Consider the following 72,089-nt stretch of genomic DNA (forward strand, 5'->3'; position numbering starts at 1 on the left):
GGGATGAAAGAAAGAGAAGATGAAGGGATGAAAGAAAGAGAAGATGAAAGGATGAAAGAAAGAGAAGATGAAGGGATGAAAGAAAGAGAAGATGAAGGGATGAAAGAAAGAGAAGATGAAGGGATGAAAGGAAGAGAAGATGAAGGGATGAAAGAAAGAGAAGATGAAAGGATAAAAGAGAAGAGAAGATGAAGGGCTGAAAGAAAGAGAAGATGAAGGGATGAAAGAAAGAGAAGATGAAGGGATGAAAGGAAGAGAAGATGAAGGGATGAAAGGAAGAGAAGATGAAGGGCTGAAAGAAAGAGAAGATGAAGGGATGAAAGAAAGAGAAGATGAAGGGATGAAAGAAAGAGAAGATGAAGGGATGAAAGAAAGAGAAGATGAAGGGATGAAAGAAAGAGAAGATAAAGGGATGAAAGAAAGAGAAGATGAAGGGATGAAAGAAAGAGAAGATGAAGGGATGAAAGAAAGAGAAGATGAAGGGATGAAAGAAAGAGAAGATAAAGGGATGAAAGAAAGAGAAGATGAAGGGATGAAAGAAAGAGAAGATGAAGGGATGAAAGAAAGAGAAGATGAAGGGATGAAAGAAAGAGAAGATGAAGGGATGAAAGAAAGAGAAGATGAAGGGATGAAAGGAAGAGAAGATGAAGGGATGAAAGGAAGAGAAGATGAAGGGATGAAAGGAAGAGAAGATGAAGGGATGAAAGAAAGAGAAGATGAAGGGATGGAAGAAAGAGAAGAGAAGATGAAGGGATGAAAGAAATAGAAGATGAAGGGATGGAAGAAAGAGAAGAGAAGATGAAGGGATGAAAGGAAGAGAAGATGAAGGGATGAAAGAAAGAGAAGATGAAGGGATAAAAGAAAGAGAAGATGAAGGGATGAAAGAAAGAGAAGAGAAGATGAAGGGATGAAAGGAAGAGAAGATGAAGGGATGAAAGAAAGAGAAGATGAAGGGATGAAATAAAGAGAAGTTGAAGGGATGAAAGGATGGATGCATGCAAGTGTAGAGTGGAAAGTGGAGGATATAAGTGAAGAAGGGGGAGAGTTTGAGATTGGGAGAAATCGGGAGAAGAAATGAGATGTGAGGATGATAAGGGAGGGCGAGGTTTTGGAAGATTGAGTTCCTTTACTCTTATACTGTATTACTGTATACTCTCTTATACTCTTGGGGTGTGGTTCCCCCTGCATTAATGTCCATTGAGTATGATTAGATTGGCATTTTAGCACTTGTAAAAAAAAGAAAAGCGGATTACCGCGAATGCTCTCTCGAAACTTGCGCAGATATTGAATTTTACGTGTAAAGTGAATATGAAAACCAGGAAATTAAAAACTGAAGAAATAAAGAAATCATTGTCTCTTGACCAGTTGTTTTTCTCAGCAGTCAAAGAATATGATAGGTGCATCCGCTTTTCTCCGTTATTATCGGTAATGAAGTAATTTCAACTTCCGAAGAAGCGTAGGAAGTTGTGCCCCTTTGGCGGTCAATCAATTTATTTGAATGCGATCATGACGGACACTGACCTTTAAAGGGATTCTCCGGGCTAACAATAATATGATTTAAACAGATAATAAAAATCATACAAACTAAACACCGAAAGTTTGATAAAAATCGGACAACGAATAACAAAGTAATGGCATATTAAAGATCTACATTATTCCGGTAAAACAGTTCTAGGCATGTCTTCATGAATATTCAATGAGCACATTGATGATGTCATACCCCCACTTGTTCTTTTGTATTTTATTACATGAAATTAGTTTATTTAAATTTTTTTCTACCAAGAACTAAAAAAAATAGATTGACAACTGATTAGGCATTAAATACTCATTGCTGCAACTATTTTCATTTAGAGGAGACATATTATTCACACAAGTATGAAAAAAATGAAACAATTATGATTTATGTAATAGCATAAGAAAAAGGAAAGTGGGAATGTGACATCATCAGCCAACCTTAATGAATATTCATGATGAAGTGCATATAACGGTTAAAAAATAATGCTAAATTTCAAAATTCATTAACTTTGTTTTTATTTGTTATCCGATTTTGATAAAATTTTCAGCACTCTGATTTGTGAATTTTACTCTATTTATTCAGATATAAATATTTTCAGCCCGGTGTACCCCTTTGACGATGTGTAAATGCTAATTCACTCTTGTGGTATATTGTTATTGTACTTTAGCGTAACCTTATTTGCAAATTCACCCCCTCCCCTTATTTTATTTTTTCTTTTCTTTTTCTTTTCTTTGTCTTTTCCTTCCTTGCTTCTTAATCTTCACAATATTGACTCATTACGATTCATGTTATGAATACTAGTGAGATGAACTTTTTTTAATGGAATAAACCTTATCCTGAAGACGGGAATAAAATGTAGAAAATTAAGCACCTGGGTTTGGGTATCCAATGTCTTGTTCATTTAAGTTAAGTTTGAAAAGTTGACTCGTCTCCAAATTGAATCTGGTCACGTAAGGCTTAAAGTTGTACCATGCTTGACAATTGGAGGATTAAGAAAACAAGACACCATATTTTAGCGTCTCTATACCTGGGGATTAACTTATTTTAATCTCCCACCTTGTCACCTTTAATATACAACAATCGAAACACCTTATCAAATCTTTCTCAATACTTTACTTGTAACACTTTCTTGTCCGTTCACACATCCAACTCTTTTCTTCTTTTATACCCCGGCGCTTCGTAATTAGTTGGAATTTCAACTGAATGGTCAAAACACTATTCTTTTCTCCACAAAGCACCTTTCTACTCCCCTCTTTTTATAAGTTTTCCTTCCCGTAAGCTCCCCAAGAATTTTCAAGATAAAGAGGAGCAAATCCTGACGTTGTCTTGTTTAGTAAAATAGTGATAAACATTGAATAAGAGATGAAAATAGAAAAATAAAGGTCTGCATGATTTTAGATTATTGATTTAATAAGGACTTTCATGTGATTTAAAAGTGTTTTTTTTTCCTTGACGGTGTAGTCATGCAGTTCCTTAGATGATGTTGAACCAGATGTCACATTACAATGGACAGGGAACAACTCGTTTGATCTCTCATGTAAGAGAGAAAGAGAAAACGAGTCGTTTAACTCTTATTACACATATTATTCAAAATGACGTAATCCTTAGGTCCACGTTGGTTTCAAGGTTTTCTTCAAAAAGGGACTTAAATTTACTACTACTATCCCTAAGGAACTACATACAACTTTAACTAGTTACTTCTTCATACTGAGGGTTATCAAAACATCTGTCCCGTCACAATGAAAAGCCATGGTCAAAATGAATTTACTATGATATTTTTTCCAAAGCGTTGACAAAAAAAGAGATTTCGACAAGAAAGTGCGGCATCATTCGAAGAATTGTCTGCTTAATCCTCACGGTTTATGTATAGCTGTCAGATCACTTTTCTTCTGACATGAATCGTTCAAAAGAGAGTGTTAATAAGGCGCCAGTTTTAACATATCATTTCACCTCTTGTACAAAGCATTATTGTTTTGTACAAAAGAACGCCACAACTTGAGCTTACAATGAGCTTTTCAACTCGGAGTATCACAAAAAATCAGTAAAAAGGAAGAACAAGAAACAAAACAATAGATAAAGCCCTCGCCACCCGTTGAACGAGGGATTAAAAACAGAAATTTACCCTGAAAAAGCTTTATCTACTTGTATCGAAATTTCACTGGTGCCACATGGCTCCGGAGTAAGTGTAATCTTCAAAGTAGTCCCCTTTCTTCATTGATATCCTTTATTCTCTATTTGTTTCTTGATTGGTTTCATCAACGTCGCTCCGATGCTTTCTATTCTTATTGGAATGAAATGATTAACCTACCATTTCTCATAGATAAAGCAAAAAAATGTTGTTTATTTCTCCACAACAATACAAAGTATTGTCACCAGTGTGTTTTCTTCTATCGGGATAAAGAGAAAAGTTTCCTTAGAGGTATAGCCGTGTTAATAAAACGTGTGACGGTTGGAAACCATATAAGAACTGGGATGACAGACATGTCACTTTCATTTAGATCACAGTCAGTTCAGAGATAATGGTTGGGTGAGCATGATATTCTTAAAACGTAAAAGGAATATTCCAACGTTGATATAAATTTCATTTGTTTAATGATTTGTAAATTCAGCATGAATTAGCTGCAGAAACACCAAAGTCAATATGGAGATATGGGGATAAGCAATCTCGAAGCTAGCATCTGGATAGTCAAAGGTCAAGTCCAACCCAGAAAAAGAAAAATATTGATTTGAAAAAAAAAATCCAACGAACATGATACTGAAATTTTCAGCTTACATCGGACTTAAAATAAGAAAGTTGTGACATTTTGAGATTTCGCTTTTCACAAGAGTCATACGGAGAATTCAGTGATAGCAGATGAGAGAGTCGATGATGCCGCTCACTCATGCACTATTTTGTTATTCGATGAGAACAAATACAATATTTCATTTTTCTTACAGATTTACAGGAGAGTAGAACTTCGTTTACATTGCAAATGAGGAGAAAATCTAGATATTTCATATAAGAGAATAGAAAAGAAATAACGTGTGGTCAACGATTCACTCTTGTGCATACCAACCAAGATGCGCAGATAACTAATTGAATTTTAAGCGAAATTTTAGAATGTCATAACTTTTTCATTTACATCCAACTTTGATAAAAATTTTCAGTGCTTTAACTTTGATTTTTCTTTATTATTCAGTCAACTTGTTGAGATAAATTTCCGTTTGAAAACATACATTTTCTTTCTAGAATCGGTCTGTACCTAATGCAAATGAACATGAAAATCTAAAAGACTATTGATTTTTTGGCAGCATATTTTATTTCCGTCATTGATTTGATCCCTTCTCTCCGCCTCTCTATATTTGGTATTGTATCAATAAAGACGTAACTAGAGGGGTTATACATCATTCTTGTTTTCAAATTATATTTTCGCATCCCCTATGTGTGTGTGTGTGTGTGTGTGTGTGTGTGTGTGTGTGAGTATGGTTTGGCTTTCACAGACGTGTATCCGTCAGATATGAATATTTACGTTTTCCGATTAACGTCAACATTTGAAAGACGTGTAAGAGCTTCTGATCAAATGCCTTGCTCAGAACAAGTGTCGTCCGTGGCCAGGGCTGGAACCCCTAACTTTCTTTTAAATTGTATCAATGCGAATTAGACCACTCGACATGTCACATTCACGTACGATCTGACATTTCGGCTAGCTTTCAATAAACTTCGGATTTCAGAGTAAAAATCGAGGCACTTGGATGCATTCTAGGAACTTAGGAGAATAATTTTGATACATTGGTTTCTGTTTATTTTCATGATCAAGTGGAATCGACATGGTGATGGAATGACATTGAAAAGTGACGTCAAACATTCTGCCTGGTATTAAAGACAACACTTGAAGTTCGAGTTAAACACTCTCTTGGACAATGTCACCTTCAGAATAACAACTTAAGGGGTTGCAATTGTTAAGAGAAATCGGACTATTTCTCAGGACAACACGACATGATTGTTGTTCTTGAAAAGTACAGAAACTTCAATCATGATTTCGCATATTTTTTCACACGTATAACCGCACGAATTTTACTCCTTGTCGTTCTTTGTCGTATTTTGAATTCACGATCGCTCCGATGGAAAAATGTAGCGATTGCCTTCAAAATATGTGTTTCGTGGGCGAAATACTTGAAAGGAAAGAACAAGATTTGCTTCATTAACAAAGAAAGAGAAAACAGATGTAGTTGTGTTCTTTTCGTCAAATTCGTCACCCTGCGTCTTCACCATACAAGGTAGACATACCAACACCTGTATGAAGAAGGTTATACAGGTCTGTGTGAACTAAATACACCTGTATTCGAGTCTATTACCCCCCCCCTCTCTCTCTCCATTTCTCTCTTTCTATCTATCTCACATACTCTCTTTCTCTCTCCATTTTTTTCTTATTTATAATTTTCTGTCAACCGATGTGTTAGTATGAGCTATGGAAAGGCATGCCCCTCCCCTTGTTTCGCTGTCCTTTTGCATAGTATCACGAAGCACTTAATCCATAAAATATGCATTAAAATGCTACATTTTAAAAAACGAAAATGGTTTTGTTAGTGCGGACGGAAGAGTATATAGAACAGTACAATCATTTTCTCTTGACTAATTTTCTAATTAAATTCATATATTTTGGGATAATTTAATATCTTTCCCTGTTGTACTATTTTGAAGGAATAATATTGATTGAACAAAATGTTCGTAGAATAGTTGGAGCATATGTGCGTTTCTGATTGCAAAGCATGGTTGTTCTGCTAACACAAAAGCGTTTTTGTTGAATATACAATCTGTCAATGTTTACGTTGAGTCATGAAAGCTTTGCTAGTCATCCATCACTCTGAAGACATTGAAATAATTATCAAACAGAAGAATGAGTATCATAACCTCGTTATTCATCATCGCTTAAAAGAAACAATCCCCCAAATGGGGGTCTTAATGTTTGATTGTATTTGAACATGGATGGCGTGGTGTTTGGCACGTGAGTGGTTTCTTGCACCTGTCCTCTGATCGACGGCTGCCCAGTTATGGTACGAAGGGAGGCAGGCCAAGAAAAGAACGCAAGAAATTGACACGAAGTGAGAAAGGGGTTGACATACCGGGCATTCTTCTCCATCTGCCCATCAAAGTAAGGTGACTTTTATGAGCTGTCGATCGAGCCCATTGTATTGTTACCGTGTCGATCCCAGGCGACATGTTTGCCCGGGAGGCCAGGGGGAGCCAACCTACCGAATCCCGCCGGCTGAATTAAGGGGGCTAGAAAGGGACCTGTTTGTTTTGGTTGTGTAAATCTGTTATGGCCCCACTCAATCGATGCTTCGAAAAACCCATTTTCTTTATAACACTTCGTTTGGAAAATGTCCATCTACTGCCCAACAATACATGCTGTTGTTTTATGCGAGACGTTGAAAGAAGGAGGGGGGTAACCCTTTTGATATACAGTCATCTACCTACGCCTCCTGGTTACAGCATGGCACTCGGTGAGTTTGTTCACAATTAAAGGACAATACACCTTGAGAGCTATGGAATGTCTACCTGACGAGGACCCAAAATGTCAATCAAATTTTCTGACAGTGATTCATGCAGTCTACCGGGGATCAAACGGCCCAATAGATGTCCGATTTTGACTTTCTAATCCCAGCTCGTGCCTTCGTTGTTAGCATAATTCTGGACCCCAGGTCCAGGGGTTTGGACTCTAGAGCCATAACGCTTAAAAGTGCAGGGATTTGCGTGTCAATACCCTTGTTCAACAGAACTGATTTGAGCGGTGTACAATACAACACTTTTGCCGAGCAAAAATGAAAGTGATAAAAAGTGACGTTTTAGGATAATTCGACTTTACCCTCGTCAACAAAAAACCCGCTACTTTTGACCGAATATGGGACGTTTGGACGTTGACGTGTAAAGTACAAGTCACCTTTACCTAACAGCTCTAAAACCCCTCTGAAAAGGAGACCCTGTCATTTCTTTAAGGCATATTTTCTCCCTATTATTTCCTCTTCCACTTTCCTCCTTTTTACAAAATGCTTCTTGTTATTATTTTTATGGCTTGCGGCACCAAATAAAAGAAGATATAATTATCAATTGACATAATCGGCCGATTTGAAATCTCAAAATTCCAATATTTGAGATCAACAAAAGTATGAGTGAATGAAAATTGTTGATTGCATGATTTCATTTCTTTCGTTAGTGTTAATTTTTATTTAAGGATAAAATATAAATATAAACAAATATCATTTGTTAAAATATTTATCTAAAGACATTAATAGATTAACGTGCTTTACCAGTGCTGTTTCGCAGCTGGATCCTTCATTACTTGTAATACTTTATCATCCATCACTTCCAAGGTGTATTTAATTATAAACACGTTATTTATTATGCACCAGCACCAGTAAACTATTCGTCATGATATTTTATTAGTAACATCTGTTTATAGACACTAACAAGTCAAAACAAAAACACAAACCAAACAAGACCTAAATTCATAATAGATCCGATATAAGTTGGCACACAGTTAATATTGAAGTCTTTGGTGTGTTAATAGCTCCTTGGTTAATAGTAATTCAGAACTCAAAGCAAAATACATCTACGATCTGCCTATGTGCTGTCTCTTTAAATGTTATGCATGTGCATTATTGATATGACAGATCTTCCACAATTGCATCAAATAATTGTAAATACATGCATTAAACGATATTGTACAACGCCTACTTAGCGAGTTGTACGCGATCAAATGGGAGGCTGAATGTCATACAATCGTACCGTTGCACACAAGACGTACCATCCAAAATGTACCACTGCACGGCTTTAGGAGGTGACGTCACAATGCGATTTCATTGAATAAGGTGATGACAATGACAATGATGATGATGATTTATTTACCCATGTCACCCTAATTCGGGTATTGGGGATATTATCATATAGAACATAACATATTCAAAATCATTTCATTTATATTTACAAAGTATTTACAAATATATACAATCGCATGTTACAGAGTAATGGAATAAATACTACATTAAATTACTTTAGAGACGTAAAAGTAAAAGGAATGATGTGTCTCTAAATCAATTGTTGAGAGAAGGAGGAGAGACAAAATAGGAAAAGAAGGAAAAACAAAAGGGGAAGAGAGAGAGAAAAAAGAAAAGAACAAAAAGACAAATGATTGTAATAACAATAATTTTTAAAAGAAATAGTACTAACAATGATAATAAATAAATACGAATGAATGCGTGTTATAGAATTGAAAAAGTTGGAACTGCAATGCAAAGGCACCGATATGTGCATTTAACGTGGATATATAAATAATTATATTGGACTTTGGCATAAAAATTGATAAAAATTTATTTTAAGAAATTAGAGAGAATTAAGATTTAATTTTTCCTTACCTAATTATTGTTTATTTACATATATACATGAACGTGTTTTCAAATAGAAAATGTTAACATAAATATTTTATTTATTTATTTATTAAACTTATCCATTATAATGCTACAAAATTTTGATAAATTTATTAATGTTGACATTTTGGAAGAATTGAAAAGCTTAAACATTTTCAATGCATTTGTACGGCTTGTATAGGAACCATCAATATATTTCTTTCTTGCTGTAAGAAATGCAGGGCACTCGAACAAATAATGAAATTCATCACCCAGCTTTGTTGTATTACATATAGTGCATATTCTCTGTGATCGCTCAATATTTGCAAATCTACCAGATGTTATTGGCAGACGGTGGTTTCCACACCGGAATCTTGTTAAAGTAATTCTGTATTTGAAAGGCAATTTTAGAAGAGATAATTCACAACTGCAATTTTCTTTGAAAATGCGATAGTTTAAGCACAGTGAATTAGAAAACATTTCAGCATGCCAATTTTGAGAGTATATATCGTCCAATCGTGTTTTAATTGTTGCTTTGAACCACCGTGGATTTATTGGCTGATTATCAAACCAAAGGTAAGATAAGCCTAATTTATCCAATGTATTTTTTATTTTTACTAGCCACGGGTTTTGATATATATTCAGATCAAACATTATTTTCAGAATATCGTAAACAGTATGGGACAATTTTGATGTTTTGCTCACGATTATTTTAATCCAAAAGTTTAACATTCTGCACTCAATTAGTTTCTTGATACTGTGTTTACCGACCTCTCCATATGTCATGCAATTTGCAGTAAATTTACTCACATGAAGAAGACGTTTATAATAACGACTTTGAAACATTTCAACATCTTGAAGATTACTTTCAAGACCCCACAACTCACTTCCATATAACAAAATCGGAAGTACCAATTTTTCAAACAATTCTAATTCAATATCAACTGGTAAACTCAACTTTATTGATTTGGAACGTAAACTGAACAATGCTTTTTGTGCTTGACTTATTTGTTTTTTCCGAGCTTTCGAAAAGCGGTTATTATAATTCAAAACTGTTCCAAGATATGTATACTCATCAACAACCTCCAGCTGTTGATTATTGAAAGTAATGATGGGTAAATTGCGGATCTTACCACGAGAGAATACGACAATTTTTGTTTTTTGTATATTTACATTCAACGACCAATCTTCACAGTATTTGTAGACAGCATTTAATGCTTCTTGGAGATCATTTTCAGATTCTGCTAATACAATGGTGTCATCAGCGTATAATAGGGTAAATAACTTAAGATATACACATATATTTCTCTCGAGGAGTTTTTCTTTCAGGCCATTCGTAAGTAAATTAACACCATTGCAATTTTTTCTCAATGTATTGTCAAAATGTATTGTCAAAGGTGACAATGCGCGTACAGCTCGCTGGCTAAATGCGCAATGCTGTCCAAGATCATGTGCGCTTGTGGGCCCGGCTTGTGGGATTTTGCTTTTCGCTTTCAATAATTTTGCTCCCTTTTTATAGATTACTGGAGGGAAAAACTCTTGTTTTTTCATATTTTCGCTAGATTCCGAGGCGTTGTACAACACAAATAGCGAATATTCTTATTCGTGCAATGGTGCGAGATTTCGCATTCGGTGAAAGAATGAAACGCTCTATTCAACTCGGCTAACGCCTCGTTGAATAGAGCATCTTTCTTTCACCTCATGCGAAATCTCGCACCATCGCACTCATGCCTATTCGCTATTTGTATAATGACGGATGGCGCACGGGGGTATGCTGGTATAGGGGTACTGCGTATGGTATATGGTCAGTTCCCCCATGTCTGCGCGGTCTCCCAAGTCTGCGCACCCGCGTATCTGCGCGATTCTAGTAAAAGAAGATACGCAACGGGCGCAAACTTTACACATGCAATACAAGCAGGTATTTATTAAAAAATCCGACTCAAAATGGTGGAAAATTAATGAATTCAGGGCATTTCATGTGACGGCCTCAAAATGCAGCCTTTGTCATCAAAATCCTCAAATCGTGTGCAAAGTGAATGAGTGCGCAGACATGGGGTACCATTTTTTTTCAATCTGAAAATGACTGCCCGAGTTTTTTTCAAGAAAATCTTATATTTTCTTTCATTTTTTAATGAGAAATTTGGAACACTTACTCTTGATAATGTAAGGAACACTATTAACCAAAAGATTTTGTGAAATAAGAAGAAATTCATGTTAAATCTTAACTCATATTGTTAGGTGCGCAGACTTGGGGCCCACCATCATACATCATGCAGCACCCCCTATTAATCAGGATGGTATGTGGGTTATTGTCGCTGTTTTTTTTTAATCATCACATTTTTTTGCTGACCAAAATCACCTTCATTTTTTAAGTAAAAACTTTTTGGAGGAAGGGGGCGGGCTTGTCATTTTTTTTTCAAAAAGAGCACCCCCTCTCCAAAATCATTCCCATGCAACTGTACTATTGTTGGTTCTGTTAGCGTAATTCTACAAATCATGGAACTCAACAAAGATGTGTCCTTATTGAAATAAGTATCCCACATTTTACATAGATTATGCCCATTGCACTATTACCCTATTTATCGCATTTGAAATTTTACAAAATAGTTGGACTATATCCAAATCCATCGTTATTTAGATGAATGTTTGTATTTCACTTTACATGACCTTTATAGTTTATACAATACTCAAATAGTCATCCATCCAAGTATTCAAAAGAACTTGCCTTGAAGATTGGCAGACGGACGATAAAGTCATCATAAGAAAAACCTAAATTCGCTGCTGGGGATATTTGAAGAAATTCGACCCTTTACTTCGTCTTTTCTTTGCAGATTATACTTCTACGGACGATTTCAACGTCGAGATAAAAGTTCGCACAATGTCATCTCGAGTGTGTAAGCGCCAAGTGACTGCTGATATATGACAATCAAAAATTTGGTTTACAGAAAGATATATGGAGACGCACTCGATGTGTGAATGGATATGTTAGACAAGGTAAACAAAAGCGATGTGCATGAAATAGGAGAGAATGTTAAGAAAGGTGTGGCATGTATTTAGTATAAAAAAAAACAGAAGGAACAGTTCATTACAATAACATATAACTTGCATGGTAACAAGCTAACATTAATGAATCCTATGGAGCTATCTCCACTCTTTGATAGTGAAAACAATTGCTTTGTTTATGTTTTTTAAGATACCATCCTAAATTTGCTAGATAATGGGTGATTTCAAGTTCGGTGTTGGCCTTGGTGTTGGTGTTGAAATTTCGATTGCTTCCCCTTGCTCCAAAACTTATTAAGAGTTTGTAAAACTGATCCAGATCACATTATTGACATCTCTGCAACTAGTGAGTGACTTTTCGGGACCATCCTCATTTTATACTTGGTGTTATAATCGTGTAATAATTGACCCAACACCAACACCAAAAGGTCAACACTGAACTTGAAATCACCCAATGAACTCGGAATAAAATCACAGATTTTTTTTTCATTTTAGCGTCTTTTTGGGCGACCCAACTTCTTAAATTTGAACTAAGCCACGGGTGTTCTGGAAATATGGCGCGGTTCTGCAATTTATTTGAAGGGCAAAATTAGGATTTTCAGCCCCTATTTTTGGTGGGTAACAGTCAGTGCCTAACTTATACATTTAATGGCGCTAATGCAGTTTCATACCCGCCCATGTTGCGGTAATGATTTGCTGTGAGCTGTGCCAGTAGCTGCGTTGGCGTATGTGTATAGCTTAGCTTGTGAAATAAGTTGACATGCTCACGTCAATGTCGGGATCACTGTTATCAATATTTCATAAAATAACTATCAAGTGAGATTATCTAATAAGAAATTAGAAATTATGAAAAGGATTTCTCGGAGTACAAATTCTGGTCAAATTTGATAAACTTCATCCAAAAAAAATCAATTTGATTGAAAAAGATGCAAAAGTACGTCCAGTTGATTTAATACATGTACAAAAAATAAATATTAAATGAACAACAATAAATTGAGTAGTCATTTAACAATTAATAACAATGAAGAGAACATTTCAATTAAATAAACAACGTGAAACATTAAATGAATTTGTAAACAAGCAGGACAAAACATGCGATACTAAACGAAGCGTTGAATCATGAAAAAAAAGAATGGCTCTGGTAAAATGAAAAATGGCTCTCAAAATTTTTTCAAAAAGCTTTAGTATTTACTGCACTTCGTCAGAGCATAGAATAAATATTTATTTTCGATTAAGTCATTATCAATTTTAGTTAAAGGTATTGTTTAACTTTGTGAGCAGCCGATTTAAAAAATTCTCAAACCAAGATGAAACATGTGTACTAGTGTATGCATTAGAACTAATAAATCCTGAAAACAACCATTATTGAGAATGAAAAGCGAAAACTACAAGGCAAACCCCGATTTTGTAAATAGGCGTCTTATAGACACCTAAATAGTACACATAAGTGTATGGGATGAAATTAAGATGGTGTTTTCGGTCACTTTATATTTCAATTTTTGAAGCACTAAATAATTATTTTCGAACGCATTTTTTTCTGGGCTTCATTTTTGTAACATATCACAGACACAGGTGACAAGTGTGACTTTCTAGCTCAGATTTTTTAAAAGTCAAACCAATGTTAACCAATAACTTCAATATTAAAATAAACAAATAAGACATACCTGTAAAGACAGACTATGAGAGACAGTAAAACCTACGCCTGTTCAACATGTAGTACCCGGTTATAAACGAAAGTGGTGACAATGAAAACTTTGGTGGCTAGGAAATACAAATGATCTCAACTCAAGAGTTCAAGTTCAAGTTTTATTTTCCATTTCCATTATCAACATTACAAGCAAATACAAATAAAATATACATTATAAATATAATCAAGAGCGTCTCGTAAACTTGGCAACACGATAAAGTAAGTTCGGGGAAACTTTATAGTATCGTTTGTACGAATAATATACAAAGTTTTAATAGCATCAGAGAAAACAAATCACAGATTGTGAAGTTTGGGTGATTTGAGATTAACGATTGCTCAAAATGTCTTAAATTCATGATTTATCATTGTGGATTAAGTGTAAAAAATATTTGGAGACCAACTTCGTGGGTAGATTAGAAGTCAAGATAAGGATTTTTTTACCATATAAATCTAAGCGTATTTTGGAATCAGAGAGCGATCTTGAAGCAAAGACATGTGACATCAGAAGTTTTCTCTTAAAAAGCATTGTATTTATTCGCTCTCCAGCAAATTCCCCAAACCAATTCAAAACGGAACCCTTGTTTAGGTAACTACGGGGAACGTTCCAGAATTGGAACGTTCAACTTGAAAATATTTTGCTAAGATGATTTTATATAATGTTATCTTTCACGGTGATTAGACGGAGAAACAGCCAACTTCTGGTCGACTATTGGAGTCAGGTCACGCGTAAAATGCAGTGACAAGTTGAAAAGAAGTTTCTTGGTTTTTGAAAGGGCGATTCAGGTCTTTTCTCTCCTGTCAGTTCATGGATGGTGGATGAAGTAAGAGCTTATATTCACATCCTCCCATCAGCTTGGAAGAGTGACAGTTTTGATTGATATTTTATTTTCAACCCCAGAGGATGGGTTTGTTTTTTAAAGTACCTACGTGTGGCAAGTGGGACAATGAATTTAAAAGAAAAGACAGCTATAATCATGTGCGAAAAGTGAAGTCTTTTTTTCGACAACTGAACGTCATGTGTGAAGTAAAAAAAAAAGAAACCTATTTTTTTAGCACTCTTATTTCAAAGGATATTCAGAATACAGGATCTTTTCTTAAAAGTTGATGACTTAGCTATGTCTATCCGTTAAATAGTCGAGTAAAATGTCCAATGGTGAAATGTTTCAAGATGAAACATTTTGCTTGATCATAGATACCATCATTTTCTCGATTTTTTTTTATCTTCTCGGTCGAATATCCAACTGTTAAGATGGCGCCATTTTAAAGAGAGCATGATTATAATGACAGAAAGGGAAATTGGAACTCTGTGCAATAGAGATGTTTGCTCAGTTTATAAGTCTGATTTGTGTTTGCGAATAAGGGAAGATAGATATCAAATTGTCAAAATTTTCCAATTTGCCCACCCCCTCTCTCTCTTTTTTTTTTTTGGGGGGGGGGACATGATCCTCTAAGAACAAGTACACTAGTGTCCCTCTTTCTCCTCATCCTCCCTTTGTGGTGTTCTGTTTCACAACAAAATAATGATTGTATTGGAATCCAAAAAAAAATATTTAGAAATAAAAAAAATAGTACTTTGTCAGCACTTTAGGATAATATCAAAATTACTAGAGAGGCAGCAACATGATAAGTAATATCTTAATATATAAACGGGAGAAAGGGTGTTCTTGTGCATAAAGTTTCATGAGACTAGATTAAGTTATTGAATTCTAGATATTCTATAATTTTCAAATGAAAGTTTGAAGAATTAAATGAACTAATGACAACTTGATAACTGTACGACACTGTCAAAGTGGGATGAGAGGAAGGGGATTTGACAGTCCTTCAGATCTTGAGTTAAGTTGTATATTTAGTTTGCCACCGCGGAGATTTAGCGAACATGCACTTGGTCTATCGTGATACGGATACACTATCCAACCAAACCGATACATTGGATATCATGAACACAAACAAGCCAATCACTCGGATATCCGATATCAAAATAACGCCATTCGATGCACAGACCGACGTTGCCAATCATTCATAGGTAGAACGAAAGGATAAAGCACTTCGAGTAATGATTTAAATTTTAGTATATCTCCTTTTACATTCCTTGTTTGGAACAAGCATAAAATAGATCTGTCATTTGGTTGACCATTATGAAAATTATATACTGCGAGACGTCATTCCCTTTTTCAGTAGTGACACAACAATTTTAAGAGGTTTGTTTTAAACCGTGGTCACCATGGCCCTGGTATTTTTTATTTATTTATTTATTTATTTTTTTTTTTTGGGGGGGGAGGTGCTGCGTATATTATAAACTGAAGGTATATATCACCCACGGGGAAATCAGATTGGTCGTCATTTTTTTCCGACAAGCCCCCCCCCCCTCTTAAAAAAATCTTTCGCAGGCCCCCGGAGGACACATGAATCGGTAACTTAAAAGACCCTAAAAGCAAAAAAATAAAAATAAAACCCGACACCGGTAAATGCCAACGATCTATTGAAGTGAAACCGATCAACAACAATATTAGGCCTATTTATTGTCAACAAAATTAATGCCACAATTGATTTTAAGATCTGATATCAATATCTATAACTTGCATAGTGTGACATAGACTTATAAGTCTATGTTTAGGCCTACAGTTACAATAGATTGTAAATTCAATTGTAGGGCCTACAATCAATGGTATATGTTAAGTTACATCGCCAAGATACCTAATATTATAGGCAACAAGATAATCCATGATTCATTCCACAAGATGTAACGGTTGCGAACTCGGGCTGATTATAATAGGTTGAAACCTATATTTTACAACACAGTGAGAAAGGTTAGATATAGGCCAATATCTTCCCCCTATCATTCACAGCGAAAAGATGTAAACGCAAATCAGACGTATAGGCCTATAAAGTCTTATGTGAAATGTGCCTCATATAGACCCAGCGTCATTTCAAATTAGTTAGACACTGTCCTTATAAACACTTTCACATGTCATGTAGACGCATGAAGCAGCATAGATCTATTGACAATGGTTCAATGAAATTTGCTCCGGCGACAATAGCTCCGCTGCACATTCCACACATTACTGGAATAACGAACTCAATCCCTAGATTTAACACTAAACCGAACCCTAACCATACACCCCGGAGCAATTGTCGTCGGAGCAATTGTCGTGTCACCACCATGTAAGCGCCATGATGCGGACAAAGAAGAAAGATACACAGTCTCGTTAATTACCCGATGTTCTTTATTCCTAAAAACACAAAGTGCACTGTATTGCATAGTCCGAAAAGTTCATTAATCCAAACATTTTTGTGGCATTATTCCGAACGTCCTATAATCCGAAAATGAAGGTTTGCTATGAAAATAAATGACGAACGAAACGAGCCTTAATTCGAACTATCGAACCATATTTCGTTTTCGGATTAACGAACCATCGGATTTCGTTTCCGGATTAACGATCCATCGGAAAACGAACCTTATTTCGTTTTCAGACTAACGAACCATCGGAAAACGAATCATATTTCATTAGCAGATCTATGAACCATCGGAAAACGAACCTTATTTCGTTTTCTGATTAACGAACTATCGTAGTTTCGTTTTCGGATCAATGATCCATCGGAAACGAACCTTATTTCGTTTTCGAATTAACGAACCATCGAAAAACAAACCTTATTATGCGTTTCCGGATAAACCAACCTGCGGCGTATAGGTTCAAGAGACTTATTAGAAAACTATTAGCCTGTGTTTAAAAACCTTCAGTCAATTATTTGTTTTTATCTCATTGAAAGTCCCCCCTCCCCTTCTCCCCAGCTGTTTGCATCGGTGTACTTAGTGTAATTATCATTATTTATTGTATATTTTCAGTGTACATTTTAACTCGATGGCCGCTTTTTATAAGCTCTACTTTCTCCGGGGTCACCAAACCAACATTCTATTGTTATATTTTGTATGTATTTGTTTGTACCTGGTGATGGTTAAATAAATAAATTGAATTGAAATGAATTGAATAACCAACCTTATAACTAATGAACTTTCGGAATATCATAACTTCCGAATAAAGACTTGTGACCGATACCTCATATTCCTCCATATACATGTAAACTCTCATTTTTAATTTCTCTCACTTATCTCTCGCTTATACTCGGAAATATGCTCAAATTTCCAATGACTTTGTCCTCTGAAAATGTAGGGTCTAATGATTATACATTACGGTGTTTTCGCAACGGAGAAAGAGTCCAGGGGCCGATTGCACGAAATGGTCTTTCCAAGGATCGTCTTTCGTGTCGCCCATCTTTTATCATACGCTTATATATAAGCGGGGTGTTTCTGAAATTTATGATAAAGAATAAGATTCGTTGGCTTGCTTTTAAATCGAATTTTATACAACTTCATTATATATCATATCATTTTATAAAAAAAATATTTTGCTTATTTCAACGGACGAATGAAATATGTTTGCAGATGATTTATTTAAAATGCGTTTCACATGGCGCATCATAAAAGATGGGCGACACGAAAGACGGTCCTTGCAAAGACCCTTTCGTGCAATCGGCCCCAGGACGAAACTGTTTTTTTTATTCACCAATTTTCGACAAAGACTTATTGGTTGTGCTTTGTCATAAAGGGGATTTGTCAATGCATTTGCTTTGTTCTAGAAGGCGCCATGTGTCGTGGAATCAATAACTCCCAACTCTCTTGAGATTGACAATACACCGAGTCAAGTTGTGCTAATCGGACTCTATTCAGATCAACATCAAAAGAAAAGAGCCGAAAAGAAAGACAAACGCAAGTGGATAAAGGTACTATACAAATAGTGACCAAACCAGAAGGGTGTACGTGTAGGCATTGTAAGAAAATTTTCTTTATTCAATCTGATTCACGTTGGCATCGTTCATTTAGAGCTGAAATAAAATCTGAAATTGATGGTTTAGTTAGGAAAAAAAATATCTAAAATAGCAATATTAAATCAACCACGAGGATTCTTTCATCAATCATAAAAATTATATTAAATCTGTTTTTGTTAACTGATAACAGAAGCCATTGTGCGATTTCCTGGTTTAAACTTCGTAGTTTTCAGATAAGACTTGGCATTTGACTATTTTCCCGTATACCATGCAATGAGGCAGTAAACGAAATGCCTACTAGTGTGAAAGCGTAACATATTGAAATGGTATTACTCGGGGCTGAAATGATTATGTCTTAATGAATACAGCAAAATTCACTGAGCAAAATGCTGAAAAATTCATCAAAATCTGGTATCAAATAAACAAAATATTGAATTCTAAAGTTTAGCCATATTTCATGAAAATATTAATATGCACATCGTCATGCATATTAATTAGGTGAGCTGGTGACGTCACACCCCCACTTCCCATTTTCTTATGTTATTACATTAAATCATAATCATTTCTATTTTCATACATGTGTGCATGATAATAGTATCCCTTAATGGGTTGCAGTAATTAATATCTATAATGCATTAAATCACTTGTCAATTCACTTTTTAATTAGTCCTTGGAGGAAAAAATAATTTTTATAACCGTAAATGAATGTAATAAAATACACAGGAACAAGTGGGGGATATATGACGTCATCAGTTTGCTCATTGAATATTCATTAAGACATGCGTAAAACTATTTCTTCGAAATAATGCAAATCTTTGAGAATGTCATAACTTTGTTATTCCTTGTCCGATTTTTGATAGAAATTTCCAGTGTTTAGTTTGTCAGATTTTTTCAGTATCTGTTAAATCATATTAGTCTTGTAGTACCCCTTTAAATATCCAAATAAATGTACCAAAAGTAATATGTAAGCGATTATATATCATTCCGCCGTTTTGACACAATAATTCAAAATAATGAAAGAAAAAATGTAGACTTTTACAGTGAAGTAATCCCTTTTAATCATGACATATCGGTTGTCTCGAAGATGTGCATACCTAATGACCCTAATAATCTCACAAATAGTACGATTATCAGACAACGAAGCGCCGCCTAAGCAGTCAATAGGTCGGACAGTCAGACCCCTTCTGGTCTGTATCATACTACAAAGTACACACAAACTTGTTATTAATCCACCCGTTAATCCACCTGTCTTTCTTGTCAACCAGACATTCTTGTCCAGACAAACATTCCACAAATATTTGTTGACAAACTCGTCCGCAGCATCATAACAATAGGGGATGGGTGCGTTCTGTTGAGAGTATCATACCAGGAGCGTTTCGGCAGAAAACCACTGATGAGAATACTGGAATAAATACACGTTTTTATGGAATGGAGAAGTGTGAACTAACTCGAGCGGCGTTAGAAGCACGTGGACTGAATGCCGGGGAAGGGAGTTGTACAAACGAACAAAACAAATTCTCTGTTATCTTATCAAAAGGGTAGGGAACCGTACCGGAGTCTGTGCACGCACGCTGGAGGCGTAGAATGTTTGCATATTATTTTATGTCCCGACAGGCTGGAAAACAAAACAAAGCAACAACAAAAAAGCAGAAACTTATGAATATGCATGATGAGGCGTGTCTATTCATGTCAATCTGCGATGATTGACTGACAGAATCATAGAGTTGGATAAAGCGTAGCTACGCTTTATCCAACTCTATGGACAGAATACGCCCTAAATGGGTTCCCATTGGTTAAAAGTTGAAGAGGCTTACCAAGAACGAACAAATGAGGGAGCCAAACCACCTTGAAATCCGGGTGTCTGAATGGAGAGTGTATGGATGAGGGTGTTAGTGTGCAGTGTCGTTATGAATCAAAGTGACTTTTCATTTGTGTTTTTGAGTAATATATTGTCCAACATGTATTGCTTTATATAGTCATACCGAAAGTATATTTTTTTTTATTTCATCAATGCATCTGATCACATATAGGTTATTGTAATTATTTTGTATAAACTGAAACCACATTTACCTGGTTCATATTATGATTATATTTTCTATGTTATTTCTGTATCAAGATTAGGTGCCTTTTAATTTGTATATTAGTTCATGGTCGCCCCTAATACAGATCAGACTCTGCATCTGTTACAGAATTTTACAGTGTTCCCCCTTGTTTGTTAAGGGAAATGAAGGAATTAGATATGAAAAGATTTTTGTGGATTTCTGCGTAAAAGATACAGCTTTGGAAAGGCGCCTGATGCATCATAAATCTTAGGCATCATGGCATGAACCTGTAATTCAAAATATGTGGAAAAGTTACAAACTCATGCAGAGGTTTGAGGCCTGGTCACATCTATCAGATGGTTACGTTAAAGGTCAGTCCAAGACATAAATAAAGATATCTGATTTATGTACATCTGTAAAAACTCATAACACACATAAGACTTCAAGACAATCTGGATTTAAAGTGATCAACTGCAACACAAAGATTCCGATCTTCTCATCACTATTGTATAAACAAAGATAAAAACAAAGAAACACCAAATCAACACATCAAGTTGCTATGTACAAAACCACTGTGATTTAATGAGAAAAGCAACATCTGCCCCGAAACATAGAAACTTGCGATGCTTTTACATTAACTAAGAAATCAATGTCATTGTCAAGTGGAAAGGCTTTATTAAAGTTTTGTATGCCTTTATACAAAACAATTATTTGGGGTTTAATTATATCATTCAAAATAAATGTTGGAACCAAGCTATTCACCAGAGAATTCTATGAAGGTTGATTAAGCCTTAGGACTTCTTATATGCTATATTATTCCTTTCAAGTACACATTTGAAGAAAAAAATCATGATTAATCATATATAATATGTCCCTCCATAATGAAATTTTTAGAGCAATAATAGAGTCAAGATATGTATTAAGTATGGGGCAATTCCATAAAATGATCAACCTTTTTGTACAGCCGACACCCATTTTTCTAAAGTCTTACTTCACTTATTATACTGGCAAAGCCATGGTCATTTGACAGCATTACAGACTGTCAAAAGAACTGAAATTCAGCGACAGAAAATTTCATGAAGGTCCCAAATATAGGGGGTCAGACGTACATATTTTATGGAAATGCCCTATGGTAAAATTTGAATCTTTAAATCAAAAGTAACATGATAATCACTTCTTGGGCTGTTCAAAGCAGTGATAATGAGTCTAATGGCTAGGGAAGGTGCTAACATTCTTTTTCAAATCAATGTATCCAGGGCTACATAACACATAGGTTTGCGATGGATTGCAAATATGAAAGAACCGCACTGATTGGTCCCTGGTCAGTATTTTAAACCAAATGCACGAGTAACATTGTTATCGATTGGTCAGTTCATTTAGCAATTGATCGCTAATCTTCGTGTTACCGAGCCCTGTTCTTAATTTTTATAACTTATAATATGATAATTAAATATTAACAAGTGACATCATTAGATAACAATATCCAAGCTTCAGGAAAAATGAAAATTATCAAAAATAACTGAAAGTGAATTGAAATATAAAATCCTGATATTCAATTGCAAGTAAGATTTCTCTAGATTTAAATTTCAACATATCATATCAAGGAAGAATATATGGATTTGTACCTGATATTTGGTTAAATCTTTGTTTCTGGCTTCATTTAGCCAATTAGGATATAGCCAATGTATGTCATAAAAACTGCCCAGTACCAATGAATAACTTTGCAGCACTTTTTCATAAGAAAACACTTAGCGATCTTAAGATCTGCAGCTTCACTTCATCCAATTGACAACTCACTCAAACAACTAGCATTATTTTAATTCATTCAAATAATTAGGAGATAGAATTCAAGTGACAGAGAAAATTCCCACAACACCTGCAGCAATAAAAAAAAACACAAACTATTGTTAGTTTTTTATTTGAAAGGGTTCTGATAATTTGAAGAGACAGTGGTTATCTCTTTATGGTTCAGAAATTAGCAACCAGCTGAGGACTGCCTTGCTGACTGTAATTTCACAATGCTTAGAACAAGATGCTGCTAAAAGAGAGAATTCTGAAATAACTGAAAGTGAAAAGGATAATTTAAATTACACATACGTGAGTTAAGCAGATGTGACCAACTGGATTACAATAACAAAAAGTACCTATTTTAGTGTTAGAATCCACAAGTGCAAATATTTGATAAAGAGATAAAATTTGTGATAAAAAGGACATTTCAAAAAAATGTCCTGTGTCAATTACTATTCAATTTTATATATTCTTTGAGAAATGTACCCTTCCCTCAAAGGTCAAATTCATGCTAACAAAGACACGTATAGCAAAATAAAAATGTTTGCTATTTTAACACATTTTTTTTCACAAAGTAAAACTGTTGTATTCTGCTTTTTGCTATTTACAAATTCTCCAAATCAAGTTAAGCAAAGCATTAAAAATCCACCTTTGAATAATGTAAGTACAACTCTTGTTAAAAATAAAAGAATGTAAATATACAATGTGATTATATTAGAGACAAAAGGAGGGAAAAGAGGGACATCAGCTGTGATGATTTTGTACAATAAATTTTCACTTGAGCAGGAGAGTTCTATAGATATCTGCGGAATAGGTCCCCTCCTTATATAAGTTTTGGGCATCATTTACACTATAACATAACAAAATACTAAGGGAATTGACAAACATTACAATTTAATTCAAAAATTTAAACAAACAGTAATATTAACTTCATAAAAATCTCTATGAAAGTGGATAGCAAAGTAAAGAAAAAAAGTTACTTAATCATTTCCTTTGTAGGGGCTGGATTTACTGATTTGGGGGCAAGATCATATTACGCTTTTAAAATTCTTAGTTATATCCCCTCGTCCGAATTGCAGATACACAGCCCTAACTCTGAATACCAAGGTGAGATAACAAAATTTAATTTCACTTTTAAACACTGTTATTTTTACTTAATTGGAACAAACAGCTATATGTGCAACACTTCAATTTTTTTTCCAATTTATGTGAAAATGAAAGTTTCTGTACAAGAATTAAAATGTGTGTACAAACTTTATGATATGAATACTGATACACTTCACTATCTTTATCAATTTGGTGAGCCACCTAGACATACAATGTACATCAATCTTTTGATATGTAGTAAAAAAAAATTAAGACAGAGAGAAACATAAAGCAATATCTTCAGCATCCCATACACTACATCTGTACAAATCTTGAAATACAGTATGAAAAAATAACTCCAACTTTTTCCATTTAAATTCCTACAAAAACATTGATGATTTTTTTGTTAATACTCTGCTCACTGATAAGGTATAAAAGTAGATATTTTCTGTCGTTCTAGTACTTTCTGCATTTCAATATATCTCTCCACTTCTTAATTGTTTTCTCTTTAATCTAGATTTTGTATTCTCTTAGACAATTAGAAAAAACACAAGATTTCTTTTTTAGGCACTGGTCAACGCTTTTCATGAAAAATATGTACAAAAATGAAATAATTGGAGAATGCCATTCTCATTCTGTTGTTTCTCTACAACTCCTCACTTTCCTAGAAATAATACTTCTAAATATATTTGAACAACTGGTATGCTAATCATTGTATTTAATCAATATCTGCATAAAAACAACAACTGCTCTTTAATAATTTAGAAGTCTATTTCTCTTAAACTAACTCTCAAATACATGAGTGCACTTTTGAAAAACACAGAGGACCATGTATAACTTGAAATGATTATGGGAAATAATTAATAATTCCTCTACTGAGGTTTTTAAAAACAGTAAATTAATGATAAGAGCTCACAAGTTATTCTCTTTTGGTGGATTACCATTGTTTTACTCTGACATGTATTGTGTAATAAAAGCTTCATCTTATTAAAGACACCAGCAGTTACACCACCATTTCTGTGTACATAGAATTAAAAGATAGTAGTATAAATCGATATTAACAAATGAGTGTCCACGGACACAGGTGGCGAGACATGATACAGTGGTTATCCACTTATGTTTTGTAACTGTTATGTATATTTATATTTTGTAACTGTTATGTATATTTCTTATAATGTATCATCTGTATTTGTTCAACTGTATTGAAATGAATGTACCTTGCAGTGACCAATAAAACATGTAAATACCCCCCCCCCCCAAATAAAAAAGACACTATCATAATCATGTTGTTGATTTTTTTTTATAGTAAGTTTGTTTAGAAACAATCAACCGTGTTTTCCATCTTGCAATTGATCAAAATCCTTCCTTGATGACATGAGTATGTATGCAAATAAATATACAAAGAGACATACTCAGATGTCTTTCCAAAAAATGAAAATATGTATTATATACATGTGCACGGCAGTGGGGAACATGAACAGAGTCTCTTGCTCTGTACAACTAATGATGCTAAAATACAGCTTCTTAGGACATTCTTTGACACATTTTTAATTAATGTTTTAAAATATGAATAATATTATCCATCCAACATTTGAACGTAAAATTAATTATCTTTTAAAAACTTAGGTCTGATTTTGTATTATAAGTAACCAAAATTCAAAAGATTTGAAAAGAAAATTAGTAACTTTAAAAACACCATATTAACCAATATTTCCAATTTATTACGATCCCTTTCCTTTTCTGGTACTGACCTGCCTCTTTATCTTGCAAGCACAATTTGAATTCTACTGTATATAATTACTCAAGATTGTTTTCTCTCTGTTCAAAACTGACCCAAAAATACAGATCTATGGGGAAACTGTAAATTATTAGAAACAGAAGGCAGAATATTCAATAAGCAAATATTTTACAGAGTAATGGTTTCAAAACAGGGGGAACGAATTTCATTTGTAAATTTTTACACAACATAATGATACTGCAGTCAACATGCCAATACCTGATATTTATGTTATAGAAACACTGAAACACATTTATGACATCTCACAATAAATCTGAAATTCAGTTGAATATATTCACAAATCATGCAAAAACTCAGATACTTTCCTGACATACAATTATCTCTGATAAAATGTGACAAATATCGGTATGAAATATACTTTGTTCTCTTAAAAAAATACAAAATTACCAATCTTTGATAAGGTCTACGTTGTACTGGTAAAAAATAATAGACTTTCCCTTATTCATAGAGTAAGCCTGATGTACTGATGTCATTGTCGCCAATGTAGAACTGAAAGTTATCTGTACTGAGAGATAATATAGTACTACTCATATGAGTGAAAAAGCCTCCTAAAAACAGTAAAAGATAAGGCTATTATACATTTTTCATAACCCTTACAAATAAGTATTATCAAATCATGCACGAGATATACATCTTAATATTACATGAATTTTGCGTGGTGTAAAGACCATGGTTTAAAGTGTTATTAAAACATGCACATAATATACATTCTGATAATGCATGATACTTGCATGGTGTAAAATCCATGGTGTAAAGTGTTATCAATTCATGCACAAGATATACACATACACTTAAGTGTTATATGATGCTCGCATGGTGTACAGAACATCAGTGATCAATACTGTGATACCAAAATTTAGGCATCGATGTTACACAACAATTTCACATCAGACCCCAAAAAAATCAAACAATCATGACATAATTTTTTTTAGTAAGCACATTTTTTTTATCTTCCAAGAGGTATAACCAACTAGCATGAATCCATTCTACACAAAGTGACTTTCTAAGCAGCTGCAAGATTCAAAGACTTCACTGTAATAGCTATTTCTTCAACAGACAAAACATTAAGGGTTCTTAAAAAATACTATAATACAAGCTCAAAGGTTTTAAACTCCGGCTCAGTATTGAGAGCGAAGGGCATCAAATTGATGGATTACATGACTAATACTCCATGAAAACATTAATGGGAGTGATCATCTGACGATCCACTTGCTTTTTCTTTCGACTTTTGATTAAATTAAATTCTATTGATTAGTCAATGTCTGAGCCACACTTTCATACCTGCAGCTCCTTGCAAAGATGTGCACTGCACTTTGTATTTATGGCAAATTAACAATTTCAAATTGATTTTACTCAAGAGTGATATATTTTTCGAGATGTCATACCAAATTCAATGCTTTTTTGGGAGTTTTTAGAGCAATTTCTCAGCCAATTTCACTCCCCCTAACATGTCACTGAAATTCATACTTAAATATCAGTACATCAAGTCGTTCTCAGTATCCGAAGCACCAACTCATCTATTACTGAAGCTTATTCTTAAAGACTAAAGACTGCTCTAAAACTTACTTGTACTATATTGGAGCCCAATGAGAACTTCCTGCTATGATATTTGAGAAAATCTTTCCAAAGAAATTGCATAAACAATGCGCTGACATACACAGCCTGATCGGATTCTGATTGAAATGTAATGAAATATGGCACCACGCATCAAAAGGAATACTCCAAGCATAATAGTGTTAAATGCTTGGTGTCAATGGCTGTTTAATCTAGGAACAAATTCTTGCTTTGCAATTTGGCAGTTTGTGTTGTTAATAGTATTTAGTTGACAGAAAAAATAATTCTTTTAATTGAATATTTGAGTTTCAATAGTGATACAATCATATTTCATCATCATATCAATGACTGAATGGCAACAAATTTGATGATCATTGTGGAAAACATTGCAGAGCCTTCTTGATGGTTGACTCCCATAAGATTAGTTTAGAAAATATTTGTGTCTTTAACATCATGTACCATCAATACTTCAAACAATGTGAGGCCAAAAGTACTCCCATAGCGTACCACTTTCTTATCATCTTCTCTCTTATTCAATGTAAAAAAATAAGATAACTTTTAAACTGGTGATAACAGAAGTGAGTGAACACACAATGCAAGCCATTTAACAAATCAAGCTTGTGTACATCATAATCAACTATAGTACAAGCAATTTTCGTATAATCTCTGTGTGTACAAAAAAAGTAATTTCTTGAATCGATCCTCCATGCCCCAAAGGAATTGACCTTGGGGAAGAGAAGGAATGAGGTGTTCAGTAAACACAGCCCTCAGAGAATGACTTTGTCATGCAGGAACTAGCATGGCTGAGGTCAGGAACAAAGACGTCACAGTTTTCACTGCTCCCCGTCCTACTGGGGGGCTGGGGAGGCGGATGGGTCATGACTCCTGGTTCTTTTTTCGGGTGGATCTGCAAAAAAAAAGGAGAGAAGTTTAATCTCATAAATCATCTTGCTATTTCAAGTGATGGCACATGAGATGATGACCAAAAAAACCCCACACAATCAATTAATACTTTTTTCGCAATGCCTAAACAATGTAATTAAAAAACTAGTACAAAGGACCAAGATCTATTGAAGATGAATCAATTCTAAAATTCCTCATTTCTGGATATGTCTTTTCTCTTAGACTAATTTGTAATTCATAAACATTTGTGCACAACATACTGCATGGCTGGGTCTTATATCCAGTCCCTAAGAGAATATATAAGGATATGTCTTTGTCATATCTCTTGGTTTATATTTTGTTATACATTTTAAGTATATCCATATAGGATATAGTTGTCTTATCTGCATCTTAACACAATTTGTAACAATAACTTGTGAGCAAGTATAAATATAAACATCATCCCTCACCTTGCCCCTGCTGCCTGCTTCATGGCATACTTTACCAGGCATATTTTGTATAATAAATTGTAACAATAATCTTTTGTTTTAAACAAATTTGTAAAATTCTTTGTGAAGAAGTATATATAAAATTCTCAATCCCATCATCTCCCCCCCCCCCCCGTTGCCCCTGCTGCTTGCTTTTAGCAGGCACACTCTTTAATAATAAATTTTACTGTCATGAAAGTTAATCTGTGTTGGTTGAAAATAAGTAGAAGTTGAACTGTTGCTCTCAACACATAAAGAAAAATCCAAAGAACTTTGGACAAAATTTTTGGCTGTTAACTGCACGAGGTCAAATCGGGTCACTTCGGTCATCGCTGAGGAAGGCCGAGGTTAGTAACCCAAAATATTGTGGTAATTCTTCAGATTTTTCTTTCTGTGTTGAGAGCAAAAGTTCAAATTTTACTTAATAAATGATACAAATAAATTTTTGTTTTGTTACATTGTGTGGGTTTTATGCTGCCTGTTTTTAATCTGTAAAAAAGTAATAAAAATTGTAATTGAAATGAAATATATCTTGTTCTCCCACATAATAAGTATATGTACTGAGGGTGTTTCACAAAAGTGTGACTTATGGGGCGTTGCAAGAAACTTGTAATCAATCGCAAGACACTTGCGATCAATTGCAAGTCAATTTTCATACCTGAAATCAAGCATATGCTGTGCAATTAATTGCAAATTTGCAATTGATTGCTAATCTGCTCCATGAAACAAGAAATGTAGTCTGATTTGCTATAGTTAAAAGTGATCAATTGTAAAATTGCAACAGAATATTTGCGATTGATTGCAAATATTTTCTTGCAACACCCCTTTAGAGTCTTACTTAAATGCTGATGCGCACATGATAGGCAACACAATATGCAATCTTACTGATTAATACACAATAGCGTGCGCCCCCTTAGCATGACTTGGCCAATGTGGTGATGCCTTCTATACCACAAGCAACAGGGAATTTAAGTGTGACACATCCCTTGGTCTTATCTGTCTCTGTCTTACATGTATAAACATATTGGTAGAGAAATGATGCTAGTCTTACCGGTCTCATCTGAGGAGGGGGTGGTGGTTGCCTTTGGTCATGAGGAGGGGGTAAGGAAACCCTGAGCTGGGTGTGGAGACCATCAGGAAATGCCATGATGAAGAGAGCCTCAGGGTCACAAACAAACTTGTAGACGTAACGCTCTCCAGCAACTTTCTGCATGATACCCTTCTCGTAGTAGTAGCGCAGTGAACGAGAGAGCTTGTCATAGTTCATGGCAGGCCGGTTCTTCTGAATACCCCATCGTCTTGCAACCTGGGAAAATCCAATATTATTTTCCATCAAACTTGATAGATTGTTTATATTTTGAAAGATATTAAGAGATACCTTTCCTTTGATTCATCAAAGGAAGCAGCCAAGATTCATGATCACAGATTTCACATCTTAACATTTATCAACAATGTCATAAGAATAGTGGCAGTTTGAGTGTGAAAATATTTAACTTAGTTGATGAATTTCATACTTTTCACAGGGTTCCCACAGAAATTTGAAAACAAAATTCTATGACTTTTCCATGACTTTTCCATGACTAAATTGCTGCTTTTCATGACTTGCTTTCTGGCACGGTTTCCAAAATCAGACACAGCAGAGTATGATAATTAAGTATGAGAGAACTTTGCGAGACACGACAAAATGGAAAGCTGCCATGAGCCATGAGGTTAATGCAATTCCATGACTTTTCCATGACTTTTCACAAATTTTTCAAATTCCCTGACTTTTCCCTGACTTTCCAGGACCACAAATTTTTCCAGGATTTTCCATGACTGTTGGAACCCTGTTTTCAATTAATGCAGGGCAACCAAGACCAACTTAATATTTGATACTGTTCTCCTACAGTCTGTTATCTGGTTTAATGACTGATATATGGTCTCTCATTAATAATCAAATAATATTCACATACAGTTCAGCAAGTACAGTTTATTGCTTATCAGGTACAATAAATAGGCTGAGAAAATCAGTTAAGATTCATGACCGTTTCCCTTAGAGATTGGTCAATTGGAAATGAGGAGATTTCAAAATCTTTAAAAAAAATCAACTTTATTATGCTAGGTTTGAGTCATTACATTTATGTTTAAAGATGTTTAAATGCTATTAGTAACTAGCAGTTAGGATTAACAGGACAGGGGTGTAAAAAAAAACTTCCAAAAATTTGCTGAAATTTCACATTTGACATCTATATATTCAGTTTCGTTACTTTTTCACAAAACAGTGACATGAACAAGTCGGTGACACGCAAATGAGACAGTCGATGATGTCCCTCGCTCACTATTTATTTTGTTTTTCATTGTTTGAATTATACAATATTTCATTTTTTACAGATTTGATAATAAGGACCAACTTGAATGAACTATAAAGTATTAAACAATGCTAATTCCACATGTTCAGGAAGGAATTAATCATTGTCTAACTTGACATTGAGGAGAAGATTAGAATATTTCATATAATAAAATACAAAAGACATAGTGAGTGGATGACGTCATCAGTCTCCTCATTTGGATACTGACCCAGATGTGCATATAAAAGTTTTGTGAAATTAAGTGAAACTTTAAAATGTCAAACTTCTTATTTTACATCCGATTTTGATGAAATTTTCAGTGTTATGCTTGTTGGATTTTTTTTTTTTATTCAAATCAACTTTTTGTTGGGGAGGACTTGTCCCTAACATTTTTACTCAGCCCTACCATGGATCTAACAAAATCTATTCATTTAAATTTCCATGACCCAATATCATTGTCTCATTATGCACCCTTCAAAGAGATTCTTTACTTAATATCCCATCACGAATGCAAAGGTGAATATTCACCTCTTCAGGATCGATGAGCTTAAACTCCAGGCCGCGCCCGGTCCAAGCGATGAAGTGGCCATTGGACTGGTCTTCAAGGAGAGTTACAAGAAACTGCCAAAGTTGAAGAGACCCACGTCTGTGGTAAAGAGGTCCTTCTCGAACCACCTCATGTCTTGGTTCATCTGGTTTAAAATGAAATGTATTACACTAAGTGTCAGTATATTAATTATATATATATATATATACGCACGCACACACACAAATTATTATTTAATAGACATGCACACACACTTAAATCTATATACTAATCACTATTTATTCAACTTTTTAACATGCCCGATAAATAAAAACCTGGGTGGAAAGAGACATGCATAGATTAATGTCTAGCCAAGGATGCTAGCGCTATAACAGGATTCTTTGATTACAAGGGGTAGAGGCAGAACTAATACACTATGCCACTTTCACACTAAGGTAACTGCAGCATGTCTGACCTTAATGTATAAGAATCATGTAATATGGGAAATAGTAGGGCTTCAACCCATAGACTGCACATACTAACTTCAACTGATATTTTCTTATTCTTGCCATTTTCTAGACTAGCATGTTCTGATCCCAGAAAGAATGTTATTGAGTACATGCACATGCTAACTTGGTGAAAATCTCCCTCTAATGAAAACAATCATAGAGGGATTAATAAAGAAAGTAATTCTTCATTTCTTTTGGAAGCAAATCTTGCTGAAGTTAAATCACTGTTAAAAACAGCTTTGAATTATCATAACACTTTAAATAAAACTTAAAATATATAAGATAAATAGCATAATAGTGTTCTAGATAATGTACATTATGTGTAATATAAGCACTGAATATAAGGAAACATGAAGCAAAGGAGACATATGCCACTTTCATATCATTTCTAAGGGTGGGGGTAAATGTTGAAGTATTTTGCATCAAATATTAAGTTTGATATTGGAATTACAGTGTAACTGCTAATTGCAGAAAAAAAACGAGCACATCAATGATGTGGAGCTCATCTTGCAACAAAATTTAACACAGTTTTTAATTTTGGCCCAGTTGACACTGTAGTGAATTATATTGGTGACAAAAATTGAAGAAACAGAATTGATGAAGAAATGACATAGAAGCATTTTTCTTGTGATTTATTAATAGATTTCATATAAATTATAATAAATTACTTTCTGGTCAAAATTTCTAAATTCTTAGAAGAACCTTGGTGAACCTCATGTAGCTCTCAGATGGAACAAAAAAAATCAAAATCAGTCAACAAATAAGTATTTGTGAGTTTTGAAAAATATGCATAAATTAGCATGTTTAATGAGTTTCAAAATTCTGTGTTGAAATTTTGCATCCCCACCTATAGCTAACTATAAAGCAAACAAAATTGAAATGATCAACAAATGAAGGAGAAAAGGCATTTTTTGTCATTTATGAATAAATTTTGCATAAATTTCACACTGTTTTCTCATCAAAATTCTGTGTGAAAATTTGGTGAGCCTCATGTAGCTCTACCACATGGAAAAAAAAAATTAAAATTGGTCAAAAAATAAACAAGTAGAAGCATATTTTCGTGAATCTTTAAAAATACGCATCAATTTAGCTAAAATCAGCATAAAATTTTTCAATTAAAAATTTCATGATTCTGTGTAGAAGTTCTACCAGATGGAAGAAAAAAAATTAAAATCGGTCAACAAATTGACAAGAAGCATTTTCTGTAAATTTTGCAAAATGTGCATAAATTAGCATATTTAATGAGTTTCAAAATTCTGTGTAGAAGTTTGGAATCCCCCACCTAGTGCTATCATATAAAGCAAACATAATTGAAATGACGAAGCAGAAGCATTTTGAAATTGTGGAAGAATGCCATGCCATGGCATAAGCTCATAGCTAAAAGTCTAAATTACTTTACCAAAAACACTCCACTACTCTACTCTTGATTTTTAGATTTTTTTTTAATCAATGAAGATTTATTTTTCATGCAGAATCTTCCCTAGAAGAGAAAAAATGTAATGTCTGTTTTCTAGTATACTCACTGTGCTGTTCTGGGGGCTTTTCTGGAACACTTGCATCATCATAGAATGCCCTTCCACATTCCACTTGGCCTCCTATTCATGACAGAAAAAAAAAACAAAGACAACTTTTAGCATGTGAAGCAATACAAGACCATTTTAAGCCACATACAAAGGAAATGAAAAATTCCTTGTGACATCCCTCAAAGAAAAACAAGGCAAAAGCGATTTTGTGTCTCGCCCACTTATGAAAATTTGCGAGGGCACACAACAGAATTGTATCAAAACTTCATTGTGAAATGACTGGGATGGAATAATGCTTGTCATAAAAGCCTTGCACGTAACCTTTAATGTTGACCTAAAGATGACCTTTGACCTTACCATGTGACCTCCGACTGCAGCCTAACATGCAGGTCCCCAAGTCCATCTACTATCCCAAGTTTGGTTGAAAAGCGACTTACGGTTGCGGAGTTAGGTGTCATAAGAGAGTCTTGCATGTAAACTTTAACATTGACCTGAAAATGACCTTTGACCTAACCATGTGACCACCAAATGCAGCATAAGATGCATGTCCCCAAAGTCCATCTACCGTTCAAGTTTGGTTGAAAAGTGACTTACGGTTGCGGAGTTAGGTGTCATAAGAGAGTCTTGCATGTAAACTTTAACGTTGACCTGAAAATGACCTTTGTCCTTACCATGTGACCTCTGACTGCAGCATGACATGCAGGTCCTACAAGTTCATCTACCATCCAAGTTTGGTTTAAAAGTGACTTACGGTTGCGGAGTTAGGTGTCATAAGAGAGTCTTGCATGTAAACTTTAACATTGACCTGAAAATGACCTTTGTCCTTACCATGTGACCTCCGACTGCAGCATAACATGCAGGTCCCCCAAGTCCATCTACCATCCAAGTTTGGTTGAAAAGCGACTTACGGTTGCGGAGTTGGGTGTCATAAGAGAGTCTTGCATGTAAACTTTAACGTTGACCTGAAAATGACCTTTGACCTTACCATGTGACCTCCGACTGCAGCATAACATGCAGGTCCCCCAAGTCCATCTACCATTCAAGTTTGGTTGAAAAGCGACATACGGTTGTGGAGTTATGTGTCATTAGATTTGTGACAGACGACAGACGACATTTGGATCCCTAAGTCTCGCCTTCACCTCTGGTGGGCGAGACAATAACTCACATACATAAAATTGAAATGGTAAATGTATTGATCATTTTCTAATACCCCTTTCCAGCTCCAGAAGTAGTGTCAAATTGATATGAAGAAGATTTTTAATGGAGACTACCTTTAAATCATGACCACGCATTGTGTTTGTAATCTACTTTTTAAAATATCAATATCTTCATAATTATTCTGGAAAACCTAAAAATAAAATTTAAATATGGTGTCTCAATTATGTTTGTATGAATGAATAACTTTCAAATTGGAAGGTTCTGATCAGATTTTTTTTTATTTTATAAAATTAACTTCCTGTCTCTAAGGGCATCTTTATGCTTCCACTTTTCAGGCCAGAATCAGTGTTCTCATACGGGATAAGTCCAAAACAAGGTTGTGTCCATGCTTACTTTCATTTAAACGATGTTTCAGAATGCCGATCATAAACTTATAAAAAGTTACATTTCAAAACATGTTTGACCAGAATCAGGGTTTCTGGAGAAATATAAACAGGACCACTATCATTATTGCCCAATGTACATTTGATTGTGTGATTATTACTACATGTATTCCTCTAATTGTCATCATGATGAATGTTGAGGGATAAAAAAAAAACCCGGAACACGAGTTATGATGAGGAGATATCCCTGAGCCAGAATCCCCATTATCATAAACATAACCGTAATTTATGTAGTATTTTTTTCTTATGTATACTTATATACTTTATTTTGTCATACTAACATCCTCACCATGGTGGAAATTATGATGGGTATGTCAAGTAGCTCCATGCAATTACTAAAAGATCAGATATTGTTCCAAGTTAAAATAATAGTTGAACATAACAACACTCATTGTACTGTGTTATCTGGTATCTGTGGCTGGTGATGACGATCTACGTGCAATTTCCCCATTCAGCAACACCAACCCCCAGGGATTGTGAAAATCGTGATTTCAAGTTCGGTGTTGGTGTTGATGAACTGTAGCTCACGAACAGGCGCCAAAAACGATGAAACATCCCCGTAAAATCATCGTTCCAGTTAAGATGATCACAAATAAGAGTTTTATACATTTTATTGAAAAATAATATTAACCCTTTCTGATTCATGTAGTGATTTTTAAACTTTGCATCCTGTACGATAAGATTTTATTGCTAATTCTCCCCAATTTCAATTTTGTCGTCGAAAATTTCTTGCGTAAAGTTCAGATGATCCGCAGCGCAGCGGCGTGACGTCAAAGGCTATCGATAACGCAATCGGTATTGCTCCTCAGAACCCAGCTCGGTGTTGGTGCTTGGTTTAGCAGCCTTTTCATGCCCTCAACGCCAACACCGTACTTAAAATCACCCATTATTGAAGATCCTGATTTCGCCTCCGAAAATTAAGCATAAACAGCAACTCCGGAACTATGTTTGTGATCGGCGTTCTGAAAAAACGTTTAAAAACGCTGATTCTGTCTAAGCAATGGAAGCATAAACACATCTTAACGTTATACGTGTAAACTTAATACCTTATTGTGTCAGTAGGGAAAATTGAGCACTCGCCAATTAAAAGCAACAGTGATTTGTTGTCAATACGAATCATAATAAAACATGTCTATGTAGAATATTGATAAATTGAGGTACAGTAGGTGTTATAAGAGAATTGAAGGATAAAGATATAAGCTGCATAAATGTACATCAAAAACAAAAGATACTCCAACAAAATAACAAATGTCACAAAAGATTGACAATGGAGATTTGTCTTGGAATTGTGATCACGCATTACTATCTTATTTGAGAAAACCCAAAGAAAATTTTTATTTCTCAATTATGTTTTGTGATGGCAAACAGTTCCCAATTAAGAGAAAGGTTGAATCAGAGATATTTTTTCTTTGATGAAATTACTTCCTGTCGATGAGGTTTGTGAGTAACATTGAATGAATATGAACATGCTCACCAGCAGTGAACCTTTTTGTTATCAATCACACAGACTACTGTTTGTAAGGGTCTAAAATGACATCTTGGATCTGAAAATCAACTTTTTCATTAACCCTAATTAGACTGGGAAGAGGCTGATTCAGCCCTTTCCCTTTTCAAAACTTTTCATGATAAATCTGCCGTGCAACTTTTTTTTACCGCGCCACTCACTGACTTTTTGCTTTTAAGTCTCGCCCAACTTTTGAGACCAAAATCATGACCCCTGGTTGCAAGGTTCTGAAATTATGCAACATTTTGTAAGTGCTTGCAGACCCAAAATTGTTCAAAAACGTGAATTTGTGAAAAATCCAATGCAAATTGTATTTTCGGACAAATTTGTAAATGTATCATTATTTCTTCTTTTACTGATTAAACTCAATGAAGTTTATCTTGTTTATGTTCAAAATAAAGTCCCTGATGATTTCCATTGAAAGAAAAAGTATTAAAAAAAACAGAGAAATACATAAGACAATAATTATGATATCAATTTTAGAAAAAATACATTTAATCAGAATCCTATAAGGAGTCTGTGAACCAATAAAACATTTTAGGGGTCTTTTTTAATTAATCAGAGCAAACTTGATTTTACTCATAATTAGTATTATTAATTTGAAATGAGATTTTTCAATAAATTTGATCATACTATTCTATAGATTACGCCATTGATTTTCTTTGTGATTAACAGCCAAGATCATAAGGGGGGGGGGCTGAATCAGTCTTTTGTATATGGACTTCAAAATTGATATTTTAAGCTCCATATTGAGCAATATAAGTAAATCACCTAAAAGACAATGCGAGCAAAATTTTTATAGTTTTTAAATTATTCTCCAAGTCTTTCCCCCATCTTCCCCCTCTTATGTTTCCCCTTCTTTTTTTTCTCCTCTATTTTACCTTCATTTTCTTTTATAATTTCTTTCTTTCCCCCCTTTTTTTTTTGGGGGGGCCCTGCCAATGGGGGGGGCAGCCCCCTCCACTGGACCGCCTATGATATAACTATATTTTCATGAAATTATTGATAGTATTACTACTCATATTTTGAAATTGCTGTTTAGCTAAATTCCTTTTGTACATCATCTGGAAATGTTATCATGCTTATATATTTCTAAAAAACTTTAATATGAAAATATCAATGGAAGTTGTCGTCTGGGGCATATATGTCCTGGGACCTGTTGCATAAAAGTTATCATTATGATAACTTTGCCATTCAATGGTAACTTGCATGAGATCCTCTATTCTGATTGGCTATTTATGGTTACCATGGTAGTTATCATTGGATGCAACGGGGCCCCTGATATGGTTTCACCCATTCTTCTGCCTTTCATGCTAAATCTTGGATAAAATTTTTATCTACGTTATTGGGGCCTTATTACAGGAACTCAACGAAACAATGTTGCATCAGCTTAATTACCTTCTTCCTTGCATTGGCGTTGAATAAACATCTCTTGACGTTGGAATCCGTTCCCAAAGGATCTTGGTACCTCTGTATATGGTGATAACACATGATAATATGGTGACCAGTGATATGAATTAATCAAACTTGTTTTGGAATTAGGCAATGCCATATAGGACTCCATCACTCTGCTTTGCAAATATGGCAAATGGTCCAAAAATTCTATTGTTGCTTCCTTGTTTGGTAGTTTATCACTTGCAAAATGGTAAAGAAGGAAAGACAATGCTAGCTTTCAGGAACTGATTGTAACTTTTAATATTAAACAAAGAAAAAATAGTGTCAATAAGTTCAACATTCAGTACTTCAGCTTTTCATCCAAAAGCAAGAATAGCTCCACTCCGGCAAAGTTTAAGCATTTTAAAAGCCTCCTCTCAACAATGATTTCCTTTTTAAATGCAAATTCAACAAAAAACTCTCACGGCCTACACAGTTCCCAAAATAGAATAAGGAGAATCAAATTAGATGATGAGAATATGTAATCTGTGAATGAATGAAACAAAAAGACCAACCAATTAGTAAGGAATCACTATAAACCTTCAAAGAGAAAACAAAGATCGTGACAGGAAGGAAACATGTTGTTTTTGTTTTTTGGCATTTCTCATAAGAAATTGAAATTGTCTAGGATGCTATAATCTCTCAAAGTTTCCTGTATAATACATTAATTTCCTGCCAATGTTAAGACAAGGATTACCCTGAAAATATCATCGAAATTGGATGTAAAATAAGGAAGTTTTAAGGACATTTTAAAGTTTCGCTTTAATTTCACAAAGCAGTTGCAAACCAACATCCTGGTCAGTATGCAAATGAGTAGACTGATGACGTCAATCTAACCAGCAGATACATGTATGTATTATTCTAGAAATGAATCTACTGCCAAAAGACTGAGAATGCCTCCATCTACATTAGTATTCACAAACTTACCCTAATGAAATACACAATATGAATTTGGAGGCTATGTGAACTAAAGAAGCATTTGGACATAAATCAAGAACTATTTAGAGATGTGAAAAGTACAAGATGGAGTGAACAAGTGGCTGAAATGTATTTCCTTTCCGAGTTCTCTCGATCATATAGAATATGCATCCTACTCTTCTACAGCATTTAATTTTAAAATACTCACAAAGTAGAAAGATGTCTACACTAAAATAAAACAAACTCCATTCAGCAGCAAATTACTAGTTCTCCAATAAGCTTCAAATTTTCCCCTTTCAATCACTTCAATATGAAGAAATGCTTCTGAGGGAATGAAGAGAAAAGAAATGATCCACTATGTCCATTCAAGATATTTTCCCCCATCTACTTATTATTACTGATATTAATACAATAGGATCATATTTTGCAAAGCAGTACTTCCTTCCATAAAATATAATTCATATCTTGAGGGACATTATGAAATAACCAACTTGTGCCTGTTGATGGTAGCAATGATTGCAAGAGCACCAAGGTCATCATATTCATTCACAATTCATGGCAGATTGTTAATCTTGTCTAATCAAGTTCTGTTTCCTTCAGTATACATCACATAAAGATTCCTATTTTACATGAATCCAACAGGAGTTGTACCCATGTGTGCTAGAAGCAACTTAAAGGCAATTTTTAACCTTGGTACAGGGTTCAAAATGAAAATCACCTTTCCAGCTAAGCCTGTAATCATAACTGCAAATATTAATGTTGCACAGGGATTGCATGAGCTTTAAAGACTGATAAGTGGGTATTCATATATCAAGATATTCATGAAATAAAATCAACATTTTTCAGTCAAAAATTCCTGTGTATACCTTTGTTCACTCTTAAGGACTGTGTGCAATTAATCTCAATAATTTCCACCATTAAAAAAAATCATATAGTTTCATCTATTTTAACTTTTTTAGGTACTTTGGATAGTTAGCCCGGAGTTCTGAATGATGCACATTTTTCCCTATTTCAACAATTTTGAATAAATGAAAGAAAATATTTATGTTAAGCAAGAATTGCCTGAGCTTTACAGACTAATCAGTGAGTATACATTAAGATATTCATGAAAGAAAATTCATGACTCAATATTTTACAGATAGAGAGGCAGAAAGATCAGAGAGAAATAGATACAAAGAGAAAGAGGGGAAGTATGTATGAGTGTGTGGGGGAGGGATGGGTAGTCTGCAGGCACATACCCTGACTGCAACTTTGATCAACAAGTGGGTATCCACGCAAAACTAGCACATAAAAAACTTGCTATTTCAGAAAGCCTTCAGTACACAAGGCATTATAGGCTGCAAATTTATACCCTTAACTCCAGTGAAGGGTTTGCACAGCAGACTAGGTGATGGGCATAGGCAATCGAGAATCTTAGTTCAGTCTCATTAATACATCTTTCTTAGCCTTCATTGAAACTTAATCTTAACTTCCTTCTTAGCTATAGAATTAGCAATAATGAGTTTCATGTCCACTGACTCAAGAAATCTTGGTTGTAGTACGTCCATGGATGTATAAACAATATGTAAGGGAATAGAGTTCATCCTTGTTGCATAAACTGCCAATGGGCAGAAATTAGTATTTTACCAAATTACTTTATTTTATAAGTATGCTTGTGTATCCTAAGGATGTTTGACCATGGAGGTCAAAAATGCGAATTAATTCATGTAGCTTTCGATTTTTAAAGAAGTACTACAGAATAGACAGGTGCACTAAAGCTTTTGGTGAAGACCTGTAATGCCGCCAGTTTCATGGAAAAATTAAAAGTGGTTTGTGTTGAAAAAAGATAATTGCAAATATTTCCAATTCAATTTCATTACAAAATGTGAATATTAAGCACATGACAAAATATATCTCAAAGGCTTGTTATGTCCTGAAATTGAGTGAAATGTTGTATAACAGTCTCAAAATGTGAAAAACCCTCACAATTTGACAATTTTTAAATCATCATTTCACAAATTACCACACACTTCCGAAATGCAAAACATTGAGATTAGTTGCACTGAATATCTCTATTTTTTATGTTATGTGTCACAGCTGCAGCCACATGCGACCAGTCAAGTAATTTCAAATCATAGTTTAATAAATATTGTAAAATTTATTTTTGCTTTCCCCAATATAAGTTAGCGATATGTTTGCTATGTATCTGACCAGAGGCAGTGAAAAGTAAGTATCATTATAAAAGCATATTTCATACTGTATCTGGCCAGTTAAGTCTGTGGTTAGGCAGGAATCTTTGGTCTATAATCTGCCAAACAAATCCAATAAAAAACATGTCTCACATATTATATCCTTGCGGCATCTAGTGGCTTTTAAGGGAACATGTCGGATGGTTCTCAATCTTATAAAACTCCTTGGTTTGACTTCAGAAGATCATTTCACTTTGTTCTCATCATGGACCTACTAGTAGGTCCATGTTCTCATTTTGAAAATTCTCATTTTGAATCTTGAAAATGGGCTAAACATTAGGCTTACAGTGTAAAAATACCATCCCAAAAGCTTCAAAGTATCATATCTACAGAACAATTTCAAAACCTTGGAGATATAAAAATCGAAGTTTGAAAATAATTTGGGGTTGGTTTCAATGACTATGTGTATACATGGAATCTGTGCACAACAACACAAACTCTAGATGAACACAGCATGACCAATAGACGGTGTGAACAAGGTATACACTAAATGTAAAGTGCAGCTAATAATAGCATGTGTATAGGAGATACACACAGCGGAAGGCAGTCAACATAGCCAACGGAATTTTTGAATTGGAGAAAACTGAACCTGTCTACTAGACAGTTCTCAAAATCAGGCTAACGAATTGCTACAAAAATTGCTACCTAAATTAAGAGTTTTTCATCCTATATTTTGGTGTGTTTCACTTTTTTTAGGACAAATACAGGCACTCATACACATATTTCATCTCAGTTTGAGAATTTTTTAAATCAGCTGCTCACAAAGTGAAACAATCCCTTAAAACACATGTTTCACACATTGGATCTGAATGTTCTTCTGGCTTTGTATTAAATGAGCTGTCAGCGTTCTCGCCAGAAAATAATTCACCCATGTCGGGGACTTGTGCTGCCACTCCCGGGGGTTGGGTGCGGGAGGGGGGTTCACCCCTCCCCCGCGGAGCGCGGAAGCGACGGCCTTTTCATCAAAGAGAGACGCCAAGGAAGCCCCATTGTGGCGTATTTTTAAGCCCACACAAAATGCACATAAATGCTAGGCCTGGGAGTAAACATAGATAGATCGAATGGTTCGATTGGCATGCCGCCAATCACCAATCGATTAGCAAAATTTACACAAATCGAATGTTCGGCAGATCCCGATTATGACATTGGGAGAACTCGAGTACCCAAGTAATAATAACAAAATGACAAGAAAACAATGATGACACTTCATACAGGTTTAAAAATTATGTTACCGAGATAATTTTTCAATAATAATCAATGATTGTATTACATTCACTTACACACCAACATGAAAGCGCTCCGAATTTTTTTTAATCCCACCCAACCTTGCCCTCGATACACAAAATGAGTTCATTGTCTGCGTGCACACAACAATAAGAAAACACACAACCAAAATTGAGCTGATTGGACCTTCGGATAGCCAATGAAACTTTTGTTGAAACAAAGAAGAAGGCAGTGGTTCCCTTATCAGGAGAGGTCATGACTTCAGAAATAAATTGACCCCTCCCCCATCTGTGTATGTGTGAGGGAGAGAGAAAGATAAGGGTGGGAGCCGGAGAATTCCTTTCATGTTTCAAAACAATGATGCAACCTTTTTTCTATCCCCTCACACAATGAAAAACTACATTCCAACATGCGCCCGTCTTCACCGGTACATGTACTTTCTCGACTAGTCTTAAAAAATAGACCCAGTTATACATGTAGGTTCAAATGATAAAAAATCGTATTTTTTCCCTGTATTTCAAATTAAATATTTTGCAAAATATTTTTTTGAAATACATGTGTAGAATCGTGGGCAGTGCCACAAGTGGGGGCGGGGACATGGTATGGGAAAGGGATGAAATTGTTCAAGAAATGCTCCACCTGGGGTCAGTCTCAAAGAATAGTTCATGAATGAGTTGTTTACATCTTTGGGATTTGGACTTTGGACTGCTGATTTGGGCTGATTCATTCATATGCAGGGGTGTGGCACTTGGAGGGATGCATGCATAATACCAGAGTACCAGCATGGATTTAGGAAGGATTTTCATTGGAACAATAAACTGAAAGTTTTAATCTCATTTCATGTAGTTTCTTTTGATATAAATATCATGGAGAAGGGGAAAAAGGTCCCACTCTCATTTATTCTAAACATGTGACTTTGATGGAAATTTCACCATAAAGTACGTCAACTATTGTGACTTAAAAGACCTGATTCCCGACGAACAATCGAATCATTCGATTATTTTTTCAGGAAATAATTGAATGGTAAAAATGACAATCGTCCCAGGCCTAACATCCATGCACCATAGCGGTCACGCACAGTTCTCAAACTCCTTTGCTATTCGTTCATTGTGTGCAGAGAGGGCGGGATAAAATGACAAACACAGTACAACTCCTTTGCTATTCGTTCATTGTGTGTATAGAGGGCGGGATAAATGACAAACACAGTACAAGTACATGTTCCTGTATACCGGTATACAATGCATTTATTCCAAGTTCCACTCCCATCATATCAGTAAGCGCAGCTACCGGTAGGTCATGGAGCATAGCCGATGTGATGTGCGGGGAAGACGGGGGAATAGGCAACGGAACGACCGTACCGTGCCGTCATATGCCCGCAATAGCAGCCGCGAGCTAGCTGGGCACCTTGCCACTTTCCTAGCCGTAGTAGGCATGTAAGTGGTCTTAAGTTGGTGGGACTTCGGCGCAACCTGATAAATGAAGTTGATATCACTAAGATGAGTTCATGGAGTGTATTATTTTTTTCTGAATATTTCCATTTAATTTTTCCACGCATGTCGCTGAAATTTTACGCATGGTTCCACTTGGTCTCCATTTCCGCACGCATGGTGTTTGCACCATGCGTATTATACACTGGCGAGAACGCTGTATGAGCACCCCCCCCCCCCGCCCATTGAGCCAGGTGTTTTATCAAAGTAAGACTTAATTCTGTTTGCATCGAAATGCTTGTAAACAACCAATCTTTAAATTTCAACTACAGGTACATGTATAAAAAAAATTCAAATGACTGAGATTCAGAATAAGCACCAGATAAGAAGTTACCAGCCCTTGATAAATTCATGCTAAATTCATTAATAGCTCTATAAAACACTGCTTGGTGATCTGTACATACAACATGTCCCATCCTGTTGCCACACCTTTCTGGGACAGAACGCACCAATGGGTATAAAGTTTTAATAGACTTCCTGTTGCACAATAGATGCATTGGAGCAAACAACAAAAGAAAAAAAAATGTTTATCTTTGAAAAGCCTCCTTTGGAACTACTATTGTTCCTGTTTCACCCCAGAGATCCTGGAACTAATTAGAGGACAAAGGTTTGAGCAGTGAAGGGGGGGGGGGGGTTCAGCTGGTTTCTCAAGTCAAGGGTAATCAAGAGTACTGATCAGTAACAACATGCTCACACGATTGTGATAAGTGATGGATACAAATGATCTAAAGGCAAGAACACACCGCCCGAGCGTTGTTGGAGCGGTCGTGGAGCGGAGAGAAAAAAATCATCACCGCTCGCTATCGTTCACCATTTTTCATTTTGATTGTTTTTTTGTTGTTCCCCCCCCCCCCAATTTTGTGAGCGAAATTCAACACCCTCTCCCTACCGCTCCACGACCGCTCCAACAACACTCGGGCGGTGTGACCAGGCCTTATCCTTATTGGTGGAAATATATCCCATAACATTTACTTGTAAGGTATGGTTACCATGCCAAGTGCAAAGACTTGGGGAAAATCTTCAGTGTCAACAATACTTCAATATTGAAATGTAAATACTTTACATCACAATAAATCCAATGACATACTCTACTTCAGAAGAAATAGACCAGACATCCCTGGATAAAAGCAATTTAAGAATACAACAGAATATTTGAGCTCTGAGGAAAATTGTATCTTTTCAAGTGTTTCAATGAATCATTTCCAGTCTTTATGAGAGTAAACACATTTCTGAGGGTACATGCAATTCAAAGCAGGCATAAGAGAGAAAGAGAACAGCTCCATCTAAGTTGTATTTTGGTCAGAGTCATTCCAGAATACAGGTACTTGTAAGTTTAAAATGCAAGCAACATACAAAAATGGAGAACAGGCAATTAATATTTGTGCCACTTCATAACCTCATAATGAATTATTTTGAAGATCACCAAATTACTTTAAAGCATTGGGTTAAGCAAATTATTCTTGACTTTAATAATCAATTCTATGAAACCTACAATTTGTAATCTATTCAATCTTGTAAACTGTGAAAAAATCATTTCCCTTTGAAAATATTTTCAATTTGAAACTGTGATTTTTTTTAAAGAAATCAATTATGAGTTATTGTTAATACAGTCAAATCATCTTTGTTATGATTTATGAAGGGTTTCTTTAGCTTAGTTTATTCTAGCTAAATGTGCTCTATAAGGACTCAGTTTAATGTAAATTGGAAAATATATTATCCTCTTCTTCTTTGCAACATTTGTTGTTCATTATTTCAAACTTTCTCTTTTGGTATACTGCGATGATAAATTCTCTCTCTAGTAATCTTGGTGGGGGGGGCAAATGTTTCTTACCAGCTTCATAGCCATAATCCACTGGCTCCTGTTTCACAATAGTATCCCTGAAGCGGGTTTGATTGAACATGCCTCGGTTCTTGAATGGTAGGAATACTGGCTCAGAGTTCTGACGCTGGAAAGGATGAGGTCCTCCTCCTCCACCACCACCACTGCCATTACTACCACCAGACTCAGCTCCAGAGTTTCCTGCTGATCCCATTGAATGGGTCAGGTTGCCAAAACATGGCTCAGAAGTCTGCCTCTGGAATCTACTAAAAAGTTATGTCATTAACAAAAAAATGAAAATTAATAAACCTATGCATTTAAAACATGATTATTCATTTATTACTAGTCATTCTATTGTCATACATAATATAATGTAAAATCAAAGAATCATAACAATTAAAGAATTACAAAGTAAAATAAAAAAGGAGGTAGATTGAAGGGCAAATAGCCATCTGATATAAAATCAGAATGAAACCTCTGCCAACTTGACAAAATCCTTTCCTTAATGGCATATTCATAAGAGCACAGTTCAATGCTGAGTGAGCAATAATTTAGGTTAACATTTGTAAGAATGAAAAAAAAAGACTTTGAATTGGAATACTTCTTACTTCTTATCCAGAAAAAACCCAGGACCAGGGCCTGGTCCATGTGCCCTGAAGGGATTGCTGCTTGGTCCAAACCCGCCTCCACCAGGTACTAACGGCTCCTTGAAGGTCACCATCTGACAAAGGGATGGCCCCTGAGGAGTCGTTGGCGATGAGATGCTGCTGCCACCACGGTTGCTGGCGTTGTCTGATTTGTCGCAACTACCACTGTTGCTGCACATTGAGGACCCCTGCTGCTCCTGCTTGATGATACGATTCATGTTGAGGTCGATGGAGGGGGGCGTCATGGCACTTGGGGCCATGTCCACCATGCCCGATGGGTTATTCTTGTTGGAACCCTTTTCATTGCTGGTGCTGCTCTTTGCGGATGATGTGTTGCCCTGTGGAACAGGAGAGCTTTGTGGTGCTACTGCATCTGAACAGGCACTCCCTGGTGGACTAGGATGATCATCTGTTTGAAAAAAAATGAATTCTTGTTAAAAACTTTTTTTTACGGAAGTACTGATAGGTGACTTTTAGATTACTGAAACTAAGTGCAGTCATAATGGTGATGTCTGTGTACTTCATGACATTTTTATTGTCATTTAGATGGCTGTTGCCAAACTCTGGCTTGATTTCTTAAAAAGTAGACCAGCATTTTTTAATGTACCAGAATTGACTGGTTTATTCCTAAAAAATACCTTTTGATTATTAGTATATGAGCAGTCCAACTTACATCTCATAACAGCCCCCCTAAAAAAATAAAACAGAGAAAGAAACTGCTAGAAAGACCCAACAACAAGCTTGTAAACAAAACAATCTACCAGTTAAAATACCACGTAGTTCCTTAAATGTTTGAAGTACATTTTTGATCAAATAAGGTACAGAGCCTACACTAAAAACAACCAAAACCAAGGAGCAATATATTACTACATGTATTTCATTTCTATTCCTTAGTTTCACTTTGAATAAAATTATTCCTCCCTTTTGTTGCTTCAATAAAGTACTTAAAGAAAAACCTAGAAAAAATATAGAAAGATAAATACAAATATTGAAATTTACCTGTGCTGGATGGAGATGGTGCTGGGATGATCACAGAGAGTCCATCCAATTTACCAAAAGGGTTGTCCACCACAACCTGTTCCCCGTACGCAAACTTCTGCTCAAATTTGTCAAAATTGAAATGGCGGTGGCTTGTGCTGGCCGCTGGAGATTTCATGTGCGCACATGGCTTGTGGTATCCTGGGCTTTTGGGTTCGGGCTTAATTTTGATGCTCAGGGGTACTGTGCATTGGATGAGACAAATGAAATGTGAAAATTAGAATATAACATACAGGTGTCTCAAGAGTAATGATCAGACAGTTGTAAAAAAAACCAACTTGATTTTAATCTGCTAACAGACAAAGCTTCTACAATATCAAGTAAAAAAAAATGATGTATAGAAAGATAAGCACGTTTTAATGCTTAATCTCTTAAGAGAGAAATCAGTTACTGTATATAAAAAAAAATGGTAAAGTGGCATTTCATGGGACACCCCTATAATACAATCAAGTATATCTTGAAAGCAAAATACTGATGAGGATGGCTGAAAATTCAGTCAGTGATTGAACGTTAATGTCAAGCTTGAGCACACAATTCACACCGACACAAACAGCTTGTTGGTTCAAAGTCACTCCAATGCTTACAGTCATTATCGAAGAACATGGCCAATGATAGTGTGTAACTAACCATATCCTCTGGGACTATCTGAGATTTTCTGGAAACTTCCTGGCCTTTTCAACCCAAAATCTCTGGAGGAACTAACATGTACAAGTATCATGCACCAGTATGTATATATACACACACACATCCAAGTCAATAATAAGGAGATTGCATTTCGTTTCTCAGAAGAAAAAAAAGCCAAGAAGAAAGATACAGCAAAAAGTCTTTGATCACCATTTGGGTAATTAAGAAAGACAGAGAGAGTAGACTCAAGTCTTCAGCTATGACACATACATTGTTATTAGAAGGAAAACGGTACACCTTTACAAACAGCAATTTCTTAAAGCATCATCTCTGTAACAATCATACATGTAGAGTTTCAATTCCAGGATGTACATATCATATACTATTCTCATATTTTCTTGCATGAAATGCAAGTTATTACTGCTTGTCTTAAGGTTAAATTTCAATTATGTTTTTTTCCAAATGGCCTCATAGAAGATGGTGATTCCAATGAAAGCTTCCCCTATGCCACTTGACCATCACTACCATGCAATCAATATTCACACTCACTTATTCACATTTCAGGCAAACTTGTGATATATACTGGTGTGATGCACAACTTCAGATAGAAAACATCTATAGTTAAACATGTCTGTTTGTAGCCAGAAAGGCATTAAATCAGTGTCAAGAGACATGCCCTTCTGAATCTCAACTGACAAGCTATTTACCCTGATCCCATATTTTTCAGAGTGTACGTCTTCGATTTTAACTTCCTCCCTAGTCTGATTTATGAAATTTCAGCCGCTACATTAGGGGTGAAAGTGATTCCGCACATAGACACTGATACCTTGGATTGCTTCTGAAGTCACAAGATGCATTAATGGTGAAAGAGGATGCTCCTGACTGACATACATATACTGTATACCTTGCTTTACATTTGTTTGTTTTTCAAAAATGTATTGATAACAATACACTAACATAGTGCTGCCTATTTTACAACACCTCTTCCTGAGCTGAGCTGTGTTGCACTGGGGCTTCATGTACAGCTGATTCAGAAACAAATTATGCCACTCATGGATGCTTTTTTTTCTACCCCCAAGAAGTTGTAAAAGGATACATGTATGTACATTTATAAATCATCAGTTTTATTCCAGAAACTGAAATAACCTAGAGCCAAAACAGTGACCTGCCCAAGTCATACAAAGAGTTGTAATTGATACAATCAATTTCAACTATGGAAATGAATAAATGTCTTCATTCCTAATGCGCACAACATCCCTTTGGAATCAAGAGAACTGTACACATATTTATCAAAAAAATGATGCATGGATGAGTATCATAGCATGGATGTATAGCTCCATGTTCATCATTACAAAACAGTTTTGGAATGACATGTGTATGGCCTTTGCATTTCAGATGTTGGCATCACTTCCATCAATGTGATTGATTGGATCGATCACAAATCTTTCTAAAATATGTAGCCCTGCTCCTCAGGATAATATTAAATAATATTTCTTTCATTCACGTGCATGTGTCTGATTTGATTTCAACCAAATAATTGATTAAAAGCTATATCATTAAAGCAAAACAATAAAAACATCCTAAAAGGACCAACATGGCTTAATTTTGAATAAATCCTTAAGTGTGTCCTGAATGAATTTCAATTTCAACCAAATAATTAATCAAAAATACATTACTTGACTAATATTTATATCATAAATGTGAAGAAAAAAAATCACACCTGAATAACCATGGTCCACTTTGGATCATTTAACTCATATTGCTATTTGTTTGCGTGAAAAAAGGGAGGATAAAATGATTGTACAAAATGCGAGAAAAGATAGAACAGAAAAAGAGGAGGCAAAGCAGGAAAAAAAGATGGAGAAAACTGATGGAAATGAAATAAAACACAGGAAGAATGAATAGAAAATGGGAAAGGGGGATATATAGAAAAGAGAAGGAAAAAACTGGATAGCTACAGGTATGAGGACAAGAAAAGTAAGTACAAAAAGGAAATATGACAATGAGAGAGACTGAGATGGGGAAATAAATAAGAGAGTGAAAGGGAATTGGAAAGTGTCTAGAAAAAAAAATGTAGTGTGATAAAGATCTCCATCTCTACTACCAGGACTTCTCAGTCTGGCATGTCCTTATAATGTATACCAACCCTGTGACAATCTGGTGAAGAAAGACCCGTGAAAGCCAAGCTTGACCTCATCTGACCTTTGAAAGTAAAATACTTCCTGTTTAGAGTGTCATATTACTATAAAGGGAGCTAGTCTAGCAAAAAAGACTGCTTTCAAATTTTCTGCATCTATTTATCATAACTGCAGTTCTAGGAAATCTAATTCATGTATCATATCACATTAAGTAAATATTCAGCAAGCACTTTTAAATTTACTAATTAATGCACTCTGTATCTATGTAGAAAAGGTGATATAATAATGTCATCATTATTATCATTACATGTCTAATTATTATATTTCATATGTCATCATGAAGACAAACCAGGCATAATAGGTTTCTTATGGATTGAAAGTGAAACAAGGGGAGCGCCTCTGGCAGTCTCACCTGCATTACGCGATTCAATATAGCAGCAGTGCTGACTTTGAAAACTACTGTACTATTAACAAAAAACACCAATCATATAATGATACAATACTACTATATGTTCATTGACCCTAAATGACATTTGACCTTGATCATGTGACCTAAGACCTGTCAGTGATACCTGATTATCCCTACGTCCACAATTCATAAACTACATCCATAAACTTTGAAAGGTATGACAGCAATTGAATAATTACCTCAAACGTGGCCAAAGTTCATTGACCTTAAATGAACTTTGAACTTGGCCATGTGACTTGAAACTCAGGCAGGATGTTCACTAATAATGATTACCCTTATGGCCAAGTTTCATGAATTAGGTCCTTATACTCTCTAAAGGGACAGTGATTTTCCGTTTCAAAAAATGGCCTTTTCCGTTTCAGAAAATCTCGAATTCCTTTTCAGCATGTCAGAAAACGGAAATTCTGTTTCGCCATAGACTTTGTACACACGGAAAAGTGACAATTCCGTTTACACATTGAATAGCGAAATCACAGCGCGTACACTTGCACTGGCCAAAATTTGTATCTGCTACTGTACCAACAACACAATAGAATCCGTTCTAATCGGATCTATGCGGGTGCATTTTCTAAGTTATGATGATATTTCAAAAACTTATCCTTAGGTTAAGATTTCATTATTGACTCCCCCAATATGGTCTAAGTTCATTGACCCTAAATGACATTTGACCTCAGTCATGTGACCTGAAACTCAGAAAGGATATTGAGTAATACTTGATTAACCTTATGTCCAAGTTTCATGAACTATGTCCATACACTTTTTAAGTAATGCTATAATTTCAAAACTTAACCTTCGGTTATTAATAAAAGATTTGATGAAGAAGCCGCCGATGCCATCGGAAATGCGGCGCCTATTGTCTCACTCTGCTATGCAGGTGAGACAATAAAACAATTAAATTTTAATTGGTGGATGATATTTTGATAAATCATATCTTTATTCTTTTCAACCTTTTCACTTTTGTTTATCAAAATCCACCAATAGTTTTTTTTGACCAACAATCTTTAACTAACAATTGTGCATTTGAATCAGAAAAAAATCAAACAAGCAAAACACTGAAATTTCATCAAAATCAGATGTAAAATACAAAAGTTATGACATTCATATTTTAACTTAAATGCACAACTCACTGACATGCAAATTAGAGAATCAATGTCACTCACTATTTCTTCTTTCTTTTTGTTTGACTTCAAAAATATTTCTTCAATTTTTACAGATTTATCAATAATGACCCTCTTGATTGACCAAAAAATGTTAAAACAATGGTAATTCCACATGTTCAGAAGGAATAAAACTTGATTAATATGATGAGAAAATTAAAATATTTTATATAAAAAAATACAAAAGAAATGAGTGGGTGAGGACGTGAGGTTATTGGGCACCCTCATTTGCATACAGATCAGGATGTTCATACTGATAAACTATCTTGTGAAATTAGGCAAAACTTTAGAATGTCACAACTTCCTCATTTTACATCCAGTTTTGATTAAATCATCAGTGCTATATGTTTGTAATTTTTTTAATCTTTTTATTCAAATTAACTCATCACTGAGATGGAGTTGCCCTTAAAGCCTGTGTATAGCTTTGGTAAAGGGTCAATAATGTGATTGATAATCAAATATCATCTAATATGAGAGTCTTACTGAAGCGTAGAGACCGTTAGATATTTTTCCAACTGCACTTCTCTGAGAAAATTTCAAATATTCAAATCTTGGATATATAGCGCCCTCTCTCGGCAATGCTTGTTTTAAATTTAAAAAATGGGCATTCAAGCACTTATCTTATAAATCTAGTGATTAGATATCCAAAAGTTACAGACAAAGAACATATCTTGAAAGTTTCAGCCCATTCCATGATTTGGAATAGGATTTAATTGAAAGACAAAAACACACAGATATTTTAATTTGATCGGGTGACCCGATCAAGTTAAATTTCCATGTAAAATCGCAAAATTTATCCTGTAAAACACATTTTTATTTCATATCCTCCACATCATAACTGTTATAGGGCATATCCATTCATATTAGCTAGCAATGAATTGGAATAATGATAGGTGCATTTTGGTGGATTTACCAAAACTATACACAAGCTTTAAGGCTTGCCATACAAATGACAAGATGAAATATCATCCTTGATAATAATAGATGTCAAACTGATCTGCCATGAATCTTTCAAAAAGATACCAGCAGGCTCATTTGAACTGCAGTGCCAATGGTGCTTGCTCTGACATAATTATGGCTGATTAGCCAATGAAAGTAAAACCATTCCTGCATTTGTTATCATTAATAAAGAAGACGATGGACATGCAAGGATAAACCTATAAGGTATGGGAGAGATAGCTAGAAGGAGGGATCTCTGATGCTGCAGCAAGGATGTCAAGATAGAAGAACTATGAAGTACACTCGACCCCTGCTCGAAATGAAAAACATCCTCCCAGCCTGGTGACATGAAACGACAAACGGTGAATAAATCAGCGCACTTATTGCGCCCTGCCGAGCTCCCCTCCATGAATGCTAACTAGACTATAAGTGCTGCATATCGACTGTTTCATTATGATGAAGGCTGGGTCAGTTATCTTCTTCTCTCTTCCCTCATTTTATTTGCTTTCTGTTTATCATAAATCAGAGTATACAACTGGAATATAATGGCCATGGTAAAATGGAATGGAAAATAAAAAGATTTGTAAAACTACTGAAATCATAATCATAACTAGATTAAACATGTAGAGTTCATAAATGTAATTTGTAAATGAGTGGTTCTGATGATATTTCACCTCGGATTATAAAGGAGAGTATTCACATTTTTGTTGAACCTTTATGTAAAATCATCAATATGTCATTATCTCAGGGGGTCGTTCCAGATAAATTAAAGGTAGCTAAAGTTGTGCCGGTGTATAAAAAATCTGATCGTAAGAATGTCGTAAATTATAGGCCGATAGCATTGTTACCAATATTTTCAAAGATTCTAGAGAAAATAATTTATAAACGTTTAAATGACTTTTTATCTAAAAAGAACATCTTGATTCCTCAGCAGTGCGGTTTTCGTAGAAACTTCTCCACACAAATGGGTGTTTTTAACTTATTGAGTAATATCATAAGGGCTATTGATGAAAACAAATATTGTCTGGGGATATTTTTAGATCTGTCAAAGGCATTTGATACCATTGACCATGATATCCTTCTCAAGAAACTTGAACACTATGGAATTCGTGGTGTAGCATTGTCATGGTTCCGAAGCTATCTGTGTGATAGAACACAATTTGTTATGATAGATAGATCTAGATCCAAACATGCTACGATTAACTATGGTGTACCTCAGGGTTCTGTTCTTGGTCCCCTGTTGTTTCTGATATATATAAACGATATAATACATTCATCAACATTATTCTCATACTCCCTGTTTGCCGATGATACCAGTCTGGTGCTTTCTGATAAGTCAATAGAAAATTTGTTACTGGTTGCAAATCAAGAAATCAAGAAGCTGTATTCATGGTTTTGTTGTAATAAGCTATTGTTGAATATTCAAAAAACCAAATGCATAATTTTCCGTTCTAAGGGTAAAAAGCTACCAGGGCGTATAACTTGTCTTCATATAGGTGGTCATGATGTTGAACCAAGTGCAAATATTTTGTTTCTTGGGTTATACATCGATGAGCACCTATCCTGGAAAAATCATCTAGATGCTGTCTGCACAAAGGTGTCTCGCAGTGTAGGCGTTATTTATAGGTTAAAATCAATTTTACCTGAAATGATACTCATAACAATATACAATAGTATTGTTCTACCTTATTTGACATATTGTAATGTCGCCTGGGGAAACACTTTCAAGTCTTATCTTGATAAATTGAGAATATTGCAGAAAAGGGCAATACGACTGATAACAAATTCTAATTATAGACATCCAAGTACTCCATTATTTCTTCGTCTGAAAATGCTACCACTTAGTAAACTTGTGTCGTTTAATTGTGCATTGTTCATGTTCAAACTACAATCAATGCCCCAAGAATGTACCTTAAAAAAATTATTTCTTCAGAATTCAAAAATACATAATTATAATACACGTCAAAAGGATCTGATTCGTCAGCCATTTGCAAGAACAAATGTCACTCTGACCTCCTTTCATATATCATGTATTAAAGAGTGGAACAATTTACCTGTTGATATAAAAAATAGTAAAACTCTTTTCATGTTCAAAAGATTATCCAAAACTTATTTTCTTGACAGATTGTGATTATTTTCCTTCAATATGTGTTTAAGTTAATGTATTTGCATTTAAGTTGATGACCTACTCAGAATCTATGTTTAACATGTATATTTGTGGGTGGATGTGGTTGTGTGTGTGTGTGGGTTTGTGTATATATGTGTGTTTGTTATATTTTTTTCCATTCTATTTTTAGCATCTTAACCTTATTATACATTTTTTTTTCTCTCTGTATCTTGTAGATTAGTATATCCTATGTTTTATGTTAATAATCATAAGTATTCCAGGGCCCTACTCACAAGCTTTGCTTTTAAAGGGGTCCTAAAACCAATTCCTATATGCTATAGTCTGATTGATGTATATTCATGTAGTCATTTACGTTGTATGTACATCTATTTTGATTATGATGTGATGTTTTTGGTTTTGAATAAATAAACTTGAAACTTGAAACTTAATTTGTAAATGAGTGTGTATGCAAAAAAGAAGTTATCAACAAAATAATGCAAACCATATACTTTAATCATTACCATAATATTGCAAGCACATCACATGTATATTAGGAACTAAAATGGGAACAAACTTATACTCGTCAAATCTGACTGAGATAACATGAGAAGAGGAATACTCTGTTCTTGTGTAATTTAATCAAACATATATATGATTCACATTATATGCAGTTGCATGTAATGGACATATAATCATGAAAAGCAGTTTTATTCATGAATGTAATGCAATGGGGGTACTGATAAAGTGTGTACATGTAGGCATACAATAGCAATCTAAATTCTAAAGAAGATTTTTTTTCAAATAAAATGGGAGAAAAATCAATTACATGTGGTGAATTCATACAAGAAATAAATAAAATGAATGTGTGAGAAGACAACCTATCATTATGACATCATTATAATTAGTAATAACTTTTGCCCAGGAAGTGAAGTTTACCCTGCATTATCAGAGCAGTATTATGTGATATTGTTTGCTACTTTAATTATATTTTCACACATATTTGTTTACTTTTTTTGCTGCACATAATTATCAAAACAAAAATAACAGCTGATTAATCACTTCACTCATGGGAAGATGTACTCTTTGTCAGACCGGTTTTTATCTACTCAGGACAACTTTTATGAATAATATTTGACTTAAATATGATTTGTTTTTTCAATGACATTGATATTGAGAATGATTATTATTATTAATGAGAGGTTATTAGCCTCTTAAACACATGGTTTTGTCTTGGTGTAAAGTATTTCTGAGGAGACATATTTTCATTTATCATTATTCTAATGATTTTTAATGGATAGATTTACATTATGTTCTTTTATGTAATATATCATGTGCGAACCTTGACTACTTCTCATTTGTTACAAGAGATTTTTAAGCTCTATGTGTTCTTATAATCTTTTGCTCAATAAACAAATATCTAGAATAGATATTGATTGATATATTTTTGTTACTGAGATGAAATAAAATTTGCAAAATATCTCTGAAATCTTATTTGTTTGTTCCATTGTATAGCAATGGCTATTAATTCACTGAGTGTCCATGGTGAATCAATATGCTGTCAAAGCCTGCAGTATTAAAAGGTAAAATGCCTTTCAATCATCTTGTATACTGTATACATACAGATGATAATTCGTTATGAATCCAATATGTTTGATACTAGAATAAAAATATGGCATGCATTTGTATTTAGTTTAATATTGTCTTGAAAGCTTACTTCATCAAAGTTATTTATTGGTTAGAAGAAAAAAAATATTACTTTGTCTAAAATGCATATCATTTTAAAGATAAATTCCAGTTTTGGTAACGATCTCAAAATGACTTTTGACAGAATCTGATATAATGACCACCCAAGTGTCTGTTTGTATGAATAAAAAATATGTGCCAAAGGATTCTGGAAGAAATTGTCTAATTGCTGAGAAATAAGCAAAATAAGCGCGGATTCGGTCACTTCCGTCGGGTCTTTATTCCAGCAATATTAATACACTGTCCCACGTGTGTCTATCTGTGTTGGTGATCTTTAGTGTGAACATTTTTTCAGCGTAGATTTCAAGATTTCACAAAGTTCAGTTTATGTAATTGTACCAGAGGGACCAGATCTAGATCCTCGATTATATTCTGACAATTAAGCCTGGTTTTACAGACTTTCTCATGAAATCAGTGTTTACTGCAACTACTGGCATTTCTCTTTAATGTTGTGGAGAAGAAACACACCTGCACATGTAATGGTCTTAAAAATGAGTTTGGAACTCATACATGTATGAACAATATTTTGTACATTCCTCTTTTTCATGTAGATAAACCATTTGTAAACAGTGCAGTGCAACTGTACGATGTTGGTTTTCTATGATTTTAGTAAATGCCCTTTGATATCATTCTGTGTTTAATTCATTTGATTATCATAAGAATAAAATTATGTTTATTGATACATTTCAATTTCAAGTCATCTTCCTTTCATTATTTCTTGATGTATTTGAACCATGGATTAAAATGGAATTGGAACTTGATATCAAATGAAGTTCAATTTAAAATGAACTATAAGATCCCATGTACACATTAATAAACAATCATGTCCATCTCATTAATAAGAAGCAAATTAGATAGTCAAGCATCCTTATTTCAAGACCATGTGTGAATTTGTGATGCAAATATATGTTTGAAAATAGAATCAAGTGATATTGGTGACTGCACTTTGTGTTTGAAAGACGAACCCAATTACAATCTAAGCATCATTACCAAACCTAATGATTTAAAAGGGATCCAATATAACCCTCCATTACACACTGAAGTATTCCTTGTTATATCCAATATCACATCTATCGGCATCCATATCACAATCCATGCATTTATTGTTCAACTGTCATCTATTTTGCTAGGTAACTGTCAGCCATAAAATATTAGGCCCACATCAATGTTTGAGGGAAGAACAGGATGCATGGTCTCTATTTTATTTCTTGGGACTGCATCAACCCCCCTCCCCTCTCTATCTTCCTCTCTGTAAATCATTCTCACATCTTCTATACAGTCCTGTCTATTTTGGCATATGCATGAATCATTCTGGGCCTGAAAGCCAATTATATCCATAAACTCTATATCTATCCCAACAAACAATAACAGGCAGTAAACTTTTTTATGCATTCTCACTTTTTAGTGTACATGTGTATTTTTTTTCTCAATAATCTGAACAAATTATAGGGAATTAGAGATGATCTCCAACATGTAGCTTTTGCAAGAAAGAAGACTACAGAATGTAGTAAATGTTTTGGGAAATAATCGATATACACCACCCATCTTGGGCTTTTAACAAATTGAATCATACTAAAAACTTGCACCCTGTTTTGGACAATGTGCTCTTAGCAAATATTTTAGAAGGCTTTAAAAAGGGTGTTTGTACCCCCTCCAAATTATCTCTTGTAAATCAATTCAGGCCTCTCTGTTGAACTTATGACTATTATTTCTATTAAGAGAAAAGTTTTGAATTGATGTTATCCTCTATTTGCCACCTTTGACATAAATTAAAAACAAACATAAATGTATCATTACGGTGTGTTAATTTACAGCAAGTGCTGACCATAAACCTGGAAAGGCCTTAAAATTGCTCATAATTTGCACCATAGCAACAACATAGCCAATATTCTTAAAAGTGCTATAAATGCCAGTGGCTTGCCATAAATTGTAGGTGATCATACGCTCTCTCCCCTTTCTTTATAGCTAAAAGTCAACCCTCACTGCCCACACAAGTTCAAGGTAAGGTCCATTAGTGTGAGTCAGCATACATCCCAGATTCAGATTTTGCCCAATAACAATGAAAGATTCAGGATTACTCTAACCAATAAGTCCCTGGCCAACTAACAGATCAAACAGGATAGGAGTGTAAATATCCATTCTGCAATAATAAAATGATTTAATAATCCTCAGCACACATAATTTTTTTTATTTGTTTGTTGCATATCCCTGGTTTAACACTCTTCCTCGGCCTTGACAGGTATCATGTGTGCAGTGGAAATACAATCTTTTAGCATCAAGTTAAAATGGCTAAATAGAATATTTATGCGACCTTTACATTGATCATGTGATTAATTTGATCTGTAGCTGATCCATTTTGACAAGCATTTAGCCCCTGGAAAATATCAATAACTCAATAATATGGCATGAAAACATGTTTCTTGTTTTAGTGAATTTCATTACAATCAGCTCCTGGTATTAATCTTGTTTTGGATAAATTTGTTATAATTAGCTTTGAATCTTATCATCAAAGCAATTTCCAGTACAATTCAATGCAGCTTGGAAGTTTTACACTGATACAATCAAATAACAGGTTTGAAGATGGCTTCGATGCCGGCGCCAGGGTCAGCTTCAAAGCTGATGTATATGTAACAGGGGCCAAAGAGTGGTGATACACATACTTGAAAATCAAACTAGCAGACCGCTTAAAATTTCATCAGAATCGGATGTACATGTAGAATAAGAAAGTTACGGCATTTTAAAGTTTTCCTTATTTTTCACAAAACAGTGATATGCACAACTCAGTGACATGCAGATGAGTCGGTCGATGATGTCCATCACTCACTATTTCTTTACATAATATTTCATTTTTTACAGATTTGAAAATAAGACCAACTTGACTGAACCATGTAGTGTTTAATAAACAATCCTAATTCCACATGTTCAGGGAGAAATTAATTGTTGTTTCACTTGACAATGAGGGGAAATTAGAATATTTCATATTTCATATAATAAAATAAAAAGGAAATAGTGAGTGGGTGATGTCATGTGCATATAACTGTCTTGTGAAATTAAGCGATACTTTAAAATGCCATAACTTTCTTATTTTACATCCGATTTTGATGAAATTTTCAGTGTTATACTTGTTGGATTTTTCTCTTTTTATTCAAATCAACTTTATGTTGGGGTGGACTTGTTCTTTAAGTATAGATATGCAATTGCACAATTAATAAATGTGAAACCAAATCGGGTTAAGGAATAGTTGGCTAAGCATACCAATCATAGACAACGTAGCGGAAAGTCATGAATATTTGCCTTCTTTTGATTCTTCTTTATTTGGTTTGGCTGGTAACCAATCAGAAATGACAATTTTTGCTACTGTTTTGGAACATTATTTTTTTAGAAAATTAATAGCTTCTTCCACATGAATGTGTGGGGCTCAGGGACTGGTGATTATCAAAATTCATGATAGCATAAAAATTACTTCATAAATAATGAAAACATATACAAATTATAATTCACAAATGTTTAACTTATCAACCATATTTTAGTCAATCAATCTATGAATATTAATACAGTAAAACAGAGGTAATCAATTACTGAATCAGGAAAAAATTGGTTAAACCATAAACATTTATGGGTTTTACGATAGTCCAGGCTTTAGACATGTTCAGTGTGAAACGCAATAAAAATCCTCAATCCGGCTACATGTAAGCAAATAGTATGGGGCTATCAAGTAAAGGCAGTCTGAACCCCCCCACCCCCCGAAAAAAGAAGATAGTAAGAGGTTTAAGAGAAATGCCAGTAGTTGCAGTAAACACTGATTTCATGAGAAAGTCTGTAAAACCGGGCTTGTCAGTATATCATCGAGGATCTAGATCTGGTAGTTACATAAACTGAACTTTAGGTGGTTTCAGACCGCCTCGAAGTTCGCCAGTTCCAGGTATTCTCTGATCGGGAAATTTACCCCGATCAGAAAATACCAGGTATTTTGGTAATGTGAAAGCAAACTACGCGTAATTTCCCCGAAAGAAAATACCCGCTTAATAGTAGGTACTTGGCGAAATTACGAGAACTTTCGTGGGGATTTTTCCAAGGTCGCAGGTATTTTGGCAATGTGAAAGCAAATTACGGGAACTTTTAGCCCAGCGTGTCGTTGGGCGCGGCGGCGTGGGTGGCTGCTGGGCTAGTGATTTTGAATCTCGCGCCTTGTCTGCTTATCAGGCCATACTGCGTATGCTCGTAACTTCAGGAACTTATCCCGAAGGATGTGTTTCGGGGGGGGGGGGTGTGAATGCAGGAATAATTAACGGGTAGTTTTTAGCCTTAAAAAGTTCTCGTAATTTAACAGGGATTCTTGTGATCGAGGTGGTTTGAAACCACCTTTTGTAAAATCTTGAAATCTACGCTGAAAAATCTTCACACTGAAGATCACCAACACAGATAGGCACACGTGGGACAGTGTATTATTATCGCTGGAATAAAGACCTGACAGAAGTGACCAAATATGCGCTTTATTTGCTTATTTCTCAGCAATTACACAGTTTCTCCCAGAATCCTTTGGCACATATTTTTTATTCATACAAACAGACTCTTGGGTGGTCATTATATTAGATTCTGTACAAAGTCATTTTGAGATCGTTACCAGAAATAGTCTGGGGATAAGAAAATGTAGTGTGAAAAGCATACATGTTAACCGAGGATGAATCATTCTCACATTATGTGATATTCATTTTTATACTTTATATTAGTAATAGTAGGTTGCCTCCATTAGTAGTTTGTGCACTTTCAGAGCCCAACTTTTCGAATATAAACACATTTTATTCATAAGTTTTATCCATAAATATCAGATTTTGAATCACACTTTTCACACAGGTTTTTATGACTTTTTGAATTTCAGGTCAATGAATGCAAAAATAAAATAAAATAATTACCTTCAGATGTATTAAAAATTATTGCAAGCTTTAAGCAAACTACTCAGATTTATTAAGTAAAAAAAAAAAAGAAATTTTCCATATGACATAGCAGCCATGCATAGAATCAAAGAAAGGCTGGGAGGAAATGAGATTATGCAATGGCTTACTGTACATAAAGGTGAAAACATAAAAAGGTATTGTCATAAAATCTAAAAATGTTGGCATTATGGTTAACACATACCCTTTTGTGTTTAAAAGAGCTTTTCCACTCCAACAGTAACACCAAGTTAAAGATTTAATCCTTCACACGAAAGGGATTTAATGAAGAAACATTTAATCTAGTTTTAATCTCTTACTTATTGACTTTGCAGTAAAGTACAAATCAATAGAGATATAGGATTAGAAGCAAAGCATCTAGGTAAGTGTAGAGTGATACATGATACACCTGTTGTGTAGGTTTATTTCCAATTCGTCTAATGCCAATTCACTAGATTGCCAACTCGTCTACTATCATTTGGTCTACCATCAGTCCGTCCACTATCCATATGGTCTAATTGCCAATTCGTCCACTCCCTATTTTGTCTTATAACCAGTTGGTCTAAATAGCATTGTTAGTCTATATACCATTTGGTCTAATTGGACGAAGTGTTAATTGTGAAAAATGAATGAAAATGTAATGGATATTATATTAGACAAACTGGTTTATGAGACAAAATGGTCATAGACAAAATGGTGATTAGATGAAGTAATGATTGGACCAAATGGTTACTGGACCTACATGTAATGGTTCTTAGACGAAATGTTAATGGACAAAATGGCATTAGACTAAATAAAAGTAGACCATGTGGTGAGTTAACGAGTTGGCTTTTACTGTTGTGTACATATCCACTTACATGTCACTTGAAAGGGTCGCAAGAAACTTATGATCAGTTACAAATATTAATTTTGTAAATCAGATGGAATCGCTTTGGACCAAGTCAAATAGATGCAAGAATTTTATCGATTGCAAGACTTGCAGGCCTAAATGAACATTTTACATCTACTTTCAACTGATTAAAATTCCATTTACATCAAAATGAGAGAGTCGATGATGTCACTCACTCACTATTTCTTTTGTTTTTTATTGTTTGAATTATACAATATTTCAATTTTTACGAATTTGACAATTAGGACCTCCTTGCCTGAAGCACAATATGTTAAAATAATGGAATTCCACGTGTTCAGGGAGGAATGAAACTTCATTTCATATGACAATGATGAGAAAATAAAAATATTTCATATTTCATATAATAAAATACAAAAGAAATAGTGAGTGACATCATCGACTCTCTCATTAGGATGTAGCTGGCTCGTTCATATAACTATTTTGTTAAAAATAAGCGAAACTTTGAAATGTCATAACTTTCTTATTTTACATCCGATTTTGATGAAATTTTCAGTGTTGTGCTTGTTGAATTTTTCTATTTTTATTCAAATTAAGTTTTTGGTTGGGGTGGACTTGTCCTTTAACTAAAGAGAAATAATGATTTAGAATTATACTACAGTCTTTAAAGGATGAATAGTCCATATGTGTATTTTGAAAATATAAAATATTAAAATATACAATTGGCTACTTATACAGAAATGTTTGCCAGTTTATACATTACTCGTACGTAAATATAAAATGTTCAGTACATGAACATATAGGCATACATGCATAAAAGTGTAGATACTACACATATAAATGTTGCAAAATTATGTAATTGTACAATTAAATTCAACAATTGCAATAATTAGCTTTCAGTCAAAGCTTAGTGATAGGTATACTTCAATAAAATCTTCAAAATAACTATCAGTTCATGTAAGAATGGTGCAATAAGGAAAGCAAATTCATAGAAAATATCAAATGACTATACAGTCATAACTATCCCTTCAAAATCAAATTAACAATTACTGAGGGAAGCAACATATCCCTGCCCAGTAGAAGAACGTTCTTTAAATAGACACACTGTATGTACATGTAGTACCAGTACTAAAAGATCAGTAATAGCTCCTACAAAACAATGTGAAAACTGACAGTCATGTATATTGTATACCTTGCTGAAGTTGTTTTAATTCTAGGTTGGGTTCAAACTGAAGGTTATTTGTCAACTGAGCCAAAAGAAAATCAATTAATTCAGAAACAATTCATTTTTTTTCATACAGCCTGCTACAAAACCCAATGTGACATAATGTAAAGCAGAAGAGAGTTGTTTTTTCTTTGAAATCTTATAATTTTTATATTGAAGCTTTAATAAGCAATTCCTGATAAGATTTGGGAGAAAATTATTTATTTAGGTGTATTTTCTACCTCCCCCCCCCCTGAAAAAATGTTTGTTTGGCACTCAACAGCATAGCAGGATTAAGCTTTAATTATCACAATTTTGACATGAAATTATAACAAATTGAATATTTCCCAGATGGCAGTATAAAGATAAACATGTGTTTATGCGACCTAATAAGCCAGAATCATGACTTGAATCATAATTAAAATACAAACATAAATTCTAGTAACTGCAGAATCAGGGTTTAGTTGACCCTCACCAACACGGTTTCTCCTTTACTTCAGGCCTAGCCAGTGCGCATCATAGTTTGACCCAGGAATTATAGGTCATCTTCAATGTGGGTGTAATCGCAGAGGATACACAACTTCGATTTTCAATACATCGTTGGCGGTCATCCGAACCGTAGTATCACACATATGACAATGCAAACCCATTTCAGAGAAAATCAACTTCAAAGTTTACTAAAAATTTTCACACTTACTTCCAAAGACTTACAACATATTCATTGCTAGAAAAATACATGGTTGGAAAGACCAAGACAACTGCTTGTCATGGGTATCCTTATTTTCACACAAAAACAAGGATTAGAGAAAATATCGCAAAAGATCTCAATGCTTGTAATTTTGGTTTGAGCGGTTTAGATTTCCCCTGTACAAAAATGCAATAGGGGATACTACCCTGACCTCGATTTCAATGCGTGCGGTCAGTCAAAATGTATCGCTTTTCACGTGCAAAGTGATGCAGTGGTGATAACCCATACGACAGTTTGGATGACCGTGCGCATTGAAATCGCGGTCAGTCAAAACGTATCGCTCTGCTACAATACACGTTTCCCATGGAATTTGCGCATTTTATTACAAATTTGTAATGGCATCGCCATGAAAATCCCCTCATATCTCAGAAACTCAAATATATTGCTGCCTAGAAATTTTGTTTTGATTAGAATACGACTTGTACTTTCATTTTCTGCAAAAATCTCAAAATCGTTTTTTTTTTCAAATCAAAATTGATTGATACGACGGTTTGGATGAACGCCGACGACATGTGCACTACTCCTGTGTGAAGCGAAAGCAAAGAATACCACTGGAAGCGCGCAGTATGGCATGAACACGGATGTAGCTTGATAGTCAACACAATGACGTCATAGAATCAAATCACTGTCACATTTATTCAACCTTTTTCAAACGTGATTCAGCAGACTCATCTTTCCAAACACCCCAATTTCTGTGTTTCATGTTTGTGATTTGAAACATGACTACATCGAGTTTGGACTAAATGCATTCATGATTCTGTAGAATCGTCTTTTGAATTATGATTCAAATCATGATTCTAGGGTAAAAAATTGGTGCATAAACACACCCTAAATCAAAAGAACTGAAGCAAAAAAAGAAAGAAAAATTATTTATCAAAACCATGAATACAAACAAGACTTTCCCAGGAGTGTCGTAAAAGGGCAGCATAAATGAATCTCAACAATGTACATGACAGAGCTAGACTTGGCAACGTCATGAGGAATGTTAGTATTGATTTGTGCAGTGCGAGATTTCTGAGACTCAAAACAAATAATAATCCTCAGCGAACAGTGAATTCTGTTTTTAAAAACACTCTTAACTCATATTGTTGATCAAAACATCTCAAACTTATTAAATCAAACCAAAACACAAATACATGTCTCCTTTTTCAGAAAGGAAGTGGAAAAATATGACAAACTAAAAATCGGAAAGAAATCAAGAAAATTCACACTGGCCCGTTTGTGCACTGAAACAAAAGCTCCCGTTGTTACTCTGTATTTCATGACAACAGGGACAAAATTGTCATTTCGATACAAAATACTCATAGGGCCTAATACTATGCAAATATTTTTTAATATAAAAGGCTTTCTGATTCTTTCACTGATTTGAGCATTATCTTCACAAGAATACTTTCCTTATTATTCTTATCTGGTTCATAGCAATTATTCTTATTCTGTGAATTCAATATGTTGAAACTAAAGTGCACATGAACTCCAAGAAGCTACAAATTTGGGATATGATACATGTTAGTATAGAGTTTTAAGGGAGAATTCCCCTTTTAAAATACATTCAACATTTCAGAAAGGACAATCACTTCAGCATCATAAATCTGATAAGTGTTCAAAGGGTTCTATCACATCTGGCTCCCAAATTAAGATATTAATGATACAGAAAATTGCTGACCTATGGGAATCTCAATCTCAGAACCTAGGAGGATGGAACATGGCTACCTACAGTGTACCACCATAGGATTTCAACTTCCATGTTGCCTACATAAATGCCAATATGACATGCTGAAATTCTTACACTTAGGAAGGTGTTTTAAATTTTTTATCAGCTAAGAGAGGGTGTGTGTGTGTGTGTGTGTGATGGGAGTTGTGGTTTTTAATGCTGTTACTTTTAATGTATCAATACAGAATCTTCAGATTTCCTGACCATGTTACAAACATATTGTAGTACAAGTGCAGGAATACTTGAATTCAGAAGTAATTATGAAGATCCTCGTAGGTTGTAGAGATAACCTGATATTTCCTAATTTAATGTTTTACCCACTAGCGTACATACAGGGGGGGGGGAGGGGGGGGCAGACTGTCCCCTGATGAGTCAAAACCCATGCAAGGAACCTATCCCTGCCCCCTGACAAGAAGTTGAAGACCCCCTTTTTTTTGCTTGCCAATTTGTTTCTGCTGTGAAATGTCCTTTATTTCCTGTTGAGATCCTTTTTTTTCTTCTTTTTTCCCCATCTTTTTTTTTTTGGGGGGGAGGACACAAAATCCTTTATTTGTGGTTGAAGACCTTTTTTTTTTGTCAATTTTTTTTGCGGACGATTTTGCTCCCCCCCCCCTGTAAAAAATCCTAGGTACGCTACTGGTTTTATCTCAGTAACACTTGCCATACAGCAGCCGTACCATGAGTTGAAAACAGCTTTTTTATGCAAAGCACCTATATATAGCTGATAAAAAAATACTAAATGGCTGTTTTCAACTCACCGTACGGCTGCCATAGAGCAAATGTGACTGAGCAGGGACGTGAGAGGGACACGTCCCTGGACTGAGGTATCATATTCTAAAATCAGTAATTCTCATTCTTAACAATTATATATGAGACATGAAGTATACATGCACAATGTTGATCTAACATGCACGTCAATTTGCATGGCATACTCCCTTAAAAGGCTAATATGTTTGTCTAAACTTTTTCCTTCCTCTGGCAAAACAGCTTATCGGAAATGGCCTTGTTTGACCATATATTACTTCAATGCTTCAAAACAAACATGAAATATCTTTATTTGAGAAGATCTCAAAAATATTGACACTAATGCAGGTGCACCTTGAAGATACAAAATTTTATACAAATATTCCCCAAGGAATGCACACAAGTCACACAATCAAAATATCAATATACAGATAAATACACGAATAACTAACTGCTGAGTGGTGTCCCCCTCCCCCTCCTTCAACAAATATCCTGATTTTGTCTTGCTCATTCCCGCTCTCATTTGCTACCACTGTCCCTCATCTTGCAATATTGATATTAGTTGATCTGGAAGGAACAGTAGGCCTACAGTAGTACTCTTCTAATTTCAAGATTTATTTTTTTACATTAAATTCCCCTCTGACAAACATAAATGAAAAAAAAGATAACAACAACTACGTCAAATACTATCTGACAACAAAGCTGCATGATAACTTACACTAATTTTTGGGGGGCTACTTTAAGCAAACCGTAAGTAGACACAAAACTTACAAACTTTTACAAAGATATACCTAAACAATTAACATGAGACAACGCAATGAAATGTTGTTTTCAAAAGCACCATATAAAATAATAATAAAATATAACTTAATTGTAAAACCTATATTTGAGAAATGCTCACATTTTTGGAACAACCAATATCATAAACAGATTGTGTGTATGGAGAAAAACTGGAAGCAAGGATGAAGCCTACCACACTCTTCTGAACTGAAATGGATAGAAGGCACATAGGAAATAAAAACACTGACAACTCACAAGAAAATATAGGGTATATATGATTCGCTGATGAAAATTAATGGCTAGGCAAGATAATTTGCAGAAGTTGGTCGGTTATCTTTGAGATGCCTTCATTTTGCACCAGCACTCCTTCTATTCCCTCCAAGTGCAGTGGAACAAGAGTGCATTCAATTCATTATATGCATTGATGGTGACGTAAATGCATCAATTAGAAGTGGGGCGTTAAGGAGGGCAGAAGGGAAAAAAATACTTGGGTAAAAGAAGGGACGGTCACTGTCATGGCAGATCGATAAATACTCTTATACTGGTCTAAACCATGCCAAGCATGGATGAGAGGAGGGAGAGCTAGGCTTGTTTAGCCTCGCAATGAAATGAAACAGGCCTTGTTTACATTCATGCATCTTTTAGGCTATTTCATTCTGATATTAAATCTTGTGATGCCTACATGTACTGTGCCATAAACACAAAACACATGCTTTAAAATAATAGCATTTAATTTCATAGTTTTCTATTCCAAGTTCTCATTATTCTGTTCTATAACAGTCATCATTCTCGAAAATTCTCCAAGAAAAATTACTATCATTATTATACCATTTCTTTGTCCAAGATTTTTCCTAATATTTCATACTTTTTTACCTAATCTGCAAGGGTGGGAGTGAGAGGAGGGGTATCCAAATTCAACCTCAGCTGAAAATTAACATTTGAATATCAAGCTTCAGGATATTCTGACAAAACACTATGTAAAACAACAGACTGCAGTGCTGCAAAATAATTATCTTATTTTACAGTTTACTCTTGAATGATTTGCTCTCATTTTTTCTCTGGAATATTTCTCTTGATAACTCAGATAAGCCAGGATCATTTTTTTTCTATTTGATAATGACCATTAGTCAGCATGATGTATCGTGTAATGGATCTCATGGTTGAATGGGAGAATGACCTATTCCTGTACCCAAGAGAAGAAAAATGGCTTGAATTATAAATTAGCTAAACAAGTCTATAAAGCAAGAACAAAACTATGCAGGAATGACATCAACATAATTATCTTGTATGATAATTTACACTAATCTATAACCCATGTAACTAATGATTCGACATAAATCTTGTTTCACAAATGTAGTTCAATGTGCCTATAATTATTCCTGATTAAAATAAAGAATCATTTGAATTGAGTACAATAAAATAAAATGACCGCAGATACACTTTACATGTAAAAATCAAATGAAAGCTGAGGATGCAACTATGTACAGAAAACCATAGGGTTATATCAGTGAAAAATGCAATCAGGCATCTAACTGCTTTCAGCAAACTTCATTTCTGTTAGGTTCAGAGAGAAATTTTGGTGATGATAATTATAGGCCTAATTATTATAGCACTTATCTAAATTAAATAACTTTGAATATCATTGCTACACCACATCATATTTGCCATGTTTATATCGTCGCGATTCCACAAAGTGGCACAAATGACGATTGATGTGGGAAATCACTTTTTGAGATAAACACGAATAAAAATTTTAGATTTTTTTTGACTGCCCATTGCTATATGATTGTTAAGTTTAACAGAATGAAGAATGCACATCCTGCCGAATGAACATCAAATCTTGACATAGCAGTGATTCAAACACAAGCATGACAAATGTGTCGTTTTGTGGAAAATATTACTTCAGCATGCACAAAGTATTTAGTGGCTAGTGTCGTTTTTTATGTTGTCACTTGAATTATCTCATTGATAAGAATTGGGTTTTAAATTTCGGTGAAATGATAGACCATAGCCAGAGAATACTAAAACTGAAAAAAAACTTGAAATTGAATTTTCACATGATTTTGGGACGTTGTGCCACTTTGTAGATTCAGTGACAGTATGCTAAATGAACAGGGTGTGGATCAAAACATTTTTCTCATTTGGTTATTGCTGATTTTTTCACATTATTATCAAATGATAAGTGTTTTGCCTATATTATGTAAAAGATAGAAATCATTCTTCATTCTTCAATTTCCAAACACGTTTAAATATCAGCTGTGTGTATCAACTATCGAAGTCAGAAAACTGACCTTGTCACGAGGCAGATGTATTGTGCCAATTGACAAGCAGAGGATAAGACATATACAAGGCCAGCACTTGCAATGTTGCTGTACACTGCGTATGGTCTATATATATTTCTACGAAACCAGAAACAGGTGGAAATGATGAAGTAATAAAAATAACAAAAACAATAATAATAAAAATAATGGTTACATTCATCTAGCATTTAATACACTCCATGACTCTGTTTTTTAGCATTTTACATTGCAATTGTTTACATGTATAACCCATCATCGGATTCTGGCATGCCCGCACATGCACATATGCACTTTCTCCACTCGCTGGGGAGCATTCCATCAAGAGTTCAAAAGGTGGTTTCAAACTGCCTCGATCATAAGAATCCCCGTTAAATTATGAGAACTTTAAATAGGCTAAAAAATACCCATTAATTATTCCTGCATTCACACCGCCGCGAATCATACCCTTCGGAATAAATTGGTGAAGTTAGGAGCATGCGCAGTATGGTCTGATAAGCAGAGGCAAGGCGCGGGATTCAAAACCACTAGTGCAGCAGCCACCCACATGCTGGGCTAAAAGTTCCTGTAAATTGCTTTCACATTGCCAAAATACCTGCGACCTTGGAAAAATCCCCGCGAAAGTTCTCGTAATTTTGCCAAGTACCTACTATTTAGTGGGTATTTTCTTTCTGGGATATTACGCGTAATTTGCTTTCACATTGCCAATATTACCTGGTATTTTCTGATCGGGTAAATTTCCCAATCAGAAAATACCTGGAACTAACGAACTACGAGGCGGTCTGAAACCACCTAATGACTCAATTGCAAGTATAGCACATAGGCTTTTAAATCCTACCGGGTACCCATACAACACCTGGGTGGAGAGTTGCAAATTGTGGATTGATGCCAAAGGACACTAGGCCCTGGTGGGATTCGAATACATGGCCCTCTGATTACAAGACGAGAGTCCAAACAGATACACCATAACACTTCCTCAAATGTGTTTAAAAAAGATCATGTTTAGCTCTCCGGCAGAAAAGTGTTATTGATCATTTGTGCAATTAAAACAGGCTTTTTTAAACCTTATTATCTAAAGGCATATGGGTTCATCAACTGCAAAAGTACCATGAAACATGTTTTTTAACTTGAATTCGACCCAGAAACAAGTTATTATTTATTTATTTTGTTTTATTTATTTTATACTGCAGGGTAGGCCTGTTCAGTTCTTAAAACTGCTTTACAAAGGCGCCCTGCAGTTTAAAATACATGTTTAGATAACTATAAAATATATCATAAAAAAAACAATCAACGTCAAAAATACAAAATACAAACTATTTAACATCATAAACAATTAACATAAAAAAATTTAGAGTGGGAAGTGACAATCTAAACATACAAGTACATAGCATTGTAAATCAATTGAATATTATTTCGCTCTTCATCAATTCGTATGAAAGGCTTTGCATAATTTTTTAAAAACTAACAAGGAGGTACAGGCTTGTACATGTAAATTTGAAGGAAGTGCATTAAATAATTTGGGTCCGAAATATGCGAAAGATTTTCTTTTATATTCAATTCTAGCTTTGGGAAGCTGAAGGGGGCATCGCAAAGAAAACCGTGTCCTGTATTTCACGGGCCGTTTACGTACTAAAGGTTTTAAATAATTTGGAACTAAATTGTTCATTATTTTATATACAAAACACAATACTGATATTTAATACGCTGATCTACTGCTTGCCACTTCAGAGACTGCAACAAAGAAATTTGTGATGTATTATAATTTTTTTTCAAAAGCATCCTGGCATATTTATTTGAAGTTTTTGTATCTTATCTAAATGTAATAAATACATCATATATTTTAAAAGATGCAGTTAGTAAAGGTAGCACAACAATCCCTGGGTTTCTCCAATAATAACATACACCACCTAACTACCTGTATATCAAAAATAAGAATGGGAAAAAATATAAGCTCAATAAAAATATTTTTCAGTATGTTAGGCTAGCATCCATTGGTGAAATTGCCAGTAACAGCATAAGTGCATTTGACATCTAACATCCATCAACTGGACAAAATTGAAATATGGAGGAGAAAACGAGCACCATCACTAAAAAGCTTTATTTTCATTAGGGTGAAGTAGCATTGTAATTGGGACCAACTGGCTTAAACATCCAACATTGATGTGGAATTTCATTAGAATCTTATCTCTGCTAACTCCTTCTTCTAGTCTCACTGATTTATTCAAAATGGCAACTTTAATGAGAGTCAATTTCATGGATGGTTTTACGAACAGAGAGGCAGTGTATTATGATTCCCTATATATCTCTACATGTATATGTACAATTTTAGAGGCTTTTTGTCTGAGTCTGGGATTTAAAATTGAATTTTCAAAAACAGCATATAGGCTATGCATAATATATATGCAAGTTCATAATGCAGCATAATCTAACGCTGCAATATTTCCTTGATAAAACAGAAAGTAATATAAATGCAAATAACAAACCTCAAACTGAATGTAAGCAAGAATTTAAGAAAATATATCTTTAAAAGTGATTCAGTAATTTTATAGCAGCCTGCTGGAAGGTTGCCTTTTTATTAGGTCTCATAGATTAGGCTATTATTATTTTCCATGCCATGCTACAAGACTAGCTGGCAATACTATTTTACCTAGTGAATGCGCCTTGTCTGGCACGTTCATCCCGGTTGGAGTGATTAGTCTCTATTTACTAGTCACTCAGTTTCTATTAAATATAAATCAGACATGGGTCTTGTCTATAGGCTAGCTAGCAGGTATTAAAAGAAAAAGGAAGGATTCAAACATATGATCCAATTACATG

General features: G+C 34.7%; 1 protein-coding gene across 2 annotated transcripts; it reads right to left on the minus strand.

The window, feature by feature from the left end:
- Positions 1 to 21,006: 21,006 nt before the first annotated feature.
- On the minus strand, positions 21,007 to 47,478 carry LOC121410751 (ETS translocation variant 1-like). Of its 2 annotated transcripts, none has more exons than XM_041603033.1 (9): positions 47,418 to 47,478; positions 46,795 to 47,016; positions 45,757 to 46,204; positions 45,161 to 45,411; positions 37,437 to 37,508; positions 32,934 to 33,005; positions 30,904 to 31,067; positions 29,100 to 29,354; positions 21,007 to 27,585 (listed from the first exon to the last, which is right to left on the minus strand). In XM_041603033.1, the coding sequence occupies exons 1-9, from the start codon at positions 47,461 to 47,463 to the stop codon at positions 27,430 to 27,432; spliced, it is 1,686 nt and encodes a 561-aa protein (XP_041458967.1). In that variant the 5' UTR covers positions 47,464 to 47,478; the 3' UTR covers positions 21,007 to 27,429. The 2 variants fall into 2 exon arrangements, with proteins under 2 accessions (XP_041458967.1, XP_041458966.1); XM_041603032.1 differs by having other exon boundaries at positions 45,161 to 45,414.
- Positions 47,479 to 72,089: the final 24,611 nt, after the last annotated feature.

The sequence above is a fragment of the Lytechinus variegatus genome, chromosome 3, assembly GCF_018143015.1.
Source record: "Lytechinus variegatus isolate NC3 chromosome 3, Lvar_3.0, whole genome shotgun sequence".
Taxonomy (NCBI): Eukaryota; Metazoa; Echinodermata; class Echinoidea; order Temnopleuroida; family Toxopneustidae; genus Lytechinus; species Lytechinus variegatus.

What these genes read in the sequence shown, in the direction of transcription:
- LOC121410751 (XM_041603032.1), bottom strand. Translation starts at nt 47,463, where the DNA reads ATGGTTAGTTACACACTATCATTGGCCATGTTCTTCGATAATGACT. An exon ending in ACGCCAATGCAAGGAAGAAG is followed by an intron (nt 33,006 to 37,436) that starts GTAATTAAGCTG and finishes TGTCATGAATAG; the next exon opens with GAGGCCAAGTGGAATGTGGA. An exon ending in CCCCTCCTCAGATGAGACCG is followed by an intron (nt 27,586 to 29,099) that starts GTAAGACTAGCA and finishes TTTTTTTTGCAG; the next exon opens with ATCCACCCGAAAAAAGAACC.